The sequence below is a fragment of the Homarus americanus genome, unplaced genomic scaffold, assembly GCF_018991925.1.
Source record: "Homarus americanus isolate GMGI-L3 unplaced genomic scaffold, GMGI_Hamer_2.0 scaffold34071, whole genome shotgun sequence".
In the NCBI taxonomy this organism is placed as follows: Eukaryota; Metazoa; Arthropoda; class Malacostraca; order Decapoda; family Nephropidae; genus Homarus; species Homarus americanus.
The window spans coordinates 35,897-107,985 of record NW_024751680.1 but is presented as its reverse complement, the minus strand read 5'-3'; the positions used below and the strand labels follow the sequence as shown (position 1 = coordinate 107,985).

The 72,089-nt window shown below is 40.6% G+C and overlaps 1 protein-coding gene across 1 annotated transcript; it reads right to left on the bottom strand.

Annotated features, from left to right (window-relative positions):
- Positions 1-17,698: 17,698 nt before the first annotated feature.
- On the bottom strand, positions 17,699-47,329 carry LOC121854823 (COP9 signalosome complex subunit 1-like). Its single transcript, XM_042349626.1, has 12 exons — positions 47,222-47,329; positions 36,918-37,007; positions 35,787-35,968; positions 35,135-35,300; positions 32,345-32,506; positions 29,199-29,282; positions 28,648-28,737; positions 27,380-27,528; positions 25,214-25,319; positions 22,380-22,468; positions 19,925-20,054; positions 17,699-19,613 (listed from the first exon to the last, which is right to left on the bottom strand). Exons 1-12 carry the CDS (start codon positions 47,252-47,254, stop codon positions 19,383-19,385), a joined length of 1,512 nt encoding a protein of 503 aa, XP_042205560.1. The 5' UTR covers positions 47,255-47,329; the 3' UTR covers positions 17,699-19,382.
- Between the last annotated feature and the right edge of the window lie 24,760 nt (positions 47,330-72,089).

The window sequence follows — 72,089 nt, the reverse complement described above, 5'->3', positions numbered from 1 at the left end:
GGGGGGTACGTTAGCCGGGGCCCCCCGCTCAAGGACTTCCTGGCTGTGCCCCCAAAGTAGTCGATCGAGAGCCGCCGCTGCCTCCTCTAGGGACATGCCGCGAACCACCTGGGGAAGAGGGGGAGAGAGTGAGCAAGGGAGAACGTAGAACAGCAGAAATGAGGTGTGGTGTGTTTACATCCTACGAACAACTCATGGACAATAATTTCAGTGCTCCCAAGGACGTAAAAAATTACAGAAATATTCAGAAAATTTCCTGTTTCTGTTTCCTATATGAATCACTTGTCTTTTGTTGACCTGTGAAATATATGTGAAAATAGGGTGTATTAATGATATCACATCAAATGATTCCTATATACTGTACACTATAAAGACGCCCAGTACTCTAACCGCCATGAAAACCACCCACCACAACCACCACCACCAGTACCACCCACAATCACCACCAGCCACAACCACCACCAGTACAATCCTCCACATCTATCACCCTTAACATCAACCACAGCTATCAGTATCACCAACCGCAACCACCACCAGTACCACCCATCACAACCACCACCAGTACCACCCATCACAACCACCACCAGTACCACCCATCACAACCACCACTACCAATCACAACCACCACCAGTGCCACCATCACACCACCACCAGTGCCACCCATCACAACCACCACCAGTACCACCCATCACAACCACCACCAGTACCAATCACAACCACCACCAGTGCCACCCATCACAACCACCACCAGTACCACCCATCACAACCATCACTACCAATCACAACCACCACCAGTGCCACCCATCACAACCACCACCAGAGCCACCCATTACAACCACCACCAGTGCCACCATCACAACCACCACTACCAATCACAACCACCACCAGTGCCACCCATCACCAACCACAACCAGTGCCACCCATCACAACCACCACCAGTGCCACCCATCACAAACCACCACCAAGTGCCACCCATCCAACCACCACCAGTGCCACCCATCACAACCACCACCAGTGCCACCCATACAACCACCACCAGTGCCACCCATCACAACCACCACTACCAACCACCACCAGTGCCACCCATCACAACCACCACCAGTGCCACCCATCACAACCACCACTACCAATCACCAACCACCACCAGTGCCACCCATCACAACCACCACCAATCACAACCACCACCAGTGCCACCATCACAACCACCACCAGTGCCACCCATCACAACCACCACCAGTGCCACCCATCACAACCCACCACTACCAATCACAACCACCACCAGTGCCACCCATCACAACCACCACCAGTGCCACCCATCACAACCACCACCAGTAATCACACCACCACCAGTGCCACCCATCACAACCACCACTGCAATCACAACCACCACCAGTACCACCCATCACAACCACCACTACCAATCACAACCACCACCAGTGCCACCATCACAACCACCACCAGTGCCACCCATCACAACCACCACAGACTACCCATCACAACCACCACCAGTGCCACCCATCACAACCACCACCAGTGCCACCCATCACAACCACCACCAGTCCACCCATCACAACCACCACCAGTGCCACCCATCACAACCACCACCATGCCAATCACAACCACCACCAGTGCCACCCATCACAACCACCACCACACAATCACACCACCAGTGCCACCCATCACAACCACCACCGTGCCACCATCACAACCACCACCAGTCCACCCATCACAACCACCACCGTGCACCCATCACAAACCACCAGTGCCACCCATCACAACCACCACCAGTGCCACCCATCACAACCACCACCAGTGCCACCCATCACACCACCACCAGTGCCACCCATCACACCACCACCAGTGCCACCCATCACAACCACCACCAGTGCCACCCATCACAACCACCACCAGTGCCACCCATCACAACCACCACCAGTGCCACCCATCACAACCACCACCAGTGCCACCCATCCCACCACCAGCCAATCCAACCCAGTGCCACCCATCACAACCACCACCACTACCAATCACAACCACCACCAGTACCCATCACAACCACCACCAGTGCCACCCATCACAACCACCACCAGTACCACCCATCACAACCACCACCAGTGCCACCCATCACAACCACCACCAGTGCCACCCATCACCAACCACCACCAGTGCCACCCATCACAACCACCACCAGTGCCACCCATCACAACCACCACCAGTGCCACCCATCACCAACCACCACCAGTGCCACCCATCACAACCACCAGTGCCACCCATCACAACCACCACCAGTGCCACCCATCACAACCACCACCAGTGCCACCCATCACAACCACCACCAGTGCCAGCCATCACAACCACCACCACCCCCATCCCCACCACCACCAGTGCCACCCATCACAACCACCACCAGTGCCACCCATCACAACCACCACCAGTGCCACCATCACAACCACCACCAGTGCCACCCATCCACACCACCAGTGCCACCCATCACAACCACCACCAGTGCCACCCATCACAACCACCACCAGTGCCACCATCACAACCACCACCAGTACCACCCATCACACCACCACTACCATCACAACCACCACCAGTGCCACCCATCCCAACCACCACCAGTGCCACCCATCACAACCACCACCATACCCATCACAACCACCACCAGTACCACCCATCACAACCACCACCAGTACCACCCATCACAACCACCACCAGTACCACCCATCACAACCACCACCAGTGCCACCAATCACAACCACCACCAGTGCCACCCATCACAACCACCACCAGTGCCACCCATCACAACCACCACCAGTACCACCCATCACAACCACCACCAGTACCACCCATCACAACCACCACCAGTACCACACCCATCACAACCACCACCACTACCCATCACAACCACCAGTGCCACCCATCACAACCACCACCAGTGCCACCCATCACAACCACCACCAGTACCACACTCCATCACAACCACCACCAGTGCTACACCCATCACAACCACCACTTAGTGCCACCCATCACAACCACCACCAGTGCCACCCATCACAACCACCTCCCACCAGTGCCACCCATCACAAATCCACCACCAGTGCCACCCATCACAACCACCACCAGGCACCACCCATCACAACCACCACCAGTACCACCATCACAACCACCACCAGTGCCACCCATCACAACCACACCACCAGTACCACCCATCACACCACCAGTACCACCCATCACAACCACCACCAGTGCCACCCATCACAACCACCACCAGTACCACTCCATCACAAACCACCTCACCAGTGCCACCCATCACAACCACCACCAGTGTACCACCCATCACAACCACCACCTGTACCACCCATCACAAACCACCACCAGTAACACCCATCACAACCACCACCAGTGCCACCCATCACAACCACCACCAGTGCCACACCCATCACAACCACCACCAGTGCCACCCATCACAACCACCACCACTACCCATCACAACCACACCACCAGTACTAATTCATCACAACCACCACCAGTGCCACCCATCACAACCACCACCAGTACCACCCATCACAACCACACCACCAGTACCACCCATCACAACCACCACCAGTGCCACCCATCACAACCACCACCAGTGCCACCCATCACAACCACCACCAGTACCACCCATCACAACCACCACCAGTACCACCCATCACAACCACCACCAGTACCACCCATCACAACCACCACCACCATTCACGGTAAGTATCAGTTTTACATTCGTTAAACCAGCTGAATAAGGTATAATTTTTCCCAGTTTCCTTTTAACATTAATAAAGTGTTCCATATTGTACAAAACAAATGCAGGTAGTTAATGAAACACCTCGTTAAATTCCCAACGGCAAGAGAAGAAACCGAATTGTTTAGTAATGGTGGGCAAGCTTCGAGGCTACTTCACTATGCACCATTTATGAAAGATCAACTAGGAAAACTAAAATAACGAATTTAATTTAAAATAATATAATCTGACATCGTTAGGTTAAGTTACATTAAGTTAGATTACGGTAGGTTAGTTTATTTCGCATCCGATTACATAAAAGTTTAATGTTGTACTCTGTTATATTTCACCACTTACTATAAGTTGTTCTTGTTATATTACTGAGCTTCAACATGTAAGGTCTTTAAGCGTGTATGCTAGGTTATTAAACACAATAAGTTATCAACAATTAAAATGGAAAGACACCAGTGTGCACCTCCTATGCATATATTAAACGTAATTCCAAGTAAACCAGATAAATGTTTAATTACATTGATTACTAGTACTGTATATTTCCAAAACTATAATAAACGTTTAGGGGACAGTACTAAATACCTTGGTTGAAGAATTGTAGTTAAACTTTGCAACATCAACCAACTAAATTTAAATATTTTTTCTAATGCCCTGATTTTTTTTTTTACAATATGAAACAATTCTATGCAAAATTTTTGAATAAGTAAAATTACATGTTCTGCTGGTTCACGGGACGTAAATTCTACCTAGAATTTAACCGCAAAACAATAAAAAAAAAATCTGGGAATAAACAGCTCAAATCCTTCCTACCTTATTTACACAAGCCTCCTGACAAGTTTGTACCCAACTAAGAAACTTTGTAGTCATCATAAATGTGTCGCGTAAAATGTGAATTATGATTTTACTGGCGACAGAATACAACCCAGGAGTGACTCTGATGATCATGGGAATAGCTGTATTGTGTTTGGTAGCCTCAGTGGCTGTGTGTGTTGTCTGCCGAGCGGTTAAAGTACATGTTAGTTAACAGTAACCAGCTGGCCTGGGCTCTGATTCCCAAAATACTCTTTACGTCAATTTCTTCTTCACAAGGGAGAATGAGAAAACGTGTCTCTGCAGTCTTGGTTTATAATGAGTCAAGATATAGTTGTTTACGCATCTCCAATTAAGAGAAAAAATCAAAATGTAAACCTTCGAAAATTTGGGTTCCTGAGTAGCTGTCACACGACTGGCAATTGTTCTAAAGTCTACTGTACACTATATAAAAAAAATTATAAATACTAACACCTTAATGAGATGCATTCTCAGTCACGCCCTTCTCCACATCCCGACTTCAACTAATTTTTCACTTTAGCCGTCCCTCACTCCCCCCTACAAATTGGAGCTAACTCCCCTCCGGTGAAAACGTCATGCTGTAAAATGGACCGCACCTGGCCATCCAGCTGAAGCGTCATTCTTCATCAGCGTAACAAGACTTTTTCTGTGGATTTTTCAGCCCGGTACAGACGTCATGAAAATACTGCCCACACTGTTAGCTAAAGTATAAATTGTTGTTAACTCACAGATGGCCCAACGTTTATGAAATACTAACTCTTCCGTTATATAATAGTTAAAAATTCCTTACTCACTCTAAGAACACAAGACAATTAAATGTTTCCAAACCCCGCAATGTTTACATCCGTCTACCCCAGGACAGCCAAGACTGCAGTAGTTTGTTGACCCCCCCTCCTCCTCTCTTCCTTGTTACGCTATGGCAACACCACTCTATCATGCTCGTAACACAAGAACTAATATAAACTTGATCATCATCCCGTGCTTATGAATGCTTAAAATTACAAATCAAGTGTCGACGTTGTTACCTGAGTGAGGACGGATCGGCATACGTGACGACTTCTAAGCGACTGGCGAGGTTTGTCAGGCCACGGGTAAACAACAAGAGTTCCATGCTTTACCACAGGTTCACTGGGTTCGTTCAGGCAGGGGACACGACCCTTAACTCACTAGTTTTTATTAGTATGATTATATATGTTCATAGTTATTATCTACGATGCTATTGGTGGTTAAATTTGATATAAATGACAGGATGGTTAATGAAATATAGATGAGTGTCTCAGAACAGCTTGTTTGAGGTATAGTCCGCGGCCGCTCAATTAAGCCCTCGGCCAGTGGCAGTAGACCGTGATATTGAATAAATCCCGCCCCTGAATAGGTATCGAACCTATGATCTCAAGGATTATCACTCACCGTTCTAATCTCTTTCAATCCGACATAAATCTCGCTGGGTGTGCAAAACTAATCCTCTCAATGTATTAATAAATCATAGAATGTGATGTTCATATTTCACCTTTCACCTCCTGTATATATCAATGGTCGATGATACGTTTTCAACAGATAATGGTTTTACAAGGTGGTAATAGGTGTTTCATATAATGATTTGTATGATAACATTGGCAAGTGGGGAATTGGTAACCTAGATAATACTGATTCAGTTACATTCGAAGCGCTCCTGTACCTAAAGGTTTTCAAGCCGCTCGGTACTGTAGGTACATTTACCCAGACGCTGAACAAATAACCACAGTTGGAATTATTTGACAAGCGATGAAATTAAATCTCGTTTACAAGAGGACAGTTTATATTCCCTATAAAATAAGTTTTCTGAAAGAAGATTCTGTAAGTAAATATTGTTCCATTACTATTATTGGTTTCACTCTCAGTCTAATTTTGAAGCCATTATAGACACAAGTGTTTCAAGTTAAAGTCAGCCACTTAAATGAGTTCTTAATATCCTCAGCTACCAGGAAAATATGATAACAAAATTCAACAAGACCTTGACCCAGCTTCATAAATTTACCAAGTCTTGGCACGAAAAAATAACACGACCGGAATTATTTGACAGGCAAAGGGAATAGATTCTGTAAAATGTCGTTTAGAAGAGCATAATTTAAGCATCCGGATCTGGATAAACCAATAGTCTGTATAAAAACTTTGTCTCTTGTTAATACTGAGTCAAGGTATCACCGGTGAAGGGTGAGTCATAAGTGTACAGTATATTATGATGTCCTTTTGTACTTTATGCTGTAGCTCCATCACTGATTTATTTTTTCTTAAATTTAACTTTGAATTGTTTGATTGTATTATTGGATTTAACCGTTAGGTAAATAATTATAGCAGCAAAGAAATGTGATTTTTGTTTGACTTCGTAAACACGGTATTACAAAACTATTCAATGCTTCGCGTGCCTTGATGGTTCATGTCCCGAATCCTTATAGTCTGCTTAACCCTACCTCTTATTCAAGGTCTGTAAATATTTACCAGACAGTCATCTGTTTGTGAAGTATAAAAATAATGGCTACTAAACTAAGTGGGCTAAGATTATTTCACACCTATATAAAACAATTGAACGTGAAATATTTACGAGCCAAAATAGGTACAATAATATTGATTCCGTGACTGTCTTAAGCAGAAAAATCTTATCAACACTTTTTTCATCACTGTATTGACCAGGGGACTATGATGAAAGTACCGTATCAGTGAATTTTACTGATATATTTATACCACCGGAGACACCAGAGCACAGTACTTGTTCCAGCGCCTCCGCATAACAATCTAGAGAGGGATTTTATTTGCTGCAAACTGGGAACTCGCCCCTCACCTGAGGTTAGGAGCACGAGGGAGTCTTCGAATTGTAGTGAATGTTTATTTAAAAAAGAATAAAAGTGTATAAACAAACAAAGGGAGTGGTAGCAGAAGAACGGAAGACGGTATCTACAGGTATACAGAGTTTGGGGAAATGATCCCAAATGCTCCGTGAAAGATCCTTCTCGGCCGCCAAGTATTTCCCCAAAACATTCAACCACTTCGCATTTTCTTTACTAAATACAAGTCCAGAAAACTTGTACCATAATAATTTTGAAAATCATATTCCTTTTTATCTTATCATTTATCTTCTCAACAATGATAACACACTTGCCAGCTTAATTATCATAAAATCAAACTTAACTGCCAGCATTACTTAATCTAAATTAACAAAATTTAATAACATTGGACTTGAATATTAGCAAAGAAAACTGATTCTACTGATACCAAGTAAACATATTACTTAATTAATTGATTCCATCTTGTATTCGAACCAAACGTGACCTCTGCTGTGGCCTTGCTCTCCCTACATCCTCACTCGGTCACTCCTGTGCTGCAGAAAGGGAAAAACTTTCTGCCTCTTTTTTCTTTAACTCGTCATAGGTATAAGAAAAGCTCCGGTAACCTGTCTGTTCGATGCTACGATTAATTTCTTTCTCAAATAAGTATCGTTGAAAAGGACTTCAGGTCGCATACATAATATTGTCTCGGCTCGCATTATTCTCTGAGGCGAAGAATATCCCGCAAACTGTGGAACATCTCCACAGTACAGGGAGTCACTGTATGTCATTGTTTCTTTACACCTGATAGCTTAGATGTACAGCCCTGCTGGTGCGTTACCCTCAACTTTGATAATGCTGGTGAGGTTCTCTTGTCCCCTTAAGTTGCCTGCTCTTTGGGAAAAAAGTTTGCTTGTTAGTTAACAAAGTTAACAATAGATATTTTGTCTTGTTATAACAGTTTGCATGTCTTTTGAGGAATTTGCCGCCCGTTGGCCGAAAATAATTCAGCCCATTTAAACCCATTAAAGTGAGTATATGTGTTTTGGCTGCTTGTAGGGAATTGTCGGTACCAAGATAATGGTTAACTCACCGGTAGCAGGTCCAGAAAACTGTGAGGGCAAACTTTTTCGGAGTGAGAGTTGTGAACTCTTGAACAATCTACCAGAAAGTGTTGTGACGGTGTAGTGGATTTCTCCCCTACAAACGCTGTTTGTCGCTGAGTAGCCGACCCCGTGGTCTGGGTCAACCAGCGCCGCCATACATCACGGAGGTCAACTACTAAGCCACGCCTACCCCCGCTATTTAAGACCTGACCTCGTGGTGCCCTCCCTCTCTTTTCTACCTACACCAACCAGCAAGCAACACCACCTCCTCCGCTTCTGCCTGGCGGCCCTCGCTCCCGCCGGCGAGCATGGCGACCCACAAGCTGTCCTCCTCTGAGCATCCTCACCAACCAGCTCTCTCTACATCACGCTTGTAACCACGCTGCCACTTCCCAGCACCAAGCTGCATTGTACATCCAATACAACATGTATACGGAGAGCACATTGTGAGTTTCCTTTCTCCATCCCATCCTGAGTGTGAACCCAAACATCCCATACCCCACAACGGCACCGAGTGTGAGCTCTTTCAAGACAAAACTTGACCAACACTGGAGCAGGTTCAGGTACATTCATGAGCCCGTGCATGCCCAGTGCTTGCCAACAGTGCGTGACAGAGACGTGACCGATCGCGCAAGCGGCTAACGAGCCGATCAGTGGTGAAGAGGATAAAAGTAAGTAAAAAGGTAGCACCTGCTTCTCACGAATGCGGGACGTCCCGGGTTCTATCCCCAAGTCGGAGGTGAGAAAGTGTTAGAAAGTTTGACCTTACGAAATATTGCAGGTTTCTTCCTGTGCTAACAACTGGCCACTGAAGGTAGTAACAGATAACAGATGTGCGTAAAAATAGGACAGACCGCCCGTCCGACCGGCTAGTAAGCTGACAAGCCGCAAATAATAAATTATAAATTAAAAAACAAGTATTGTCCAGGGGGGTTTGGTAGTAATAACTTTTGCTAAAATCTAAGGTATTCTATGGGTGACAGTAATGCACTGTATTACTAGTATGTTAGGTATGATGTGTTCAGCCTAAAGTGTTTTCCTTGAACTCTTACCAACTGCTCTTTTATTTCTCTTAAATTGTGTCACTCCTGAAGACGACTTTAGGATGAGGTACATATGATAACCTAATCCCATCTAATCGTTATCATTGTGTATAACAGATGCCAGCACAGATGTAGACGCAGACAGAGAAAGTAATGACCACGTTCAGGGGCTGTGTCTGAGATTAGAATACCTATAGTGGCAACACGAGTAGCATTATAAAGTAAATACGTAAGTTACTCATAAAATTGTCCATAGAAAACAAAATATACTAATGCCAACAGAAAACGAGTTTATACTTGTGTTTCGCATTCTACCGAGAACTATTGCAGTACTCTCTAAGCCTAGGATAAGTCAAGAAGTATAAAGTTAAACTATTTGTTAATTACAACGACGTCTGTGTTACCCTTGTCGTATTTTTAGTCTTAAAATTGTATTGTATTCATCAATATTTCTTCAGTAATAAGAATAAGCAAAAAAGTAAGTCCGTTTATGTACAGAAATGTGGAGAAAAAGAAAAATTAGATACTTTGGTCATATAATTAGGGAAGAGGGGATAATAACAGAAATATTAACGGTTAAGTTGAGGGTAGGAGGGCCAGGGGAAGGCAAAGACTGGGATGGATGAATTAAATTAAAAACTGGTTCCTTAGAGATACAAAATCTTAGAGGAATGGTAAAAACAGCCCAAGAACGGTTAGAGTGGAGGGCTGTGGTCGCCAACCGTTAGATGTGAGGACAGTACTCTGATTGATTAAGTGAGAGGATAAGGGTAGAGAAAGATAGTCGACTCTGTGCCCGCACCAGGACACCAACAATATCAATGGACGCAATTGCATACATGGATCCTAAGCAAATTCAATACTGTATTAGTGTATTTCATCATAACCCCTACATTGTAAAGGCCCAATCAAGTACAGTAATATACAGTACAGTAAATTTTTGCATCTTCCCTCCTGCATTTTTCGTTTTCTTCCAACAATTTCAATACTGTATTTGCATCTGCATGCTCCTATATTTCCAGTATCCCCTCCCCACAAATATCAGTGTTTGCTTCGTATATCCCTTACCCCACCCAACAACATGCAAGGGAGAAATATGGCGAGAGACATGCAAAGCGGACTGATCCTTCTTTATGAATAATTTTTTTGCATACTGTATATAGTTTCACTTCCATCTCTATTTTGAAGCTGACATTTCTCTCCCTATTTTCTCTGGGAACCAGCTACCTGTACTTTTCTACCTTAATGGAGAAGACATCCCCACTCTCATTCCTTACCAACCGCAGTGATAAATGGCTGTGTAACAGGAAAGTTTGTTCTAAAATTTAAAGAACTGTATTTGCACTCCTATTATATAGTTAGAAAGACTGCTATTATATAGTCACCTAACGAATAGTAAACGTAACGCTGGCTGGCAACAGAAAAGGTATAAGGATAGTCTTAAGACAAACCTGAAAATGTGCCAAGTTGATCCCCTCACCTGGGAGATGATCACTCCACACTAACGCTTGGAGGAGCAGCACACGAGGAGCCAATACTTTTGAGTTAGCCCGACTGCATACCAAGGCAGACAAGCGCCAGTGCCGGAAAGACGCTGTCGCTGCCCCTACTGCACAAGATGTAGCCCTCCACACGTGCAACATCTGTGGACGGCCCAGCCTGTCCAGTATTGGCCTCTCGAGTCACCTCGGGCTCACCATTCAAGGTGATATCTATAACAACTCATATCATTGTATCATAGCTGGATGACCGTTATACTCGATTCCAAGTGACAACAAAGTAGTAGTAGTAGAAATAAGTTGGAATGAAGAATAGACATAATATCAATGGAAACTTAAATAACTATGGGTTGCAGTTATAAGGTCCTGATCTGGTGTGGACATGTTAAGAGAATGTAGATGGTATCATTACAGTTTAAAGGAGTAAGACAAAAAGGGCCGAGGAAATTTGAAGACAACTAAAAATTGAAGTGGAGTTGCATTGTTGTGATGGCATATATATAAAAAAATTACTTGTCACATATTTATTAGTTGATTAACTCTGTTGCAAACAAAGACTGTTATCATGCTAAGAAATTCGAGCATGGCGTGTCCACAAACCTATGATCCGTGGTGATATTTAGATGTACTGTATATACTGTATATCCAAGGCTGGATGGTACACTTTCTATCACCCTGTAAAAGTAAGATGTTATGGATGAATTAAAAAATTATTGTATGATGATTAGTTTCTTTAACATGGGAGGTAAAGATGACAGGATTTTGATGATTACAAGTGGCAATGTGGAAGAATAGCTTGGTAGATTAACCCTTACATTGGCCAATGACGCTATTTGCGTCACTACGCGAGCTGTTAGAAGTGAGATGTTCACATGACCCTGAGAGCTCACACTGGCATGTAAGATGTTATCTTTTCACACTCATTTTCAGCTATTCCATATCATTTATACACCTATTTTGTTCTTTTATCACTTAGTCAGATAGTTTCTCTATAACTCAATAAAAAAAAGAGAAGAAAAATGTGCATAATTTTACCCTTAATTGGTAAATGAAAAAAATAAAATAAAAGAAAAATATAGCTTGCACTTTGGCTGGTCAACGGGATATTTGGACCGCACGAGTCGCCGGTTGAAGGGTCAATGGCAGCAAGACCAGAGCTTCTCTATCGACACAAGTGTACTGTATACTGTGTAGCTTTTCTAGGCTCAAAAATCTGAAGATGCTGTGAATGCTAATGAGCTATAGAAGGTGGTCAATTCTACACAAGGTAATTATATTACAGGAATTCCATGATTTACAAAATGGTTCCATTCCTGAAGAACCTTTTGCAAATCAGGTCACATTTATCCAGACTCCTATTATAAAAGCTAAATTCCTATAGAAAAAACAAGAGGCCTTAAAATGCTACAAAACATGTTTTTAATGATAAGTTTTGGTGTACACAGTGATTATAAGCCAATTATAACACCTTAAGTGAAAGAAATGCAGTGGAAATCGCATAATTTAATGAGAAACTGTGCCACTGGTTGTGATGCAGTGCAAGACTCTAAGGCCCAGCTAAGACGCAAAGTTTTAATTTCATAGCGATGTACCTACAAGTCTCCTGCCCAGTACATACTGTATATACATTTTGGGTTGTTTTACTTTCAGTGGATTTGATTTTTGATGTGGTTTTATTTGAAGAACTACTAAACATATCTATTTAACACTTTATTCATTCCAGTGACATCAAATCATATTCTAGGATACTAAACATAACAGTTTTCCCAATTGAAACATTTCTAATTAGCGTTTTGCCAGCTTCACCTAGCAAACCTGTGAGCCACGATAACTAAAACACTAATGTATTTAAATTTTAGCTTAATTAGCCACTCACAGTACTGTACAATTCTGTACTGTATTAAATGTTGTTTTTAGTTTAATGGTTTTTATAAACTGACCAGGTCAGGTACGGGAAACACCTCAGCATTTTGCAATGCTGCAAAAAATTCCACAAAAATTTGCAACATCTGATTTTTTATACATAAACCGAAACTTGGGAATATTTTTTTTTTAACTTCTGATTTTTGTAAGCCAGAGATATTTGTAAACCAGGGACTACCCAAACTGTATTGAAGTCTATGGGTTAAAATTATCTTGTTCAAAGAGTCATTTCATTGTATTCATAGGGTTGGTACCACACTCATGGGGTTAAAACAAATCTTTGGACAAGGAGAATTGGGATATGTTCCTATAGAATAAGGCTTATGTTTGGTATAAGTAGATGAGTGAATGAGAGCTGTCCTCTGAATTGCTTAGTGCCTCAATAAACAATATACAGTACATGTATCTTTGATAATCGCTAGGGTAAGGTTCCAGAAAACTACCATGATAAGCAAAACCATACATATGGAAAAAATTAGTTTCATCCCACGAGCCCAAAGATGCATCTCCTAACTAACCAATATATACCCCCAAAAATATGTAGGTACACTAAAAGATACAATACTATTAACATACCTTTACTAATTAATGAATAGCATATAAACAATGTACAGTACTGTACAATATTGTATCATAAATGACTCAGAATGAATGAGAGAGGCAGAGTTTTGGTGATACACAGTAGGAGGGAGTGAGGAGGAAGGTGGGAAGTGGGTGGAAGGCAATGGATATCGTACTAATCTGCTCTGGCTAAAGCAAAACCATCACTAAAATTATGATTTAGGTGGTGATAATAGAGGTAGTGCTGGTGATCATGGAGCAGGAGATTGTGGTAAGTGTTGAGGAGATGCTGCATCAATAGGTTTGATTGGTAACACTCGCTGCAGCACTACCAGACACAACTGAACAGCAGATGTTTACCCACAAAATTGAGTATAAGCATTAATGAACGTCATATTCCTTCCACATTACGTTACATAAATTTTAAATTATGGAGTGAGAAAGCAGAAAGGTGGGGGTGATTAGAGAGGTGGAGTGGAAGGAAGTGGTAACACACTGTATGTGTGTTGCCAAGTGCATGCCTATCTTTGTCAGGAACATCTGAACATTCAATCAGAGAAAACACATGTCTTCGTCACTTGGCTGGATCAGGAACCCTGAAGCCCCGTCCACACTATCGAGCAGTGCCCGGCAGGCTTTGCCCGTTTACCGGGCAAAAGCCTGTGTGTTGTTGTACACACTGGGGTGGTTGGCGGCAGTCATAGTCGGGCGCCGGTGGCTAGTAGGTGGTCGGAAGTGGCGAGTGCGGTCCCACTTCTCTTCATATCCTCTGTAATCGCATTGAGTGCTGCTGTACGTTTGTCCCTATCCCTGTACAAGTCCGCTTTGACATTCCATAGACAAAGGTACTGGCGATAGAGTTCAATTAACAGCATGGTCTCTTCTCTAGACCAATGAATGTTTCTTTGTTCTTTGGTGGACGGAGGGCTAGACATGGTATAGTGGCGACTTTTGTGGTGAGACTGAGAAACTGACAGCCAGGGTCCCAGGTTCAACTTCGTTTGTCTGGCAGAGTCGTCGCTCCATATCCGGCAGCAAACCACCAGGCAGGCGGACCATGATTTCGCTCAAAGACGGGCATAGGCACTCCGCTGGTTTGCCCGATAACAGGCATTTAGCGCGTGCCCGCCGGACACTGCTCGATCGTGTGGACGGGCCTTAACGCTCTTTTACACGAGTGCCATGGTGGAGGGTAAGCAGTGGCGCACCCAGGGGGGGATTTCCTGGTTGCCCGGAAACCCCCCCCTCCAGGTACTGCATGGATATTAACCAAGTACAGTAATTGACACATTTGCACAGAGAAATCCCAGTTAAATGAAATTTGCCAATGTACTTTCAGAAAAATAAAGGCAATGTATTTTACGGGTGTTCAAAAACTGTTAAGCAAATTTTATGAGCTCTGTTAGTGTTCAATGTTAGTTAGTCATTATATACAAGTATTAAAATGCTTAATGATTGTTACACATACAGTACAGTAATAACCATATTATATACTCTATATTTAGTGCAGTAAATTCATGTATTTTAAAATTATGTAAATAAAATATTTAAATTTTTTTTAATGACTTCTATTATCCTGTAATATAAGTCTATATACAAAGATTAGGTTGCTAAATTACACCATCTTCAACCTCGCTACGCTCGCCAGACTTCTCAGTAATTTGGAAACCCCCCCTACTCAATTTCTGGGTGCGCCCCTGGTAAGTAAAAGTTAAAAAAATTGCACCAAAAACATGCAAGGAGTAGGAAACCGTCTTGAAACACCATCCAAAACAGCGTGGGGAAACAAATACTATTGCTGAAAGGCGGCGCCATGAGCCGAGCTGCCATCTCTTGGCAGTCGCTCCTACTGCTGGCTCTCGCAGACCCGCCTCTGTCCTATGATAATTCTGCGATAACCCATATCAATCAGTGATAAGCATACACATGGTCGCAATTGAGCATACCGTGATAAGCCAGATCAGCAAATATCGGGTCCCGTGATTATTGAGGATACACGTATACATGTATACTGGTGGAAGATACAGGTAAATGAATGCACCATTAGGAGGATATGAACAGAATGAGATCAAGTTGGTGAAACTGGTATAGATTTTTTCACCTTTTTATGGGTGATATTTTAAAGGGAGGCTATGAGGCATTTACACTTGGGGATTAAGCTGAAAAAGGGTAAAATGGAATGGAAATTATGTACAGTACACATAAAAAACAACAATAAACAATGGCATTCAAGGTTGGCCGGACTTACAGCCACCTTGACGTGAATTCATTTAAGGTGTAGATGCGGTCACCTCTAATCTGTTCACATGAACTTTACAACTGACACCTAGGGTCAGTTTGTTGTAAGGCAACTGACTGGCTAATTGACAGACACTCAAAGAGTCACTACAGTTTGTAATATTTAACTTATCGTATTCAATCTCTGATATTTTAATGGATAATTACTTTTGTGTTAATCTCTGATAATTTACCCACTTGGGGGAAGCAAAATTTAGCTTGTGAAATGCACTGGTAATAAAAATGTTGCGAGGGGAACACAAACATGAGGGACAATTTCAGGGATGTAAACTACCCCTTGCCTCGTGACATCACACGGTGTGGTGGAGAATGTTGCTGAATTTTTGTAATATAGTATTTTCTTGTTTTTTTTTATGATATTTATGTTACCATTGTGTTTAACAAGCTAATTTCTGCTTCCCCAAGTGCAGAAATTATCAGAGATTAATACAGAAAAGTTATTATCCCTTAACATATCAGAAAATAAATACAAAAGATTAAATACTTGAGAACTGTAATGACTCTTCATGTGTCCATCCGCCAGCCAATCAGCTGCCTTGCTATAAACTGACTCTAGGCCTCAGTTGCAAAATTTGAGTGAACAGACTACAGTACAGTTCATGAGATGCATGACTCTGTGTCGAGGAATAATCCAAGACTGGACAACTCACCAACTGCACTGGTAAAACATTACCCCAGAACACAATTCACAAATCGATTAGCAGTCAGGTCACCAATTACTGTCAGGTAGATACATGCAAATGAAGTAAAAAACTTGCCCATAGTGTTACTCTGCCTGAGACCACTTGCTTGTGGGGCGAGCATGCTGACCATCACACCACAGGTCACCACAATGAAGCAGAAATTCCATTAGGTCACTACATGTACTGTATAGTTAACCAGTGGGAACTGTGACAAAATGTTCTGGTGTTTGGAGACATCTGGAACCCCCTGTGTGTGTTTATTGTGGGGGGCCTTCCATATGTCTCCATACACCAGAACATTTTGCCACAGTTTACACTTGGCTGGCTGTACATATATTACTGCGTTGATGAATAATATGGTAAACTAGACAGTACAAAGAAATTTATACAAAAAATAAACAGATGAAGTCAATTCTGAATAGCAACAATAACATACAAATCAGAAAAATAACATATTATGGGAAGTAAGATTGAATATTGAAATACAGTAGAATTTAAACTGAATTCCATGTATTTAGGAAAGTCTTCTATTGATGGTAGATTAATGAAAGCCATGTCCCCCAAATGTATGTGTTGCAGGGTAGTGGTGTAAACTTGGAGAAATTCAGTTGAGTAAAAAATCTGGGATTCCATGTACTGTATATCATCCACTTCCTCTGATGTGTGAATGTGCAACACTGGAATGACAAATACAGAACAAGCACGGGAATAAATTTCTTCAGTTTCATTGTAAATTCAAGAATGGGCATGGTTATGAGTGTACACTATAAGAGGAATGATTTGGAATAGAGAAGAAATTGTTGATAAAGTGGAGGCCAGAGTACGGAGGTGATGTGGGTGGATAAAAAAGGTTAAAATTATATACAGTACATAAACAAAACAAGAAAGTCTTCTGCCTGATTGTAAGTGAGATGAGAAGAATCTGAGGAAGTTTATGGTTAAGACAGTAGATGTTCAAAGATGGAAGAGCATGGAAAAATTCAAAAACAATTTTACTCAATACAGAAGAAATTTACCAATTTTGTATATTATTACTAGACAGAAAATTCCATAATGATGCACAATTTTTTTTTTTTTAGTCTTAGTCAACTAATCATGACACTGATCTTTCTGTATATATATTGAATATACTACATGTTGCATTTACAATGTATGAAATAAAGGTAATAGAAACTCTTATAATAGTGTTATTATTTTACTATTCTCAATAGAAAATCACCTTTTTTCCCAGCCACTCTTGTCAACACTGCAGCCCACAGTTGAAAGGTTTGCATGATAAATATGATGGGTGGAGAAGTTTTCCATTTCTCTGTTACGACCACTTCTCAGCTTGTGACTGGACCCCTAGGATGATTAACAATTGTTAGAGTTCTCAACAATTACACTGGTGGCAAGCCTCAAGCAGTGCTGATACAAGAGCAAAGATTATTTGGCTTAAACAAATTTCTCCAAGTTTTTTGTTTGCATTTTTTAGACCATATAACCTTAGATTCTGAAAAGACTTGGGCAACCTGGCTACAGGGTGCATGACGGTGAATCAGTAAGGTTATTTGGCTTAAATGAATTTCTCAAAACAAATTTATCCATGATTTTTTTTTTAAGACCAGGTATCCGCAGACTTCAAAAAGACTTGGACATCCTGGCTACAGGGTGCGTGACAGTGAATCATCAGCAAGTTGTTGGGGAATTACACTATGCATGCTCTCCTGTGCAAACACTGTGATTATTAAAAAATCTCAACGCCTTACACAGAAGAGTAAAACCCTATAAGATAACTGGCCAGTTAACTTCCAAGGCAGTTGCAAAATTCTTAGGAACACTGCATTTCTTTCTAGCAAATATATGTACTTGCTGCATCACAAAAGTTACAGAATATGACAACCCTGTATCTCCTGCTGAACTCTGTCAATTTAATAAACAAAACTTTGACTTAAAAGTCTAGACTAGTGGCTTGGTCTGTGCATGAGGACAGGTAAATACCAAAAACTTGTTTTCAAACGCAATAAATAGGCAACAGGTAATGGGATAGCTATAAACACAAGCTACAGGAGAACACATGAATAACCAATTATAATGTTGCAGTAGCAGCAAATGTGACGTACACACTGGGTGACAATAAAAAACAGCAAAACCTAAAATGTGTTGTCACCACTAACTTTTATAGATGAAAAAAAACAAAAACAAAAAAACCAAGAGAAAACCATCAATTATAATCCTCACTTATGGAAGCTCATAATGGACAAAATCATGACCCGTTCTTGGAATTCAGAGGTCTTGTCTTCCAGTGAATTGATAATTAATTCATATGCAAAAAAAGGCTGCTCAACTAAGAACAGAAATTCTCTAAAAAGTGGCACGTCACAACTGCTGCAGCTTAAATCTTGATTTTATGCTTTGGCTATTCACTTTAAGGATGCACTGTAGTTTATGTGAGCACTTGAGTTTTTTCTCTGTTGTGTTTTACTATACAATATGGTATAACGAACACCAAGTAAATAGCATAGATATACATAGTCCACAGACCTCCTGAGGTTCATCTGCTAGTGTTCTTGAGTCTGTGATCTCCACTTAAAAAAGAGCTAAGCACACTTTGATGTTACGTTGAGTAGTGCTTAAAATAAAGGCAGGAGTGTCATAGAACCCCTGCATAATTGTCACCAGTGAAAACTCTCACAAACATGTATCTTTTGCCACATTAAACAAGAAATGACTGATGTACAGTAGAGCACTGTTGATGTAGAACTCGAATGAGCAAGTCTTACTGAGTCTCATCTCTCTTGTGGCACACGTGGTGGACCAAACAACAAGATTGAAACTATGCCCAAGTCTAGTCTCAACACAGCCCTGGGCACTGGTATGCATATTTTAGTTCCTGGGAGCAGATGCTGAACTGTTGGTAGCTGCCATAGTGACATCTCCACTCCCTTGCCCGCCCCCTCCTCCACCCTCCCGTGGCGGACTCTTGACGTGAATCTGGTTCTTGATAAGTGCTGACCGGAGGATTAGTCCCTTTACCCTCATGATGTGTTCACGACCCATCTCTAGTGATCGCTCAAAGGTCATACTCCTTTCTTCTACTGCCTTGGCATACAAGATCTGTAAATGTTCCATAACATTTGATAATTTAATGAATTAGAGAAACATTCTTTATTTCAATTATATACTTTTTTTTTAACTAGTTTCAAAAGGAAGCACTGGATGCATAAGATAAATAATTGTTTGGTAATCAACTATTCTCTCAAAAGCAACATAAATAACTCTATAGGAATTCTGTACATTAGCCTGGTTACTACTTGTGAGGTACTTGCCATATGCTTCCACTAAAATGCAACACACACCATCTCCCTATAGTTCAACACATAATCCCAGTGCTCTCAGGAACAACTCACTGTATAATATAAACTCACCTTATTATGAGAGTCTATCCGAGCCTGGATTTGACCATCGAGAATTAGAGCCATTAATTCATCTTCTAATGCAGAAATAGTAGTGTTGAAGGCTGTGGCCATCTTCTCCAAGTCTGCACTCATGTATGGGCTGAGGTGAAAATCTCCAATGAATTATATAAATACCTAATATGTAATCGGTAATTTACGTAAACAAGTAGTATATTACTTCCAAGAGTAGCCAATGGGAAGCAAATGTTTAAAGGTTGTAGGTGGTATTTAAAGCCTATCTATTCCCCATTTTTAACACGATAACAGAAGAGGATGAAAGTGTACCCAAGGATAAGATGAACATAAAGAGTACACCGTTACATAAGGGTAATGTACAAAGATATACTGTATATGCATGAGGAACAGTACACAAATAGTGTATATACAGTACTCTGTTGCCAGCTTTAGATTGGTAATTTGCATGAGAATATCCCCACTGCAGCCTAACATGAATGGCGATTATATATTTAGGTTCTGCATAACTTAGTCAAAATAACTACACTCTTAACTATAGTTTGCAAAAAAATATTGATCCTGATTACCTAACTAGAGACATAGTTTATAATAAAATTAAGTCTGGTTATTGCCTGCCAAATTGAATTTGGTTTTAAATTTTTTGTCTGTTAAATGAGTGATCCCTTGGACCTCTCTGCAAGATTCCTGCATCCAGTGTGTGTTTAACTGTCACCTGGACAAGTGCATTATTATCTACCACATTCTGATGACAGAAAAGATCACACTCCCAAAAACATGTCTGGAAAGCAAAAGGCTCACATTCTTGCCCTGTTGGGTGGGAAAATTCCTGAGGGAAATCCAGAACGAGGCACACAAACAAAATTGACAATACAGTGGTCCCTCGGTTACTGAACACAATTTGTTCCAGAAGGTCGTTCGTGAACCGAAAATTTTGTTAACCGAAACCATTGTTTCAATGGGATTTTGGGTAATTGGTTCCAGCTCATCGAAAATTACATACAAAGTAAAAATAAATGCAGTAAAGTACACTTACTTTGAGGTGTGTATGTAGAAGGCTCCTGGTTGTTGTTGTTGATGATGATGATGATGATGATGATGATGATGATGGGAATTAGAAGTGGGGGTGGAGGAGAAGGGAGAAGAGAAGGAAGTGGGGGTGGAAGAGAAATCACCCCATGCTTCATGCCGTCATTTCACATATAAAATTTTAAGTTCACTTGGTGTAATTCAAGATTATTTTCTTTAAATCAACACTGCACTGCACTATATATTGTCAATATGTAAAATAAATTTCAGAATGACCAATAATTGTACTGTAAAAACGTAAAAATACTCTATGCTCAAGAGACCCACAAGCAAGATATTTCCTCCACTGACCAGATACAAAATGATGCCTTGCTGGGTGAGTCAAGTGGCTGATTGGCACACCAAAAACCAGTTTTCTGAACTGCAATTATGTTAAATAAGTGTTAAAATGACTAAAAATTTTAATATAAAACTTGGAAAATTATTGAATAGTACAACCTTCTTGATATTTACTCAAATGGGAACGAATTTAAGCCCTAGAACCGATTACTGTATTGGCGGACTAATATTCCAGCTGGTGAGCAAGCGAAAACATGTCGATATGATTTCGTAAAAATTTCGTGAACCGAATTTTTGTTCGTTAACTGAATTGAAGATTCTTATGGAAGGTAATTCGTTAACCGAGGCGTTCATTAACCGAGGGATCACTGTAGTGCACAACACCCAATCTTCCCACCTCAGAAATCATCTCTTGGGAGGCCCAGAAAGACCTCCAAGGCCACCACTGACATGCTTATGAGATGAAGAATCTATCAATGTCTGCTGCAGAAAAGAAGAATCCCACCACAACCTCTTTTAAGATGTGTCATAACAAATGTTTCAATGCCAACTGCAAAAGGAGCTGAACAAGCAATCTCTTCATGCCATCAAAATATCACTCCTCACAAAATGTATGCAAACATATTTGAGTGCTAGAATGATCTGGGAACTCACTGGAACAACATGTAATAAAGAATACATGGATTAGATGAAACACAAGCTGTCAACACACAACACATCATCAATACCTTGCCTGTGGGAGATCAAGCAGATCTGGACAATGAAGATAGGTCGTACATGATTACATCCAAACATTTACTAAGTTCACACCAAATCAACTTTAACTTGTGTTCCAATCAAAAGGAAACTTTTTTTTTTTAGATAATATGAGAAGAAACGTTTGCATGTCTTATTTATCCGTATGTTTTGCTAAAAATCATATAAAAAGGTTACTTGGATCAATATTTTTTGTGCATGTTGTATTTCTACCCTCACAACTACCCTGTACATCATCTTAGATAGACTTGCTTATCCAATCCATCACTTTTACACTTCAGAGAATCACAGAAGAAACACTTTCAAAACACCCCATGCCAAGACTCACCTGAAGTACTGGATAAGCGCACGATTCCTAATACGGGTGTAGAGTGTGTTAAGGTGGGGTGCCAGGTACATGTCCAACATCAGAACATCCTGAGAGGTAGAAATAATATTTCTTTTCTTACTAAGAACACTTATTAATGTTTACTCATATTTCAATACTGAAATGTCACTGTCACGTATTTCAACATCTATGGTATTAACACTTAAGTGATTTTTTAATTCAGCTTAGCTTGTATACTCACTTTAGTTATTTGATGTGGCCTCATTATTGACTATAAGACCTTACTAAGTGTCCACATGGGTGATACAATAATAGCAATCTGCACTGATAACACTGAAGTCATGAATCCCCTGGGTAAATTTTTTATGAGACATACAATAGGCTAATTCCTTCATGGAAATAAGATACACAGTACAGTACAGTATATGAAAAATGTAAAATAAAACAGTAAAACCTTTATAGACAGGACTTCAATATAATACACTGAAATTTGCCCTTTTGGTCTCTCTGAGGTGCTCCTCTATTCACCAGATAAAAAAAAAAAAGTCCAGCAAATCCAGCATCAGTCCAGATGGTTTGTGTTCATATGTGTGGTTGAAGGTCTGTGCGTGGGTGTCACGCCACCGCAAGGCACATATCTTGTCTTGTTTTCATATGATCATATCAGTGCACCGAATCTCGCTACCTATACTGTACTCATTTATGAAAACATTTTATGAAGAGTATAATACATATTGTCTTTAGTTAGGAACTTGACAGTTTTAAGAAATGGGTAAAATTATGTATACTGTAATACCTATTTAAAAAAAAATTTAATTATGAAAAGAACTGAACACTGTACAGTGGTCTAATCAGATATGCTATAGACCTAAAGACAGCTACCAAGTACAAGAGTTAAGACAATGCATATGTAAACAGGATGGAGATGGTAGGGGAGTCCAGCCATTGCCAGATTCACCAGGTTGATTTATTGATTCAATATAGTATTTTAGTATGTTCAGCCTCTTATGGCAAGTAATTCATAATGATTACTATAACACCTTTAATTATAGAAAAAACCATAATGTAATATAATTTGTAAATTGATTTGAAAATAAAAGGACAAGCTGTAATGGAAGGTATTCACCAAGGATGCATTCCTGGAGTGAGAGATTTCAGCAAATCAGCTTAACAACAGGGTCACGATAACATACTGTATAGTATTTAATATGGAGATACATTCCTTACAACATTATTTATTACCTTTGAGTGATACACGATGATTCGATTTGGCTACTTGTACACTTAGACAACTGATTTATGAATAAACCAGGGACTATGGAGCTGCATAATAGGACACTACAATATTATTTACGAAGTGCTGATAAATACACTACAGTACAGCATTAATTAAGTGCTGATAAATACACTACAGCCCAATATACTAAGGGCTGAAGACATGTTGTGGTAAGCATGAGAGATGGAGAGAACTGGTGAGGGAGATAGGATGATTGTGTTTTGTAAACAAATGACCAAGAATATAATTAGATATAATGATTCATGTGGGTTTGAGTGTGGGATTCTTTTTTCACTAAAGATAATTATTTTATGATAATATTTTATCAACCCGGCACCAAATGAATGAAAATAATATGAGAATTATAGTGAAACTGCATAAAGATGTGTTAAAGGGATCCTGAGGGAGGGAACCACCCACCCACTCTTCCTCCCACATCCACTTTTATCTCCCACACACAACATACCCCTACACTCTTATTTTCATCTCTATAGTACAGTACAAAACAATTACACAGGAAGTCCTCGTTTAACGTTGCCCCAGACAACGTTGTTTCGTTATGATGTTGCTACTCTTTAGATACCCATGATTTGGACAATGTCCCGCCAGTTTGGTATAACGCCGTCACGGACTACTTTGTATGGTGCATCACCCTCTCTCACCCAGTCAGAGCGGGAGGAGGGGCCACCCGCCGGGTCTCAGTGACTCACCACCCTCCTCCTCTCCACTACCCACCACACACTCACTCCACCTCCGCCCATCAGTGAGTACAATACAAAATGATTTAGTTTATTTATCTTTTTGGATGCACAGTATAATATATACTATTTTCGATAAAAGTTCCATTGAATTTATGTATATATAATGTATTTTATCGGGCAAAGGGAGGCTGGGGAGCGTAACTCCTGTATTTTATCTATTTCTTATGGGGAAAATTTATTCTGTTTATGTCGTGGTTTTCAGGAACGAAACCACGACGTTAAGCGAGGACTTACTGTATCAGTGAAAACAATTGTTGACAACCAGACTTACTCTTAATTTTCAACCCAGTGTTCCATATCTCATATTTTTTATTGTTGATGTAATATAGATGTAATGTATCACTAACTTTTTTATGCACTTTAAGACCATAGTTATTGAAGTGCAGTAATAACATTATATGAACAACTGATTTTCTCAAAACAGTCCAGACTCTCCCCCATAGATTTGCTTTTTTCTAACTTTTGCATTTTCCAGACTGAGGACTGACCCAATTAGTCCAGTATATCAAGGTACTACTGAACAATAAAAATTCTGAAATATGTGAGGCTTCACTTCCCTTTAAAATGAAGAGTACTGACCATAACTTATCTTTCAGTCTGTACTTATACCAGCAAGGAAATTTTTTCTTATCAAAAGGACATAAAGATTTTAATTTCTATGACCAGTAATGATCTACTAATAGTAACAATAAACTGAGAACATTAATGAAACTTATATCATTGATCCTTTTCATACAGCCAATAAGGACCAACATCATTTTATAACTAATACTTTTCACCAATTCCTTCCTACTTACCTTTAATTCATCTAAGAGTTTGAGGCAGAAGGCATATTTAGACTCGTAGAACTTAAATATGATGTCACGTAGTTGAGGCTCCACTTCCAAAAACAGCTTAAAAGAACTGAAAGTAAAAAAGAAATTCAGGTTACAATATTCTTTTTTCTTCTAACAAAGATAACAATGCCTCTTATCTTGTTCTGCAAATTCCATGAAGAACACAATATCACCTGCACAGAGTATTACAGGAGCTTCCATTTTCTACCAGTAATCTTCACTTGAGTAACACAACTTACTACCTTATATCAACTTCAAAATTTCACTTTCTTTCTTGGTAAAAGCCGCTGGTATATTTTACACACATGAAGACTATGAAAATCCTGGAACAGTGTCACTGATGGAAATTATCCTATTAAGGGTTGGCTAAATCCATGGCCATACCTCTGAGGGCATACAAATCTAAACATTAATGACAAAATATTGACTATCAAATTCAAACTTATTTAGCATATTGCAGATATATATTAATGAGCTGAATTTGGGTACAATATATTGCTATTAGCTCAAGTTATCAGATTCAGAGTCAGAAGCACAAACTGGTGGACACCAGCCATTTGTTTCTCTTGCTGCAGGAGTGACAATGAATAAGGTATACTGTACAACACCCAAAAGACCTCAACTCTAATACTGTAGAGAGGAAAAAAAGGCATACATTTAAATCCATCACAAAAAAGTTGAAACCTGAACAATAATTACTGGACAATATATATACAGTACTGTGTGTGTGTGTGTGTTGTGCAGGTATCCCCCTATTTATGATGGGGTTAAGTTCCTGAAAAACCCATCACTATGTGAAATAATGATGACCAGAAGCATTATAACAAGAGGTTCAATGGGATACGTTCTGAACCAGTCCAACACCTACATGTGTCACCGATGATGATGATGATGGTGATAAGAAAAAAAATAAAAAAATAAATAAAATAAAAAAATAAAAAATCATACACTAAAAATATACATAAAACAATTAAACAACACTCACCACACTGCTCACTTTATGGTGACAAAAACAGTGAAAAAAATTGTCACAAAACATAAAAGCGAGGAGAGTGGCCACCACTGTTCACTTGTTGACAAGAGACAAAGCATTTTAGTCACGAATAACATAGCAAAGATCACTTCACAGTCACCAAAACAGAGTACAGTACATAGTTTGGTATTATAGTGCACCAGGTGGCATGCATGTTTGTTGTTGTCAACATGAGCTACCTAGTGGCCACCCGGTTAGTTGAACCTTACTCTTAGGATTCCCCCAATAACTCCTACAAGGCAGTGCTACAGGTTGTTCTCACAAATTTGAGCCTCAAAATTAAAATTTTCCACAAATCCATGCATTTTCACGAGCATTCCCCAATTACTGTTTTTTGTTTGACCATGCTCGTTTAAGAAAAAATAAAAAATTTTGAAATTTAAAAGCTCACGAAAATGCAAGGATTTGCATAAAAACTTTCTTCTTAAACACTTATTCCTTTCTACAGTATATAAAGGATGTGATTTAGAAAAAATAACAAAATAACTCAAAAATACGAAAAATGAAGAGTAAGGATGTGTATCTGTGGGAAAAAAAATGTGTGTGGAGGCAGTGGGCTGTAACTGAGTCGCAGCACCCCACCCCAAATGAGACATCATGGCATACACACAGAGCAGCATGGCAGCAGTCACACATCTGTGAGTCAGAGTCGGCTGGTTGACTGCCTGGCAAAACTGGACTATCACCCAGAGGATGATTTGAGTGTTTAAGAAGCTATTTTTCTTCCTAAAAAATGTGCTACTGGATTTTATGATATGCCATGTATCAATTTTATTGTTTACCACAGCAATTTTTTTTTTAATTGTAGACACGATTTTGAAAAAAAATTCAAATTAGGCTAAACTTGTGCTCACTAAATGGTTTATCCAAGGTGGAATAAGTGTTAAAATAGCTGTTCAATAAATATGGTAACTTATCCCCATCACAACAGGTATTCAAACTTACGATTCTAGTTGATTTTGGAGGAATTTATTATTATTATTACAGTATTATTATTTCATTTTGGTGCCAGTTGGTTGAATCTGCCGGTTGTCTGGACTCCGGATAATCGGATTCAACTGTATATATACTGTACTGTATAGCTATTGTCTAACCTGCTATAGATAACCAGTTTCTGTAGTTCTTGACGAGAAAACGTTGCCAGTGCACACAGGCCACCATACATAGCTACATTTGAAGTGGACAGCAGGTCAGGGAAATCACAGGCATCCAGCTGTGCTCCAAGAAAACTCTTGGCTGCAGCCTGAAATATCAAGAAATACACTAAAACCACTGATCTAGAGTAGACAGTATTCAATAGCTAAACAGTTTGAAATTCTATATAAAAATGAGGTAAAACTGTCAATCTCAACATAATATGTCATTAAAACAATGACCGCATCTCTCTTGAAGTCTATATATTAGTTAAAAAAATTATCTGCAAAAAGGAGTGTTAAACAAATAACACCCACACTACCAGTCTCCATTCTCACTTAAATATGTAATCCCATACTCTTTCCTTCCACTACATCCTTGAAAATCTTTTAATTCCTCTCCCTACTTGGTTAACCTGCATACAATCTCTTGGCCAAATTTTCCAATCTTTTCTATCTACATTTCCATGCCCACATTTTCAACAACTTTCATGCATTCACCATGTATAAATATGCCTTCTGCAAGCAGAGTATAAATAAGGCTGTAATTTTTATCTCTTTCAGAATGTTTAATCAAGAACTACAGCACCCCCAAATTTTGAAAATACAGAGCAAAGGAGAATAGCACTATGAAGCAGTCTTGAGTTAGTAATGTTGGAATGGAAAAGAGATACACTTTTGGATGAAAATAAATGGCAATGTGTACGCATGCACACATCGACACATCTTATTCTTTACAAAACTGCACTTTACATGAAACTGAACAGAAAACAACAGAGACATACTGTATAAAGTATGAATAAGGGAGCTAATTACTAGAAGTTATGATCAATGGCAGGAACTACTTAAGAGAAAACCCTTTTCTGACCTTAATGTGTCCTTTAGAAAACATTGTTTATATATTAGCACAACCACCGAGAGCAATGTATATGCAACACTAAGGCACGTTTAAGTGTAGCTTGTAAAATAGCCCAACAAATCCATATATACCCTGATTGAATACTAAACTTCAGTCCACAAAGAGAAATGGTTGCCAGCACTGCACTCAGCCACCTTCACTCACAGTAATTAAATGCGAGTAATGAACACCAATCTTTAGAACACGAGGGCAAGGACTTTATCCCCTCTCCACAACAAAGGGCCCCTACTATATAGTCTGGTTTGTCAGTGTTTCATTGTTTACAGCCTGGCATCACCTATCAGCAGCAGATTCACTTCAAACAGCATACCTTGTATTTTCTTGTGGCTAGTTGCGCTAACCCCGCAGCACACGTTAATTTGGTCTGGATTACAGCCGATTGGTCTTTGTTATTGCTTGGCTGAAAATAGTACAAAAAATAATTATGGAGTTCTTTAAAATTGATTAAGATAATGAAATAAACAGGATAAATTTCCAAAACTTAAATCAGAAGTAGATATGAAGATTAACCTATATAAAAGACCTCTTCCCAAGTATTTGCTGCATATTAATCATTAAATTAACATAATTGTTTCAGCTTATCAAATTTGACAAACTCTGCTAACTGCCTACATTTCCCAAAACAATATTGGATTACACTAATTACATTGCTAAATTAAATAAATGATGTCTATGTGGCTCTGAATATTAAAAATACCTTCTGTAATGATTCTCAAGTTGGTACTGTACTATGCTTCTTGTCTAGATGTAATAGTTTAAGTAACAATATATGTACTACGTACTATACCATCACCAAAATTTAATCAGAGCAAAATGTTCTATTTCTTTATAAGTGAAATATACAGGGAATATATTACTCACCCTAGATTCTGAAACTTCTGGAGTTGCTTGAGCTTTGCTTACGTAGCTCAAGACATGTGACCAGTTATTTAGGTAGATGGAAACCTGAAACATGAAAAATCTTTTGAAGTGCAACATTCACAGTTGACTAGAATTTTGATATATCAATTCCACCCACTGTTAATTATACAAATATATAATTATACAATTACCAAACACCACAGAAACATGTGCAAGTGTGTCTCCATCTATAGTACAGTACTGTACTGTATAAGACATAAATTTCTGAATAAAATATTTCACTGTTCTGAAATTGTAGTTAAACTACCCAATTTTGGTAGTCTTTATAAACAAGATTAAGTGTTATTGTATCTGAGGATGCAGTAGAAAGTAGAAATGTGCACTGGAAATAGATAGAAACTTCAAATTTGTTAAGCCTTTGAGGCATATTAAATTCCCCACAACTCCTAGCTTTCTCATTGCCCACTTTACAATGTCACATGGTACCCTGTCAAATGCTGTCTGGTAGTTTACAAATTAGTAGTACAATTTTCTCTCTTTATTTATTTTTCTAGTAGCTGCTTGGCCATAACTATTACCCCTGTAGTCCTCCTACCTGGCATAAACCCAAACTGCATTTCAGTCATGTCCACTCTCTTCCTTAACAATTTCAAAATCACCCTTTCTACAACTTTCAAAATCTGATCTAGCAGTTTCAGGCCCTTGTAATTCACATATTCAAGTGCATCACCTTTACCCTTGAAAGTAGAGATATCTCCGTTAGCCAGAACAATTGGTGCAGAGCACTTCCAGAATGAGAGATTTCCGGGTAACGAGATGACTCAAATACTGAAAAAAAAATCTCTCATCCCCAGAATTTTACGGGTACCAGGAAATTTTCTCAGAAGTTCCAGAAATTGCACATTACATCATCTCTCGAACCTGGTAAGAAATCCTCCATCCCCAGAATTTTCCAGGTACCAGGAAAATTTACTAAAAATTTTCCAAAAATGTGCCACTTGGGAGATTGTTCCCAAAGCCTTAATTTTCCAGAAAATTCCAGCATTGGGAACGATTTTCTGAGAAATTTTCAATTCCGGTTATCGGAGAGCTACGGTTAAGAGGGATTCCGGCTAATGGAGATACTACTATATTCACAATCAAACTCTTTCTCCAGTCGTCTGGAACTGAACATTCCATCATGATTGCATTTGTCAACTTGATCACCACTGACATGCCTACATCGCGTGATGATTTCAGTATTTCCACAACTATCCCAGAACTTCCAGCTGCTTTTCCATTCTTCATTTTATCAACTGCTCTCCCCACCAATTCACTTTCAATCATTAGGGATGGTCCCTGTACTGATCTTACTACCCCCATGCGACCCATGTTTCAATCATATTCCTCATTCAGTAATCATAGTATTTTCTCCAAGCATCCTTGATTTCCTTGTTATCAAAAACACATTACCATGGTCATTTTTCACACACTGCTCACTCAAGACATTCTTGTTTCTACCCACCCCACAATTTGCCTGGATATCCTGAAAACATCTCTTACAACTACACTATGGTGATGGTGTGGGAAGCTTATTGAGATTGTGAATTATATTGAAAATTATCCAATATACTGGTAATTTAAATATTCCAGTAGTAAGTGCTGGAAAAACTAAAAGTGTATTATGTATGTACTGTAATACTGTAAGTGACACGATTAAATACAATAAACTGCTGAAACTTTGAGGGGTTAAGTTCCTGTTCCCTGCGACATACATTATATATCCACAGACCTTATGGGAAAATGAAGTTCTATTCTGAGTAACCTCGTCAGCGACACTATCAAGCATAACTCATATACTGTATTAGAAATGTTTTTAAATAAAAATAAACCATTAATAAGATGTCCAGTGTTGTATGACAATAAAATACTAAAAGAAATAAAAATCAACACTCAATACTAAACAGCTGCAGGCTAGAACAACAACCGGCCAACACCAATGTGGGAACTGAGTTTGGTTTTGTGAGGAGTGAAATGCTATGGAATGACTGAATATGAATAAATATGCTATGAGTGGGTGGCTGTCCTGTGACAGAGGACCAAAACAACAATGGCTGCTCCAACAGTTGACATACATGTAGTACATTATCTATATCCCGTATTGTACATTACTTCCTCATTTAAATACAAAAGTTAATACAATTTCTAATCATAGACCAAATAAATTATACACTAATAGATTAATACACAAGGCAAAAACCATATACAGGTTGACAATCCCTTATCCGAAATCCTTGGGGCCAGAGGCATTTCGGATTTCGGAATTTTTCGGTTTTCAGAATGGTTAGTTTTTTTTTCTTGTGTATGTGTGTGTGTGTGTGTGTGTGTGTGTGTGTGTGTGTATTAGCCCACCCAGGCACAAGTCACTGACCCACATTGGGGCCTGGGAGGCAAAAATATAATAATAATTATAATAATAATTCATAGGTCTAGGTCGTGTTTCTCACTTTTTATCTTTTTTCATTCTTGTATTTCTTTATTATTATTTTATTAATACAGTATTATTGTTATTGTTATTATTATTATTATTATTATTATTATTATTATTATTATTATTATTATTATTATTATTATTTTATTTTGGTGTATTTTTTATTAAAATTTTTATTTACTATGAATAATTATTATTATTATAATTAGTATTACTATTACATTTTCACCCCCCAGGCCCCGGTTTTCAGAGCTTTTCGGTTTTCGGAGTAAGGGTTGTCAACCTGTATATACTAATGACCAATGAGGGATACATAACACGGTTTAGAGTTCCCTGTAATAATTTTGGTAATGCTATATAAGAGTATTGTGGCTAAACATTGCAATTAGAAATGACTTTTTATAGATGAATTGTTTCTTCTAATTATAACATAAATGGAGGAATTTTCACAACATAAATACATACAATCACAAACTTTCAATCCAATGCAAACTTCTTGATTTCCTCCAGTGAAAATTTAAAGTGAAATCTCAATTTTTTTAACTTTAAATCCACAAATGAAGTAGAGTTTATTGTATTTTCAGTCTTCATATAACTGAAGAAATGATTTGTATCTTACTATTGATAAGATTCCACAGTTCACAATCATAGGAGATGTGTGACTACTCCACCTTACCTTAATCACATTAAGACACATATTGATAATGTGTCTGAAGGAGGTGCAGTAATCCCGGGCTCGAGAATAACACTTCAGGGCATTAGAAAGATCACCACAATCCAAATAATGATCACCTAAATCATCATGGCCTCGACGAATTGACTCCTTGATGCTGTTAACCTGTGAATGGTGGCAGGAGTTATTTTTGTTTTCACATAAAAGCAAACTATTTCATCCCAAACAAAGGAAAAGTCAAGTCAAAACAGGATTTTTTATAATCAAGCTACTCACATGATTGCAATACTATGCAAGATGTAATGAGTAAGAATTAAATGTACCAATCAGAATTTTCATAAAAAATCCCAAATTTCATACACTTCTACACAAGACATGTCAGATTATAAAACTGTCTTCTAAATATAAAGTAAAAATACACAGTTTGGCAAACAGAACATGTAAAGTAATTCCCACATGATGAAGGAGAAACAAGATTAATACTAACAGTAAGCATGCCCTCAATCCTAGAGCCAAAAAATTCTGACTTGATTGGTGGGGTTTTGTGGGTGAGGTCTGTACGTGTTTTCATAATGGAGTTTTGTTTTGTATCTACGATATCTAACCTTCGAATCAGTGGAATATCTCTACATAAGCAAAATGAGGAACATGAATTGCAAGGGTGTGGCATCACTGGTGCTCGGTGGCTCAGGCTGTGCAATTATGTGTTTTTGCTGTGTATTCATACACTGTGCCATGATAAAGAACACTCTATCTGCTTTGATCTGTTGCGTTGTGTGGTAGCATTGATACTATATCGCAAAAGTTTTTGTAATGCTTCCCACTCACTCACATTTCATACACACACAATCAAAAAGTTTTGCAGTTATCAGAACATTGGTATCGGTCTATGCTTACGGTAAGTGAATATTTTACATGCATGATGAATCGGTACTTTATGTTTATTTTAACTTTATTAAAGGTGCTTGACTATGTGTGTGTACAGTGCTTTTTGGTATTGTTTTTATGGTATCATAGTTATTTTATTGCATCACAAGTATCCCTCTAATTACATAGATTCTTTGGAGAAAATTGTCTCGATATTCGTAATGACTTTGAGGTATGCATTCTTTGTGATAACCGGGGTATTGCTGCACTGAATTTCTTTGAATTTGTTAAAATTCATCATGTTTGTTCAAATCAATATGTTCACGCTTCTTGGATAAATGGATGTATGGATTGAAGGCATGCATTTCTGTCATCATTGTTTTACAGCCCCTTTCCACATCTGTGTGGGTTAGCTATGATGACCCGATGGCAGCTCTCTATGTTGCACATCTCTTGCAGTCACTCTTGTTAGGTTCTCAACTCTTAATGTCATTTCTTACAACCTCTCCCCATGTCATTCTTGGTCTACCTCTGGCTCTCCTTCCCTCCATGAAGAACCCTCAGGTAGGAGTCATTCCTTCAAGCGGTAGTTTTAATCGCTCAAACCTCTTCCCCTCCATGAGGGATCGTCGAGGGTAGGGTTGGTAAGCTTGTACACCTTCGCTGAATCCTTATGGGTAGTCATACTCGTGTGGTTGGCATGCCGGAGGTGTGTTTGTTTACAAACCCTAGTGTCATATTCAAGACTGTACTGTACACGGACGACCATCAACATGAACTACGCCCACTCCTCTCAACCAGTGAGGACAAGCTATATAACTCCCAGAGAACAAGAGTTTTTAGTCCTGTTAATTGGTGAGGAAAATATTACAAAATAAAGACAGATGTGTCAAGGTAGTGTAAGGAAGCTTGGATGCCATAACCTATTGACCCAATTTGTCACAGCCATTCTCAGCCTGCTTCTCCACAAAACTTCACCAATTTTCTCTTTACCCAGCCGCCCTCTTAGCTCGGAACAGGGTCTCCTGTCCTTCAGTGTCACATTACACATCTACTTCACCATTCTCATTTCATCCCACTCAAGCCTGCTTATGTCATCCTCTTTAATTGCCATACAATATTACACTTTTTCTCACTCCATCTGCATACATTCTTCCTTTCATGTGGAGGGAAGGTCCTCTTGTTGTCAATAAAGGCAGCAAATCCCCAAACTACTACTAGCCATTTCTGACTCTTGCAACCAAGCAGGCTTCAGTGCCCTCTCACCAACACGAATCATGTCACCCAGGTAGCAGAACTCATCAATACAGTCCAGGGACATAACCCCAATGTTGAGTTTCTCCAGCCTTGCTGTGGGCACATTGTTACCTGCACATATGGAATGCATAAAGTCAGTAACATCCTGCAGTCTGCCATCTACACCACTGCACCTCCTCTTGTGTACCCTTCCACACTTATAGCACATCATCGAGTTGCTGCCAACACTTGCAGACAGTACATGGCCATTTTCCACCATGAGCCCCTCACCTTCACCACCAATCAATACTTTTGAATTTGCCACATTCACTCTCAGGTCCTTTGACTCTATTCCATCCTTCAATTTCTCAATTGTCTCTATAATACAATCTGCTATCAGCATTAAATCATCAGCCTACACCAACTCCCAGGGCAGGCCAGTTTTAATATCACACATTTCCTTCAGCATCATGATGAACAAAAGGGTACTTTAGACAGATCCCTGACAGACCCCACTCTCTCCTCAAATTCCTCACCATTTACTATCACAGAAGATTTCGAGCACTCATATAATGTCATAATCACTTCTACTACAGTACAGTATTAGTCATTTACTTCTTGTAATGCAATAAATAAATCTCAAAATCAAGTTTAACACAAAACTTCAATAAATTAATGCATAATATCTACCTTAGAATTCTTTAGATCAGTATCAAGTTTCTCCAATTTCAACGCAGCTTTTTTGGCACGAGATTCGACCCACTGCATGTCGAGGACAGGTAAGGTGGCTACGACCCCGCCACCCACCTGACCTCCTGCTATATCTGGTAAGCTTGCATTTCCTGCATTGGCTCCACTGTAAAGAAAAGTTAAAGACTTACGTTGTTCATTTACTTGAAGAATAAAAGTATGTATGGCAATCCCATCTTTTGGATAAAAGCTTGAGATGGGTTACCTAGTAGACCTATTACTACCTTCTGCCAGTACCCGCCACTGCCAGATGGCTTGTTTGTTCAGTGAGAGGGCATAACATCCACGTGAAGAGAATTAGTGCTACATAGTATCTCCTCACCCGGTCAAAGAAAAATTCTGAAGCTGTGATTCTGTGGTTCTCTTGTTTGACCAGTGAGGAAGCTCAAGTCAGGAATTCAAATTTTTTTTAATTAGTCAGAACAAGACTGTAAATATAATTAAAATTATGCTCAATGAAGGGAAATTTCTCATGTCTAGTCAAGATTCATTACCCATAAACATATTAAAAAAAAAAAAAATTAAAATAAAGGAAGGAGTTATATTAAAATTATCTAACATAAGAAATCACCACGGATATAATTATATATACCTGACTGCTTCTTGCATCTTCCTGTGGAGTTGAGTATATAAGTTGACATTGTAAGTTGTCTGGACATACTGTATGGCCATTCGAAGAGCTTCCACACGTAACTGGGGGCATCGGTCGGCTATAAAGACGAGTCGCTGTAACTTTGCAAGGCCTGTGTAGCAGTTGGCGTAAGTCTCAAGGTCCTGTGGAGTTGTACACAGAACATTAGACTAAATATGGATTTTTTTAAACTGGAGAAAAATCAAACTAATTTACATGGCAAAACTGATTTGTATTGAATGCTAATAAAGTATTAAGTAACTACACATCTTTTATAAACCATACTATATTTACCTCCATGTTAATGAGATTAAATGCCTATCAAAGTAAAAAAAAGTATAAACATTATATAGTTTCTAACTTTCCTTACCCTAAATATTCCACTCAAATATTATAAAATTTCTTAATATGTATCAATACATTTACCTATTGTATTAAAATATATACTGTATACATTATGCCTTACAACTAACCTTTTGTCTCTTTACATTCAACAACACACTTGATTCTTAAGAACTCTTGCTGAAGCCAACCTCACTGTGGCTACTGTATCTTATGTCTCCATCCCATACATGTGCCTCAGAACTGTACAGTGCTTGAGCCATTGTTATCCACTCCCTTTATATTTCTCATTTTAACCAAACAGTGTAGCTACATCTTTTATTTATTGCCAGCAAGAATTGTAATGTCTTAAATATACTGCTGTTTTTATGTTACCCAAGGAATCAATTTAGTAAGAAAGACAAGGAAATATGGGTGAGTTCCTGGTGTTTAAAAACAAGGTCCAAAGGGCCATAATTGGGCAGTGAAGTCAGAAAAAAGTTGGTACCGGTACTGAACTCATCAGATATCATATTGTGAGATATCCACACACCAAGTCTGAATAAGAACCATTACTGTTTGTTCCAATTTTTGTGTCTACAACTCCTGGATAGAAGGTCAGGCAGAAAGTACTATATAAAGAGAACTGTATTATATTCCTCAGGATAGTGAGGAAACAATACAGTACTGTACAATGTTTATTTGATATAACTACCACAGATAGATACACACGTGATAGAATTAGTGATGTGGATAAACAGTCGTACTCACCAATGACGTACTCTCCACAATAACTGGCTCATCCTCTGTATTGTCATTTTCCTCCACTGCCATATCAATTACCATTGGCTCTACATTGTTCTGAAATAATAAAAGACAGTTAAAATAATGTTTCATAGTGACATCGCCTACAGTACAAAATACAGTACTGTAGACAGGGCTGTGTTAAGACAATCTAGGGCCCTGGGCACTTCATCATCAAGCCCCCCCCCCCTCCCCCTTTTTTTTACTTGAAAAAGAAAAAGACATTTCCAGGTTCAAATGCAGACCATATATTGACTGAATTACATAAATTCAAATAATTAAATGTAACATCATCATAATACGTACACGATATCTGTAAACAAAAAACTTGCCTTTTTCTTATAAATGACATACTGGTACTGTACTATAGATAATCATTAGTTATTAAGATTACTGTAATTTGAAATTAAATTTAAATTTGAAGAATGAACTGTAATGTTCATGTAATGTGATATGGAGATATTCACAGTTAAAAGTTGTCATTTCGAACTTTCGTAGCAGCAAACTAAGAAATCACATCCTGAAAGTCAATCATGCATGTGAGAGTGCTTTCTATGGACATAATGAAATGGCGAGGTAGTTCAGCTTGTTTTGGTTCATTGTAGCACTAACTTCACTTTTGAGAAGCTACATTCTGCTTCACAGTGTGACATACAGTGAAATGAAGTTCTAAAGGCAATGGTGACATGAGGAAAAATTGCTTTTAAATTCTGATCGTTTATGAACTGATACTGGAGAATCTATCCTCTCTTTCAGCCGGATAATGAAGTCGTAAAATCCTTATATTTTGATGTGAGTTGGGCGATTCTAGTTCGTAAATGCTCTTTGTTTTGATATGAGAAACATCTTAGAAAAGTAAAATCATCTGCTAGTTCTCTATAATCTTCTTTACTTTACACAGGAGATCTCCACTATTTATCAATAACTTGGGAAGTCTGTAAATGCTTCAGCTGGTGATGTTCTCGCATCAAAATGACTTTTCCTTTGCCTTTGGCATTTCTGTTCATTTTGATAATGTTTGCTTATACAGTACATGGCACTGTATTCTTTGCAACATCTTTGATCTCACTGAATTTCTCATGCGGTGTCCCAATGAACTCTTCCAGGGATTCCAGCAGTAATGTGGTTGTCAGTAACTCCACATTTTCCTTTTGCAGAATAAGGTTCACTTTCTGGAAGTACAGTATATAAGTATTTGAATCCACACTTCTGCCACAAACCCTGTTTCAAGCTTATCAAGGCCAGCAATTAATCTGCTTGCTTCTGACCTAATAGATTCAGGTGCATTTTAAGTTGCCACAAACTTTTCCAGGTTCTCATATACAACATCAGTCAGTCCCCGAGTTATGAACTGGTTACGTTTCTGAACCCCGTCCGTAAGTCAGAACAGTGTTAATTCCATAATTTAGGTTAGATTAAAGCACAACCCTGCCAATACAAAACAACCACAGTATACCATACCCGGTACATAATAAATAAAGGGCGAGTCAAAAGTCTCCATACATAGGCAAAATTATCACTTTATTATACAATAACTTGTAAGTCACAAAATATGCTCTATGTGGGCACCATTACGCTGAATGTACATACGGATCTGTTCCTCCCACTCATGGTGAACACGTGTTAACCAACTCTGTCCTCTTGTTCAACCTTAATACTGTACAACCCATGCTGTACTGCTCCCCCATTATACTTAGGGTTTCCAATTCCATTGTAATTTATGTATATACTTATAATAAAAAATAAAAAAATAAATAAACTGAAAAACAAAAATAATAAATAAATAAATAGTGAAGTGATAGCCGTGGTAACATTATGAGATGTTCTTATTACCACCATGCTATTGTACTATTCCAGATGTTACTAAATGTTACATAATACTTTCTTGAGATAAATGTATATCAGGTGCCTCAAAGAGAGCTCAGGTTATCAACTGGCTCAGCCATGTTAATATTGTTATTATTATCCACTCTGTATCTGTGTTTTTCTGGCTAAATAAACTGTTTCAATTCAATGCTCGCACACGCATCACGAATACGTTCCTTTAGGTGGTCCATGTTTTGTATCTTCACCTGGTAGACCATGGCCTTCAAGTGCCCCACAAGTAAAATTCAAGGGGGGTGAGGTCTGGGGACCTCGGAGGCCACTCCACAGGACCACAGCGGCCAATCCAGAGAGCCGAAAAATGTTGATCCAGCCACTAGTGCACGCGGATACCGTAATGGGGTGACGCCCCATCTTGCTGAAATATAATGGTGCCCATAAAGCATATTTTGTGACTTACAAGTGATTGCATAATAAAGTGATCATTTTGCCTATGTATGGAGACTTTTGACTCACCCTGTAGTGTAAATACTATAAATAAAATGATGTTAAACAATACAGAATAATAGAAGTACGCTATGTAAAAAATAGGATTTTAGTTACAGATGTTTGTGACGAATATACAGTAAAGTAGTACAGTATTGGGATCCCATTCGTAAGTGTGGGAGTTTACAACTCGGGAATTGCCTGTATAATTTTGCAGTTCATGCACAGTGCTTTTGTAAACTCAGCATAGCAAGACAATCATGTTGTTGATATGCTCTTTAAAGTTAAAATCCTGTTATTTTCATTTGGAGTAAAACTCTATGTCAAGAAAGACCAACTGTGAGTTGATCCTGTAGAAAATGCATACAGGTACTCCCCAACTCACGATGGGGTTAGGGACCGACATCCAGGTTGTAAGTCGGAAATGCTTAAATAACACATAGAAAATCGAAAATGGGGGTCTCTTTTTCTTCTCAGCACCACAAATCACTCACTTTTAAGCTTGCCAGCCATTTTAAAGTGAATTACAGATGAAAATTGTGTCTGTGTATTGACTTTGGGACTCGAAAATACGTAATTTGACCAAATTTTGGTACGACTGAGGCAGGTCGTAAGTGCGGGTGGTCGTAAGTCGAGTTGGTCGTAAGTCGGGGAGGACCTGTAGTTTGCTCAGCAAACCAAAAAATTTATTGCTTCCAAGCAACAGCTTACACTGTACATTACTTCATCCAGGTTTACGTTAATGTGCAGTGCAGGGTACCGTACATGATATCATCATAGCAAATGCTGTACAGTAAGTCCTCGTATAACGTCGGCCTGCTTAACGTTGTTTCGGTACTACGTCGGTAATCTTAAGATACCAAAAATTCGTTTAACGCCCCAATGAATCAGTACGTCGTTTTGCACAGTCACAGACTACTTTTTACGGCGCACCACCCTCTCTCGGCGCGCTACCTCTCACTCGTGGAACGTCACAGCGTTCCCAAGCAACGCCAAGCCAGTCTGTTGGGCTTCCACAGCGTTTGTCCGTGTTTAAGTATTTTTGCTCTTAATACTGTACTCTAACAATTTGAAATGGCTTCCAAGTGCCCATCAAATGCTTCTGATAATAGTGTTGTGAAGCAACGTAAAACCATTAGCCTCGCTACGAAAATGGAGGTTTTAAACCGGGAGGAGGAGCCACCCGCCAGGTCGCAGTGACTCGCCACCCTCTCCTCCGCTCCACTACCCACCACACACTCGCTCCACCACTTCCATCTATCAGTGAGTACAATACTCCACCACTTCCATCTATCAGTGAGTACAATACAAATGATTTAGTTTATTTATTTTTATATACTGTATACAGCCACTCCCCGACTTACGACGGGGTTAGGGTGTCTCTTTTTCTTCTCAGCACCACAAAACTCTCACTTTCAAGCTTGCCAGTCATTTACAAAAATTTTGTCAGTACACAGCGCATATGTGTGTGACCAGGGAATGTTACCTCTAGACCACCAGGACATTAAAAGCACTCCTAGACTTTGTTATATTTCACACAAAGCCTGTTCATCGAGCTTATGGCGCCGTGAACCTCCAATTGGGGACTACCCGTGCCTCTTAGGTGATCAGAGTAACATTTTACCAAATACAGCTTCAAAACACGAGGTATACTCTTTTCTATAAAAATGCCATTGAATTTCTATACAGTATATGTAATGTATTTCATGGGGCAAAGGGAGGCTCAGGAACGTAACTCCCGTATTTGATCTATTTCTTATGGGGAAAATTTATTTGCTTAACGTTGTTTCATATAACATTGCATTTTCAGGAATGTAACTCCGACATTAAGCGAGGACTTACTGTACAGTACTGCCAAACCAATTTGTTTAAAAGTAATAAATAAAAGTAATGGTGAAAAATAGCAGATTTTGAGGTCTACGGGCTGGGCTCTTCAGGCACCATTGTTAGTGTAGCCCTGTGTACATGTAATGAACTTTCCTAGTGCTGCATAAGGGAATGTCAAATGTTTTAATCATATACAGTACAGTGTATGATAGCTGATAGTTTGCCAGTGGCTCTTAACCATAATATTAACCAAAAACCATTGACCACTCCTATAATTTTCAACTTGCTTAACTTCCTAAAACAATATTTTCCCACTTTTCACTAATCATCTTCGATATAATATAAAAAAAAGAGGGAAAAGAGGTAAAGATCAGAGTAAAACAAACTTGTGAGTGTGAAAACAAAATTTTCCAAATGAATTATGAATACATTAGTAGGTGGTTGCCGAAATACGTTGGTTTAGATGGTGTGAGGTTAGCTCGAGCAGTTTCGCTCATTACTCGTCCACACTGAATCATTCATCATTTAAGTATTAACTTTATTATATTGTGTATTTATTGTATTATGCTAGAGTGCATTATATTTGTAATGGTTTGTATATAGGTCAGTTAAGTGGAACTAATGTCAATAGGTAATTTAGATAAAGTTTATGTTTTGGCCAATCTAGATATAGTACGTCAGTATTTGGCGGTAGAGAGGTGACGTGGGTGACCTACTGGTACACTCTAGGCACAGCTGTCTTAAGTTAAGTGTATACCTTCTCTCTGGTGTCTTGGGAGTTGGCATTTGACTATTGAGATTCGTTATTGCTCGATATTGATTTTGTGTGATCTTGTTGGACCTTCAGTCCTTCCTTAACCACTTCCAAACATCTACAGGGTAGTCATATTATTATTGTTATTTATTTTATTCTATGTACATAAGTGGTGGTGGGAATAAGTTAATAAATGTTCATATTTTTTATTGACTTATTTAGGTTATGACCTATTAACTTGACCTTTGTTGGGAGAACTTGGGATTAAGAATACAGTGAGTTCTGCTATAACGCGTGTTTTGATAACGCGAATTTGCTCTAACGCGATTTATGAATTAGGAACGATATTTGTATAACGCGAACGCTTGTTTGCTATAACGCGATTTTGCTTACTATTTCTCCAATTTTGTGGTACTGTATTAACTGTGAATATAGTAAAGAAGAATATCAACAAGAAGCGTTCTGGTGATAGAATTCCCGGTGATGATCGTAAAAGAAAGGATATAACACTTGAAGAGAAGCTCGATTTTATCAACCTCAAAATCACCCTTCTCCCCCATCAAGTAAAGTGTTACATTTACTGTATGATTTCATTATTAGATATGAATGTAACATTTATTTAGACTGTGCTATCCTTTGTGTTAGGCTAACTACTAATTTTTTCGATTTCGAGTAATCTGCACCTAACCCTATTTTCTCCATAAGCCCTATTTATTTCTATTACGCGATTTTCTGCCTTACGATGTTTTACAGAACACAATTATCGCGTTATGGCAGAAATACCACAATATAATAATAAATACTGATATAGTTGAAAGACTCGAGTGTTTATGTAACGATCTACCATAGGATCGGAATATCAAGCCTTTGTACTGTTCTCTCTAATAATATTTGTACTAAATTCACTTTAAAACCAAGAAGGATGGCAGTGTCATACCCTTATACTCTTCCATAAACTACATGTTCCTTCAATGTGTTAAGAGTACTCTCTCTTTTCTCCTTACCCATTCTCTGTTGATTTCTTTTTTTATCATAGTCCTACTATTTAATCTATTCCCTATTGTCCATTGTATATCTGGATCAATCGCAAAGTCAGTTACTGTTAAAATTATTCCTCCTCCAAGTACTGACAACCAATTACCACAGGAGTACTCATGTGTGTCAGTGTTGATGCCGTGGATGCAGAGAGGGTAAACTGTGGCACAGCATAGTACAGGTATATTGAATCTGTTGAGGCAGGAAATGAATTGATAGAAGAGTTTTGAAATTGTGGAACACTTTTCAACACTTTCCAAAAATGATACACAGAAATGGACCTGGGTAATACGTAATAAACTGACCCTAAATCTTAAAAAAAACCCACTACACGATCTTTCACTATAGAAAAAACTTACCTCCAGACTTGAACCCCCTGTACCTTGGTAATATAGTCCTCAAACGCGAACAATATACTAAATTCCTCGGAGTTATTGTTGATGAGAAACTTAACTGGAGAAACCACATACAAGCCATTCACAGTAAAATCAATAAACAGTGCGGTATCATGTATCACACTCGACAGTCACTCTCACAGCAATGAAAGAAATCTATCATGATCTTGTTTACCAACACCTGATACACTGTCACACACTATGGGGGGGGGGGGCCTCTGGCTCTTCAAAAACACAATCTCTGGTTACTGCACCAAAGAAAGTTGTACGGACAATGACCTACTTGAAAAAAATAGATCACACAAACGAAAAATTTGCTATATTGAACTTTTTTAAATTCGAAGATATTAACACTTACTGCTGTGCCCTCTTTGTTTACAAATCTATCAATCACTTGCTTGACAATAATTACTTCCAGTTCCGTAATAATCAGAGATACAACTTAAGGCACCCAGAGCTACTAAGACCACCCCCCATGCACTCCTCTCAGTCCCAGACCTCCATAAAATATCATGGTGTGAAGGCATGGAACAACTTACCCCCACCCATCCGAGCAAAGACTACGTTCCCTTCCTTTAAATCATCTCTAAAAAAATATCTATTGTCGAAGTATTAATATTTCTTGTAACACTTACTATATTTACAGTACCTGCTTTTATTGTACCACCAAATCTGTTTTATCGGAAATTATCATGTAAATAAATAAGTAATTACCATTGCAATACACATAAATGCCAACTAGACATAATCCTGAAAGCTCTGTCCTCTTGTTCAACCTTATTACTGCACAATCCAGGTTGTACTGATCCCCCATTATACTTATGTTTTTAAATTCCACTCTTAATTTATATGTATGTATGTTGTGTATATGTATGTATATGTATATATATATATATATATATATATATATATATATATATATATATATATATATATATATATATATATATATATATATGTATATATGTGTATATATGTATAGGTATGTGTATATGTATGTATAAATAAATAAAAAATAAAATAAAATAAAATAAATAAATAAAAAATAAAAATAATAAATAATAAAATAAATAAATATTGAAGTGATAACCGTGGTAACACTATGAGATGTACTTATTACTACCATGCTATTGTACTATTCCAGATGATACTAAACGTTACATAATACTTCCTTGAGATAAATGTATAATATATATCAGGTGCCTCAAAGAGAGCTCAGGTTCTCAACTGGCTCAGCCATGTTAATATTGTTATTATTATCCACTCTGTATCTGTATTTTTCTGGCTAAATAAACTGTTACAATTAAATTACAAATTATAAAGCTGTTTAGTTCAATAATTATTAAGCTAAGCTGCTTGTGTGAAGTGAGATTAAGCAAGTTAATAACAGTATGAAGAATTCTTTTTACTGTATACTGTATTGTACAATACTTCTGGATATTAAATGTGAATCCCTACCGTATATACTGATATACTGTACAATACTGTCTTAATGATGATGTGTCTGACCAGAATAAACTCGGAAATCATTCATTTGGTCTGGCATCACATTGCATGCACTTTTAAATCATAAACCCCTGCCCTGACAGGGATTATTAGCCAATTATCAAGTTTAGGTAAGAAAACCCATTTCTCTTGTTTCTTTCCACTTACACAACTACATCCCTCCAAGCAAACTCTCAGAAACCATACAAGAGACTACAGTACCTTTAGCCACTTGTGGTCAAGAGCTTCATAAAGACAAAGACAGATACTATACAGTGCTCCTTAATTTCTCCTTTTAGATAACTAGGGCTTGATATCATTGTCATTTTCAACCACTGTTAACTCACTGCTGGGTTTAGCACTCCTCAAAAGGTATTTCCAAGCTTTTTGACCAAGTGCTATATGCATTTAATTCACTTTCAATGTTTTTAATTATTTTTCATATCCATATCATCAACTTTTAAACCATAACTAGGCCTACTCTACCATCCTCTGTACAGCCCAGCCTTCATTTGATAGGTAACTTAAAATCATTACCTAAAAAAAACATAATAGCTACTCTTCCTTATTAGGTTATGATTTCAACAATATGGGTGAAAGTTTTCTTGTGAAGGTTTGATCACATTTCAGTTATAAAATCTTGCTACATAATCTTCATATACCACATATATCTCATAAACCACATACACCCACTCATATTGTTAAAAATGGTGCAAGACAATAAATAAAACATGATAAATTACCAATAACTATGCATATATTTTCCTATGAATGGAGCTCCAAACTCTTGTTTAAATAAAGCAGGTGCTGGACAACAACAGCAAATATTTTTCAGGAAATTTGAGCCATGGTATACTATACTGTACTGCAAAATCCGAGTACAGTACGTATATGTTGCTTGATGCATAATTCTGGCCAAAATCACATTTAGAAAGTGATACTGTTGTTTATTTTCATTAAAAAAAGCACTAAAGCTGTAGAAGCCACGGCCTAACTGACCTTTCCAAAGAAAATAAGAAATATTTTTTCTTTGCTCCTCTTGTGGATTTACATTCTGTGATTTCCCAAAAAACTATTTTATGAAAATCCTTCATTAAGTTTATGGTGTAATGGTAAACATTTAACCGTACAAGCTAAAACTTGTTTTATGTATGGCACACGTTTCTGCAATAAGATATTTTTCAATAATTTAGAAAAAAAGTGAGAAAATATTAAAGCCGTGATAGTAAACATCAAAGTTACACGAGCATTCTCAATGATGTTATGGTCAACATGCTGTGACTCAGATGTCTGTGATCTGTCCATGATGAAATCAGCCAGTCAAAGGTAACCAGTCTCCTGATATGTGGAAATGAACTTTATCAACATGAGAAGTCTCAATTATCTTCAATATTAAGTCAATATACTGTATTGCGTATGTAATTTTAAGTTTCATATAAAATTTGGTACAACACTGTATCAAGTCCAGTCTTCATACACATATATGATTATAAAGTTCACCCACATACGTTCATCAAGACCCCAAGAGTTAAGAAACAGCAAGTAACCCACAGATGCCTTTCACACCTCAAGTAATACTGACATTAAATGCCCCAGTTAATAGTTTATACAGTACACAAGTTTTGCAGTGGTCAGTTGTTGGTCATGTTATTAGACTTAGTTCAATGATGTTTTTTTTTTTTTTTAATTCACTGAACCACCAAAGGGCTGAGGTCACAGCCTTCAAACTATTTATTGTTTGTTTTTCTTTGCTCCAGCGATAGATTTGCATTAAGTGTAAAACAATTGACATAAAACACCCAAAATAAGCAAACTTTTATTACTGTAACAACCTTAAATTACCATACTGCAAAGAGTTTTTATTTGTTAACTGTGATAATTGTGGGAAAAGATATAGAAGTAAAAACTCAGTACAAACATCACACTACACATAAATAATCATACTATATAGAACATTATCCATAAAATATAACTATAGAGGTTAACTAAAGCTTGTACTGTTGGTTTAATGGCCTGGACACTTGACACACCACAATATACCTCACGTGTAGTCACCATCATCACAATCACTCTCAAGTTCTAGTCTCATTACCATAATTTACCATCAATATCACCGGATTATCAAGACGGAACTCGATTACAATTAAATTTTTTCTCACTAATCTCTAGATGATGGTCGACATGATACACACACCCAGGACGGTCAATCACACACCCTATTATAACCTTTAACTCTCATATAACAAACATATTACCAACTAAATTATACGAACTGTTAATAAACCGATTAAAAATAACGATACGATAAATTAAGAGCGAGTAAAAGGGACGATAATCCACCGGGCAGCTGACCCCACAAATACTCCTCTCTCACCTCATCACTCAGGTACAGTATTTCAGAGGTTTATATACATTAAACGGGATTATATCGGTATGTTTAACCAAGAGGTGTCTTTTATACTGACCTGCATAAGGCCTCCTTGCATTTGGAGCGGCATTTCGTGATAAAGTTAGAGCATCAACTCAACAACAACACATCCCGTCATGGAGCCTGACCCTCACTACTGCCCCTCCCTCACCATTATCAGGAATATACTAATGACATAGATAATATTTTGTCAGTTGTATAATACTAGAGTTTAATTACATAATCCAATAACCTATTAATTAATTATTATTCGTTTATAATACTGAAGTAGAATTTAATTACCTTAAGTCTCATTAATAATAGTAAAAATAATAACACCCATGCCTTATAGTTTCTCTCCCCTCTTAAGGAAGTGTGTAATATTTCATGAGCTCATATATAAAAATATAAATTTATAAAATTCAACAATATCATGATGTTCATTTATAAGTTTTAAATATTTTAATTGTGATCGAACTGAGTGGACATAAGTAATGGCATAAACTACTAATATCTGACGGAAGTTGTCATAATCACTTAAAATCATATAATATATTTAATTTTCCCATCTAACTGGTAGGGCGAGTATATATTATATTTATTATTTTGCGTATAATGTAGTTGTCCGGCATGAAAACCGTTGGTAGGGTGACCAGTCAGTCCGAGAACTCTAGTAATGTTCCAATATTATTTCATTCCAACTTAAGAACAATTACTCAATAATAAAAGTTATACAGTCTTTTTCAAGTTATATTTGTTATTATATTGACAATAACGATTACCACACAGAATGATAAAATAAAACTATTTTTAAATTTAAAAGTTCTTGTTTGTTCTAATAGATATCTAGCCTCTCAGCGCGGGCCTTGACAAGTTATTAAATCTTTGGCTAAAACACTGTGAGAGTATTTTACTTCACTATGATTCCTAATAAAGAGTGTAGAATAAGCGTTAGAGTATAGTAAGCTTCTCCAGGAGGGTCACTGATATGTTGTATAATGTTGAAGTTAAAGAAATTCTGGGTTACAAGATAGTAAACAAACGTAATCTCGGTAAACCTAAAAGTTTGACATCTTCTTTACATTGATGGTACGCCCACCCACTTGTATTTAAATATTCGAAACTTAAATAATGTACATATAAAAGATACAGATTGGTTATATGAGTGTTTTGTTTTATTAATTGCAAATTTATACTGAATGAAAGAAAACGATATCTTATGCTAGCCCTGGGAAATGGCTAACTACAGTATTTTTTTTTTATCCTCTTCGCCACTGATCGGCTTGTTAGCCGCTTGGGCGATCGGTCACGTCTCTGTCACGCACTGTTGGCAAATACTGGGCATGCACCGGCTCCTGAATGTCCCTGAACCCGCTCCAGTGTTGGTCAAGTCTTGTCTTGAAAGAGCTCACACTCGGTGCCGTCACAACACTCTCTGGTAGATTGTTCCAAGAGTTTACAACCCTCACTCCAAAAAAGTTTGCCCTCACGGTTTTCTGGACTTGCGGCTTCTTCAATCTTGAGATGTGACCCCTTGTGGGGCGAGCGTCCGCCAGCTCCAAGTAAGGACACTCAACTGAGTAGTGCCCCCTGAGATACTTATACATCTCAACTAGGTCTCCCCTTGCCCGTCTGTAGCGTAAGCTAGGCAAGTTCAGGCGCTCCAATCTCTCAGGGTGTACTGCGCACATCACTGTCATTCCTAAAAACCCCATTTAATTCATATTACGCTTTTTAACATTCAAATCCACCGCGTTTGTAGAACCTCAGAAAACGGGAAACATTGATAAAGGATAACTCACCTACTCAATGTTACTAGACCATGTGTTGTATTGTACCCAGGTACAGTTATATCATATTAATTGTATGTATTCATAGCATTAAGGAGAACTCAGGGTATCCATAAGATGAATGTTAAAGTCCAGTTGAGCCGGACTAGTGTACTGTAGGACTTAGTGTGGATCATGGTTTGAAGGTCATACTATTTACGTCTGTGAACGTGTAGCGAACATAACTTCCACAGATATCATATGAAAATACATGAGAACAATGATCTGGAAAAAGGATAAAGGTATCAGAACTATGTGAAGTGTTGGAAGTGATATAGAAACTATGCTTCAAAAAGAATATCTTGTATACCCACGCCATGAAAATACGACGCTAGGCTTTGTTTGGGTTGGCGCCTAGGCCGCCTCGGGTGTGTCGCGTTGATATTATAACCCAATGAATTTACCCACGAACTAGCAAACCAGACCCTTACCTTAGTGTGTAATTTAGGATTAAAATATGTGTTTATACGGCATGAGTGACAATATACCGAAAAGTGTTCAGGTGAGAACCGTAAGAAATAAAAATTAAAGATTGGAAACTGTAGGCCTACGCGGTGACGAGCGGCAGGGCACTGCCCTCAATACCCTCCGTTCTACCGTCACCTCAGGTCAGTGTTAGGGGGTGTGATAACCGCCCGTCAGGCATTATTTCTGAGTACCCTCCGTTCTACCATCACCTCAGGTTCCATGCGGTCGGAGTGCCTTGCTGCCCGGCAGCCATTATCCCTATGAGCGTCACAACAGGTGGTGACTACTCCCAGCTATGCCAATCCACTGTGCACCTGTGGATTTCCAGCACACCACTCCAAATGAGTAGTAACAAATAAGGAGACCGTAAGAAACTCTGCGGTCGTCACTTGGAGCGACCTATAATTCCAGGCGGAGAAATAGTACTGGTATGTCTCTTGGTGAAGCCCTCGTCTTTACCCACCGAGGGCGGTGTGCGAACGAGGTGCCTGTTGTGTATACCTAAAAGTTACAAGGAGTCCCATACCTGCAGGGGTGGAGTGTAACATGTGTGTTGAGATGATGTTACTATGTATGATAACCGACGGTGCTATATTCCATACAGGTGGAGCAGTCTGATGTGTTAAGGGATAGTATAAGAAGGAATGACCGAGGTAAGGTGGTCACAGATTGTTATGCAATAAGTATGTGGATGACACGCCATTAATGTAAGACGTCTGGTGCCCATCTGGGTAACCAACATTTTCGTTGTTCTTCCGAGGAAGACCAATTCAATTGTATGTTTTTTACCAGTATGCTTTATAAGGAATAAATTAATTAAGACATGTTATGGTTTCACCCTTCTTGCCCCTTATCGATCTGGTCAATGGAAAACCTAACCCAATGCCTAGTCCACTCTGCACGCTACCTAACGAGCTACATGCTGTCCAGAGGGGGTCTGGTGGCAGCGACCCTTAGAAATTAAGATTAGAGTTAAGTATTCCCCCTTAGCATTAGTGACCCCCAGTCTGGCAGTATAAGGGTAGCTGAGGTGCCGAAGTGCAGGCACCAGTCTGGTGGCCCTCCTTTGAACATTTTCAACCAACTGACAGTCCATAGCATATCTCGGGGACCAGATGGGGTGACAGTACTCCAGATGGGGAAGCACTTCACGCCTGAAGATCGTTACGAGGGACGGACCGTCTAGATATCTGAACGACCTTCTTATAAGACTCAATAATTTATTTGCCTGATTTACCTTCTTCTCGCAATGGCCCGAGAACTTCACCTCATTGTCAACATACACACCTAGGTCCTTCACACACGCAGTCTCAGCTAGTGCAGTTTCTTCATCCCGTTGGGACATATGATAAGCCTCCTTACCGTTGGTACGCCCCAGGTGCATCCTCTTACACTTCGTGACATTGAATCTCAGCAGCCATTCCTTCGACCATTCCTGGAGCCCACAGAGGTCCTTTTGCAGTTCTTCACGTCCGCTTGGTTCTTAATTTCCCGAAATAACTTGGCGTCATCGGCAAACATTTGTATGGAGGAGTGTACAACGTCAGGCGCGTCATTTATGAAACAAACAAACAACAGCGGGCCCAATACACTGCCCTGTGGTACCCCACTTGTGACAGGTACAGATGACGATTTCGTGCCATTAATCACCACACACTGCTTGCGGTCATGTAGAAAGTCTTCTATCCACGCTAGGACATTTCCCCGAATTCCGTACCCTTCCAGTTTGATTTTCAGCCTTTCGTGGGTACACTGTCGAAAGCCTTGGCAAAATCTAGGTAAATATTGTCGATATTACCACCCCGTTCCAGAATATGGGTCCAAATATCCAATACCTTGAGCAATTGCGTTAAGCAGGAGCGCCCCGGCATAAAACCGTGTTGGCAATCTTTTACAAGGTTGTTTCGTATTAGATGTTCCATTGCGGCATCTCTGATAATACTCTTAGGTACTTTACATATTATGCTGGTCAGGCTCACCGGTCTATAGTTGTTCGTGGAGTGACGATCACCCTTCTTGAAGATAAGACTCACATAAGCCACTTTCCATTCACTGGGGACCATTTGTTCATCCAGGCATTTACAAAACAGGATCTTCAGGGGCTCTGCAAGCTCGTTGCACAACTCTCTTAGCACTCTAGGATGCACCATGGCAGGTCCGGGACTCTTATGGACCTTTAGCCTGGACAGTTTATTTCTAATACCCTCTTCTGTGAACACAATGTGGGTCAGTGCTGTGTCGAGCCGTCTGTCCTCAAACGCAGGAAGGTTAGTTGCATCCTCTCTTGTGAACACCGAGGAAAAGATGCTGTTCAATGCCTCAGCTTTATCCTGGTCAGAATCTGCGTAACTACCATCCACCAGCCTCAGGTCTGATACTCCTACTCGCGTTTTCAATTTCGACTTTGCATAGCGGTAAAACACCTTTGGGTTTGACTTGACCTCGCTTGCAACCAGCCTCTGGAACCAGTTATATAATAAGAAACGCTCATATCTATGGACGCGTTGCTATGGCCATCACATTAACACACAACTGTGAGTGCGTCACGGTAAAGCAGTAAATATATTGAAACGGTCTAGACTCTACAGTAGAATAAGACAGGCTCTCTGATGACTGTAGTGTATATTTTTCGTGAGATGCCCGGTTAATTTTCCTCAGTTCTGCACGAGCCAATTTTTATAAAGAAAAACTCTAGTGTAATACATTACGTAACTTAAATAACTACTTATATATGCACACTCATACGTGGTCATACAGAGTTTAAATTCCGTATCACCAGTAGGGCAGGATAATGAAAAAAAAATAAAGCATATAACTGCACCAGCATCAAACTTTACAGAGTATCCCATCAAAAAGTTTTTTCATTTTTTATGATATAAAATAATCGTATCAGTTTTTTGTAATACATGAAGGTAGACAATTCTAAATATAACCCCACCACCCCAACCACACCTACAAGATATATAAATTTACGTTATCCTTCATTCATTCATTCACTTCTCTTTTAAGTTAAAACCACCATCTATTTAAAAAATGTAACATAATTTGAAAAAAAAAGAATTTAACAAGAGTACATGTGTAAGCTTAAGATTACGTACATGTGTAAGCTTAGGGTTACGTACATGTGTAAGCTTTTTAAAACAAAGTTGTATTCTCAATATGCATAAAGTAAAAACAAAATATTGAGCGCATTCCTATTAGTACAATTATAATAAGTCTAAGTAAACACAGTTAGTTTAGTTTAACAAATTTATTGGCAAAGCTTGTAGTACAGTTTGCCTATTCTCAGTAATTCAGTCAGGTCTTGACACTGAGGTTGGTATCACTTCTCACGGCCAGGCAGGACAGAGGTCCATACACAGTTGAAGTACACCCACTAAAAATTATTCGGCACCCGTGTCATATTTTATCACGACGTAAGGGCGCCGAATATTTTTTTAGTGAGTGTACATGATACTTGCACACACACACACACACACACACACACACACACACACATGTATACATGCACAATACATACATGTAAACCCACTAAAAATTATTCGGCACCCTTACGGCGTGATAAAATATGACACGGGTGCCGAATATTTTTTAGTGGGTGTACATATAGTACGCTATTCATTATAGCTTCTTTTTCCGCCCAAGCGGCTAACAAGCTGATCAGTGGCGAGGAGGATAAATGTAATACAATATGAACAACTACAGAGACCAAAGCAATGAGTCTATTTTCAAACTGATTACAACTAATGTTTCATTTTAATTCACGGTGTATATAACTCAACATAAGGCACATTATGGGCAGGTGTATATAACTCAACATAAGGCACATTATGGGCAGGTGTATATAACTCAACATAAGGCACATTATGGGCAGGTGTATATAACTCAACATAAGGCACATTATGGGCAGGTGTATATAACTCAACATAAGGCACATTATGGGCAGGTGTATATAACTCATCATAGGCACATTATGGGCAGGTGTATATAACTCAACATAAGGCACATTATGGGCAGGTGTATATCAACTCAAGGCACATTATGGGCAGGTGTATATAACTCACATAAGGCACATTATGGGCAGGTGTATATATAACAACATAAGGCACATTATGGGCAGGTGTATATAACTCAACATAAGGCACATTATGGGCAGGTGTATATAACTCAACATAAAGGTACATTATGGGCAGGTGATATATAACTCAACATAAGGCACATTATGGGCAGGTGTATATAACTCAACATAAGGCACATTATGGGCAGGTGTATATATAACTCAACATAAGGCACATTATGGGCAGGTGTATATAACTCAACATAAGGCATATTATGGGCAGGTGTATATAACTCAACATAAGGCACATTATGGGCAGGTGTATATAACTCAACATAAGGCACATTATGGGCAGGTGTATATAACTCAACATAAGGCACATTATGGGCAGGCTTTCAATTGGACTCATTGTCAGGAAAATCAGTCATCTCCTCATCGGTACATTATGCATTTTCAGTTGAACCAGAGCAAACGATCGTGCAGGCTAACTGATCTTTTGCTCAACCACCTTTGTTCAACTATTACCTGCTGCACTGCTATTGTAATCGCTCATAGGAGCGATTTTGGCTTGTGTAGGACAATAAGACCCTTGTCGTTGACGCGATGAGTGTCAAAAACTGATAAGTACAATTCACATATAACAACTGCTGGTACATCAGGACACAGTTTGAATAATATGATCAATATACAGTACATAAATACACTTATTAGAGTTATTTAGAGTTCTTAGAGGATTTAACAGTTCACAATCACACTCACGTTTTCGGGTCTAGGGTTAGACCAACGAGAATAAATATAATGTCCTGCAGGTAGATGTTGGCTGACGAGAATCAAGATGTTGCCTCGACAGTAGAAGGCGAGACTCTGTCCCTCAGGCAGTCACACAGCTGCTACCAGCTCCATCTCGCTTAGTAAGCTATTCTGAGTTGTAAACAGTTTCTTCACTTAACTTGTGGCAGCCGAGAGTTGGTGAGATTTTGTTTGGGGTGGAGTGCAGTCTTGGGGTGGACGAGATTTGAAAGGATAGCGACACGTGTGAACGTGTGTGTCGCCTGCATTGTTTCTATAGAAACAAGGAGCAGCTTGTTAAAAAACTGTGCCAAGCATCTTCATTCGGCATTAAGCTGGACGAAACAACAGATGTGGGAGGGGAAGTGCAGTTGATTGTGTACTGTCGCTTTCCAAATTTAGAGTCCAAGACCACAGTTGAACAGTATTTGTGCTGCCTCCAATTGGGGTTAAAACTACAGCGGAGAACATAAATTTTTTTCCAGAAACTGAATTATTGTATGATTGAAGAGGGCATTGAGTGGTCGAAATGCAAATCCGTCACTAGAGATGGTGCGAGGGCAATGGTTGGAACAATCAATGGTTGCGGCGAAAACCCAAGCCGTATCACCTGTGTTTCTTTTCACTGTGTGATTCACCGAGAGGCCCTTGTTGTTAAGCGGCTGAAACAGCCAGTGAGAAGAATGATTTGAAGCTCCTTCTCGATGACATCGTCAAAATGGTGAATTGTATCTGGACCCATGAAAAAAAAATATGTTTGGTAAGTTGTGCAAAGATATGGAAGCCAACTTCACCAAACTGCTCTTTCATACCGAGGCGTGGTGGTTATCCCGTGGGAAGGTTCTGAACAGCGTGCTTGCACTGAGAAAGAATAGTTGTGCGTTTTCTTCAAGGGGGGAAACAAACCCCATGGCAGTTAAATGTCAGGACAACTTTTGGCTAGCAAAGTTGTCATACATGGCCTCAGTTTTTGATCATTTGAACAAACTTAATATGAGTCTCCAAGGCAAAGGTTGGGATATTTTTATAGCAGTGGGAAAAATAAATGGATTCAAGCTGAAGGTGTAAAAGTGGAGAGCCAACGTAGAAAAGAACAGTTTGTCTGCTTTCTAGACTTTTGATAACTTTATGAGAGAATGTGGCTGGGAACACGGGGTGCAGGCAGCAGAAGAGGAGACATTGGAGATGCGAGTGTCCCGCAGAGAGCGAACACCTGAACCCCAACATGTGGGTTCTTAATCCATATGTTGATGATGGGTTTGACCATTCTGAAGCTCTATTGGAGCTCCGGACCGATTATGCTCATAAAGCAACCCTCAAGACATTAGCACACACCATGTACGTATTTCTGGGTTACACTGCAGCTGAATATTCCAGAATACAACGAGTTGGCCGAGCAGGCGACAACCATGGTCGTGCAGATGCCAACATTTATATCTGTGTGAGCAAGGCTTCTCAGATTTAGTTTTAATCAAATTAAAGAAAAGGAACGCAATTTTGAATGTGGATCCCCTCATGCTGGGTGCACTCGAGAGTCGCCTGATGCCACGATTTCAGCAAAGTACAACAGCAGCCAAGCCATTGCCTCACCAAAACATTCATAATTATACCTATGATTCTTCGATTTATTATTTTTCTTTGATTATTTCCTTTAATTAGTTGAATAAAAAGTAATTTTGTTCTGAATGGAAAATTATTAAATTATATTACAATACAAAATGGTAAATAAATACAAGTGAATCTGCTGGTTTTTTTCTCTCTCTTAGGAAAAAATTGGTGTGGATGGCTTTTTTGTATCACAAGGGTGGACGACAACAAACAAGGTTGAACAGCACTGAATTGTAAGATACACCAACCGTCTGAACAGCTGGTAAGCAGATAAGCGGTGAAAAAAAAAGTATCTGGTACTTTGAGAAGTTTCCACTGTCGCCGAATGTAAACAAGGGCGTTCATGGCTTTTCCTCGCTAAATACACGATTACCGAACGAAAAATTATACAAACAGTTTCAATCTCGAAAACGCTCGCTCAGAGACTAAGAATGGATTATTTTCTTCAAATGAAGGGACTATTTCCACTGTACGATGATTACAGGTTAGGTTAAGTTTGATTTGGTTAGGTTAAGTTAAATTTGGTTGAGTTAGGTTAGCTTAGGTTATCATTAGGGTGGTTAATCTTAAGACGAAATAAGCGAACCAAAAATACATACACGGCGTCCAAGGCTATAATCACTGTTAACCGAAAATACAAAAATTCTCTTAAAAAATGTATGTACGGTGTGGTAGAGTCAGTCCATCATTCTCCCCGACCAATACCTTGTTTCCTGTGCCCACTCTTCTTCCAACCTCGTCATATATTCTTGACGACACACTTAACCAACTGAGATAACTATTTTACATCTTACCACCCAGACCAAATGTGTCCATAACAGTGATATCTCAATTTCGTTATGCATACTTCAATCAGCTTTGACCTTTTTCTCCAGTATTACCCAAATCAACGAGATACCAACACTGGGTAAGGCATACATTAAACTGGCCCACTCGCAATGCATGATAAAGTCACTTGAGCCCGACTCCCGTTACCAACTTTTAACAAGGAATCAAAATTCAGGTGACGGCATTCCAGTTCAACTCGTCGTAATGCAAGGTTAAGGCGGTGGCAGCGGCGTGTACCATCTTGGGGTGATTATGGATGCAAACTTGATATTTTCTCAGGTCGGGGACGGGGGTCTGGCGTGTCTTGAGGAGTCCTGAGAGATTTATGAGAGAGAATAACGAGGTTTGTTTGTACTGAGAGTTGGTGACGCAATATAGTCGATTTGTGTGTTTGATGATACTACTACTACTACTACTACTACTTTTTTTTTTTTTTTAACGTGGCCTCCAGCCTCCCCCAATAGCCACACCTTCGCCACCATTTATTTACCTTAATATTAAATATCCTAATACATAAGCAACTATCCTATCTGTGTTAAATTAGTTGAGCCGCAGATCGATGCGGCATTCGGTGACTGTAGCCTCATAGTCGATATCTGCAGCAGTTGACGGAGTAGGGGCAGAAGCTCTCGTTCCCCTGAGGCAGAGCAAAGCCGACCGAAGGAGAGAGAAGGACAGTCGACATCTCATCCAGGCTGTGACATAACTTCTGGGCTGCTGCTTCTGTTCGGAGATCAGCTCCGCGAGTCTGGCGTAGAAACATCTTGCGCTTGGGCCCATCCCACCAGAGGTTGTGAACACTAGCGGAGTGAAGCTGCCTTGATCGACATTTTGAATTCTCTCCCCATATGCCCTTCTCTTGTCGTTCTCGTTCCTCCTATGTGCAGCATCGAGAGCTAGGTTACGGTGACAAACGGCCATGGGATCAAAAATCCTGATGTCGAAGAAGGCTCGCTGTCCCCGCGTCCAGAATCCTCGAGCACTGACGTCCACACGGGCTTCGTTAGATGTGTTTGAAGTCCTGTGTTGGAGGATCTCGCCATCCAGTGGAAGGAGGGTCGGTTCTACCATGACGTCCCGGCAGGTTTCCTTCAACATATTTGCTGTGAGATCCCTTACCTCGTCATGCCTCATGCATATGAAGCCCCCCTTCTTGCAAACCATGGCGTGATCGCCATCATAGGAATAGCCACACACGCATTGGGAGGGCAAACCATCTACTGGCCAACCGTACCTTAGAGCAATGGCATCTGTAAATTCTTGTTTGTTAAGGCTGAAACCATTTGCCCTTATCGGTAACGTAGTTAACCAGTTCGAGGCGCCCACCTCCTGCGCTATAGCTACTTTTTGTCCAGATTTTCTGGAACCTGCAGCAATAGTTGCTGCAACATGTCACCCCAGTGCTGCCGATCTGTTGTACTACTACTACTACTACTACTACTACTACCACTACTACTACTACTAATAATAATAATACCGACATCTTCCATCCAACACCCCCACCACCCTGTCCTACACTCACACCACCCTGTCCTACACCCACACCACCTTGTCCTACACCCACACCACCTTGTCCCACACCCACACCACCCTGTCCTTTACCCACACTACCCTGTTCTACACCCACACTACCCTGTCCTACACCCACACCACCCCGTCCAACACACACACACACACCATGCACCCCGTCCAACACCCACACCACCCTGTCCTACACCCACACCACCCCCTCCTACACCCACACCACTTCGTCCTACACCAACAACCCCCCATCCTACACCTTCCACCATAATATCCTTCATCCTACCCTGAGCCAGACACAAACAACATCTTCCACGAGAATATTTTTTTAACTTCTCTCAGCTGGCCTGTGATATCATCTTACCCTTCCACCACTGCTGTCTCTCCCAGCTTTCCGGCGAAGGTGTGGCTATTGGGGGAGGCTGGAGGCCACGTTCAAAAAAAGTAGTAGTAGTAGTAATAGTAGCAGTAGTCTCCTTCCATTGGACGGTGAGAACTTCAAACATAGGACTTCAAACGCATCCAACGAAGCCCGTGATGACGTCAGTGCTCAAGGATTCTGGACGCGGGGACAGCGAGCCGTCTTCGACAACAGGATTTTTTATCCTATGGCCGCATGTCACCGTAACTTAGCTCTCGATGCTGCACACAGGAGGAACGAGAACGACAAGATAAGGGCATACGGGGAGAGAATTCAGAACGTTGATCAAGGCAGCTTCACTCCTCTAGTGTTCACAACCTCTGGTGGGATGGGACCAAGTGCAAGATGTTTCTACGCCAGACTCGCGGAGGTGCTATCCGAACAGAAGCAGCAGCCCAGAAGTTATGTTACAGCCTGGATGAGATGTCAACTGTCCTTCTCTCTCCTTAGGTCGGCGTTGTTCTGCCTCAGGGAAACGAGAGCATCCGCCCCAAAGCTGACAACAGTTGCAGATATTGACTATGAGGCAACAGTCACTGAATGCCTAGATCTGCGGCTCAACTAACTCAACACAGCTAGGATAGCTACTTATGTATTAGGATATTTAATATTAAGGTAATAAAATGGTGGCGAAGGTATGGCTATTGGGGGAGGCTGGAGGCCATTAAAAAAAAATAGTAGCAGCAGTAGTAATATTAGTAGTAGCAGTAGTACCACCATCACTACTGCCACTATCACTACAAGCAATAACCAACATCAGCATCATTTCCATGCGACTACTAGCATTACCACTATTAATACCATCAGCAGCAGCACTACCACTACTCATCGCTACAAGGCACCCTGGACAGGCTACAGGCATTGACTACAGAGAACAAGGTCACCATCAACCACTCCAAAACCGTAGTCATGCACGTCAATACCGCCACCGCTCCAGTGCAAACCCCAGCAGTCACAGTGGGTGCCCATCCTCTCCAGCTGGTGCAGTCCGCCAAACTCCTGGGTGAAACGATAGACAGCAAACTGGACTGGAAGGCCCATGTAAATAACACAGTCAAGGCAGCCTCGTACCGTCTCTACAGGCTACGAAGACTTAGGTCACTTGGGGCACCCACGCCAGAGCTGAGGACTATCCACAACGCCTTTATTCTCCCCAAACTAACGTATGCGTCACCAGCCTGGTCGTCTTCTCTCAACTCCACCCAACAATGTCGGCTAGAGAAGGTACAGAAAAGGGCCTGCAGAATCATGCTCGGCGCAGAATACTCCGGCTACATCAACGCTCTCTCCACCCTGGAAATGCCATCCCTCAGTGACCTCCACCACCAAGCGCTAGCAAGGTTTGGCAGCCAACTAATGCACCACCCTCGCCACCTCCTGCCACCAGCAGCCCCCCACCCAACTCGGGCAGTCCGCCACTACAACAAAATTCAGCCCATAAGAGCACGCACCGATAGGCTATAAGAACAGCACCATCCCATCTATTGTTAAAATAATAAACAACTCCTGATTTATGTACTGTACAGCCCTGTAAATGTATTCAACGCATATTATATCATTATGTCTAAATCAAATGTAAGTCTGTATATTTTCAGCCACCGGCTGCAACTCTATTAATAAACCGTTTATTATTATTATTGTTATTACTAACACCATCATCAGCAGCACTACCACCACTACTAACACTACCACTATCACCATCAGTAACAGCTGCACCACCCCTACTATCACCACTACTACCACCACCACGACTAACAGCAGGGCACCATTATGAGAATCAACACAGCAACATTATTTAGGTGGTGCAAGGAGGGAGATAGGGAGAGAGGGAAGGAAGGAGGGGAGGAGGGAAGGAAGGGGAGAGGGGGAAGGGAAGGAGGGAAAGGAGGAGAGGAGGGAGGGAGGGAAGAGAGAAGGGAAAGAGGAAAGGAAGGAGAGAAGGGGAGGAGAGAGGGAGGGAGAGAGGGAATCAAGGAAGGAGAGGGAGGGGAGGAGAGAGGAAAGTGGGGAGAGGAGGGAAGGAGAGAGAGGGAATGAAGGAAGGACAGAGGGAGGGGAGAGATAGCAACTTACTCGTTTCATGTTGTGTGCATTCGTGTGGACGTGTCACCTCATTTGAATAAGTGACGACGGGCGCCCAACATCCATCACGCCCACCCAGCCATTTGTCTCGAGTGATTTGGCACACACGGGTTGACTGAGGCACCGCCCAGGGGACTTAATGCTCCACGCCCCCCAGTGACGGATGACGCGAAGATGACTCGGCGCTTGACCACTGTACTGTTCCCCCTCTCTCTCCTCTCTTTTCTTCCTGATGTTTCCCTCTCTTTCCCCTCTCAACTGTTACTGTTCTTCTCCCCTCCCTCTCTTCCCTGGTGTTCACCTCGTTTCCTCCCTCTCCTCCCTGTCCTCCCTGGTGTTCCCCTCGTCTCCTCCCTGGTGTTCCCCTCGTCTCCTCCCTCTCCTCCCTGGTGTTCCCCTCGTCTCCTCCCTCTCCTCCCTGGTGTTCCCCTCGTCTCCTCCCTCTCCTCCCTGGCGTTCCCTCGTCCCCTCCCTGGTGTTCCCCTCGTCTCCTCCCTCTCCTCCTTTGCTGTTCCCCTCGTCTCCTCCCTGGTGTTCCCCTCGTCTCCTCCTCTCCTCCCTGGTGTTCCCCTCGTCTCCTCCCTCTCCTCCTGTTTTTCCCCTCGTCTCCTCCCTCTCCTCCCTGGTGTTCCCCTCGTCTCCTCCCTCTCCTCCCTGTTCCCCTCGTCTCCCTCCCTCTCCTCCTGGTGTTCCCCTCGTCTCCTCCCTCTCCTCCCTGGTGTTCCCCTCGTCTCCTCCCCTCTCCTCCCTGGTGTTTCCCCTCGTCTCCTCCCTCTCCTCCCTGGTGTTCCCCTCGTCTCCACTCCTCCCTAATTGTTCCCCTCGTCTCCTCCCTCTCCTCCCCTGGTGTTCCCCTCGTCTCCTCCCTCTCCTCCCTAGGTGTTCCCCTCGTCTCCTCCCTCTCCTCCCTGGTTTTCCCCTCGTCTCCACCCTCTCCTCCCTGGTGTTCCCCTCGTCTCCCCACCCTCTCCTCCTAGTGTTCCCTCGTCTCCTCCCTCTCCTCCCTGGTGTTTCCCCTCGTCCTCTCCCTCTCCTCCCTGGTGTTCCCCTCATCTCCTCCCCTCTCCTCCCTAGTGTTCCCCTCGTCTCCTCCCTCTCCTCCCTGGTGTTTCCCCTCGTCTCCTCCCTCTCCTCCCTAGTGTTCCCATCGTCCTCCCTCTCCTCCCCTGGTATTTCCCCTCGTCTCCTCCCTAGGTGTTCCCCTCGTCCCCTCCCCTCTCCTCCCTGGTGTTTCCCTTCGTCTCCTCCCTCTCCTCCCTGGTGTTCCCCCTTCTTCTCCTCCCTCTCCTCCTCCCTGGTGTTCCCCTCGTCCCTCCCCTCTCCTCCCCTGGTGTTCCCCTCGTCTCGTCCCTCCTCCCGTGGTGTTCCCCTCGTCTCCTCCCTCTCCTCCCTGGTGTTCCCCTCGTCTCCTCCCTCTCCTCCCTGGTGTTCCCCTCGTCTCCTCCCTCTCCTCCCTGGTGTTCCCTTCGTCTCCTCCCTCTCCTCCCTGGTGTTCCCCTCGTCTCCCCTCTCCTCCCTGGTGTTCCCCCTCGTCTCCTCCCTCTCCTCCCTGGTGTCCCCTCGTCTCCCCCTCTCCTCCCTAGTGTTCCCTTCGTCTCCTCCCTCTCCTCCTGGTGTTCCCCTCGTCTCGTCCTCTCCTCCTGGTGTTCCCCTCGTCTCCTCCCTCTCCTCCTAGTGTTCCCCTCGTCTCCTCCCTCTCCTCCCTGGTATTTCCCCTCGTCTCCTCCCTCTCCCCTGGTGTTCCCCTCGTCTCCTCCCTCTCCTCCTGGTGTTCCCCTCGTCTCCTCCCTCTCCTCCCTGGTGTTCCCCTCGTCTCCTCCCTCTCCTCCTGTAGTGTTCCCCCTCGTCTCCTCCCTCTCCTCCCTAGTGTTCCCTTCGTCTCCTCCCTCTCCTCCCTGGTGTTCCCCTCGTCTCGTCCCTCTCCTCCCTGGTGTCCCCCTCATCTCCTCCCTCTCCTCCCTGGTGTTCCCCTCGTCTCCTCCTCTCCTCCTGGTGTTCCTCTTCTCCTCCCCTCTCCTCCCTGGTGTTCCCCTCGTCTCCTCCCCTCTCCTCCCTGGTGTCCCTCATCTCCTCCCTCTCCTCCCTAGTGTTCCCCTCGTCCCCTCCCTCTCCTCCCTGGTGTTCCCCTCGTCTCCTCCCTCTCCTCCCTGGTGTTCCCCTCGTCTCCTCCCTCTCCTCCCTGGTGTTCCTGTCTCTCCCCTCTCCTCCCTGGTTTCCCCCTCGTCTCCTCCCTCTCCTCCCTGGTGTTCCCTCGTCTCCTCCCCTCTCCTCATTGATATAGTTAATATGTTCTTACCCTTGTTGTAATAGGTAAATGTAGATTAAATCCGGGTCACTTATCGCATATGTTAGCCTTCAGAGGACACAGTGTCAAGTGTCGTATGTGTAATATGTGTCAGTGTCATGTGTACCTCCTTACTTCACTACAGCTTAATTAACACTCAAAAGGAAAAAAAAAAAATCTCTCTCTCTCTCTCTTCTCTCTCCTCTCTCTCTCTCTCTCTCTCTCTCTCTCTCTCTCTCTCTCTCTCTCTCTCTCTCTCCTATCTTAAGACCGTCAGCTCGGCATCCTCTGCACACCGAGGTCATAAGGAGGAAGAATAATGATGTGGGATTATGTCTGGTGGAGGTCTGTTAGAGGATCCTGACTTGGGGGTTATGTGAGGGCGGGAGGAGAGGTAGGAGAGGGGCGGAGGGGAGAGGTAGGAGGAGGCGGGGAGGAGAGGTAGGAGGAGGGGCGGGAGGAGAGGAGGAGGGCAGGGAGGAGAGGTAGGAGGAGGGGTGAGGAGAGGTAGAGGAGGGCGGGAGGAGAGGAGGAGGGGCGGGGAGAGAGGTAGGAGGAGGAAGGGGAGGAGAGGAGGAGGAGGAAGAAGAAAAGGAAGAGAAGGAGGCGTTTCTAAAATTATGGTAGTAAATGAGATGATGAAGTGATGATGAGATAATGATGATGATAATGATAGATGATGATAATGAAATGAGATGATGATAGTATGATGAGATAATGATGATGATGATGATAGTGATGATGAGATAATGATAATGATGATGATAATGATGATGATAAGATAGTGATGATGAGATATTGATGATGATGATGATAATGATGATGATATAATGAATGATGATAATGATGATGATAATGATAGTGATGATGATAGATGATGATAATGATGATAGATAATGATGATGATGATAATGATGATAGATAATGATGATGATAATGATAGTGATGATGAGATAATGATGATGATAATGATGATGAGAAAAATGATATGATGATGAGAAATGATAGATAATGATGATAATGATAGTGATGATGAGATAATGATGATGATAATGATTGATAATGGGATAATGATGATGATAATGATGATAAGATAATGATGATGATAATGATGATGATAATGATGATGATATGATGATGAGATAATGATGATGAAAATAATAGTGATGATGAGATAATGATGATGATAATGATGATAATGATAATGATGAAATGATGAAATGATGATAATGATAATGATGATGATAATGATGATACTGATAATGATGATTGTAATAACGGCATTCACATTATCTTTCACTCTCCCTTGACTTATTTGTCGACGGTACAGATCAGAAGATATAAGATATACAAATACAGGTAAATACAAACACAGGTAACACAGGTACAATGATACTGGTACAGGTAAATGCTGTATTATAATTATCTATGTTTTCGTCATTAGAGCTTAGATAAACACGAGTAACATCTGACACGGTGGCAGACTGGTGAGAAGGCATGGCGTCCTGTTGCTGTCCACTGATGACTTTTATGATTAATTATGAAGGCTTAAGTTGTGTCCTTTTACCGTGTGGTGTTGAGTCATGCTTGGCCGCTACACCATCACCACAACCCTCTTCCTCCACAATCATCACCACCAGTATCACCATTACCACCACCACCTTCCCCTCACCAGTACCACCATCATCACCACCACCACTACACTCCCCCACCATCATCACCACCACCTTATCACAACCAAACCTGGGCTAATCTCGGGTTGACACTCCTCTTATCTCATAATTCCGTCTCTTATCTTAACTTTGCCCCTATCTGTGTGTCGCCGCCCTTACAGTGACAAGCGGGCGTTAACTTTATTAGACACACGGCAGCCGGAGACACAGGTTGTAGCCCACAGGAACAGTTATGAAGGAAGGATTTTTACATCACCTGGAAGATTAACCCCGTCTAGCTTTAGTTCACCCGATGATTAACCACCATGTTGCTAACCTAACCTAACCTATCCTAACCTAACCACCATAACGCTAACCTAACCAACCACCATGACGCAAACTTAATCTAACCAACCACCATGACGCTAACCTAACCTAACCAACCACCATGACGCTAACCTAACCAACCACCATGACGCTAACCTAACCAACCACCATGACGCTAATCTTAATCTAACCAACCACCATGACGCTAAACTTAATCTAACCAACCACCATGACGCACTTAACCTAACCAACCACCAGACGCTAACCCAACCAACCACCATGACGCTAACATAACCCAACCAACCACCATGACGCTAACTAACCTAACCAACCACCATGACGCTAACCTAACCTAACCAACCACCATGACGCTAACCTAACCTAACCAACCACCATGACGCTAACTTATCTAACCACCACCATGGCGCCAACTCAACGAAACCTAACCTAACTAACTGAAATTATCCTGACTTAACTTAAACTAAACAAACTTAACAACCCAACCTAACCAATTCAGATTCAACCTAACCTAACCTAACTCCCCCAGTATTATTAGTGTTTAATCATCAGGTTAGCCAGTGCAGTAGAGTTGTCCGGTCTTCTCGACTATTCTCGATTACCTTGGTCCTAAGGCAGGCCATCCCCGTACACAAGATGGCCAAGATGAGAGACGAAGGACTTTATATTATTTAATCGTATAGCGGAAGAGATATAGGATTTAGGTAATATATATAAAAGTATAGACTGTGTTCGTTGTCATTCACGGTCCACAAACAAATAAAAAAACAACAACAATAATAACAACAACAATAATAATCATAACAATAATAACAACAACAATTATAACAAAAACAATAACAATAATAATAACAAAATAACTATCAATAACAAGAACCATAAAAATAATAAACAATAACAACAACAACCATTACATAACAATAAACAAATAAAAAAAAGCAAATAAAAGAAAAACCCCCAGAAAAAAAAATTCTCAAACCCTCAACGAAGGGACAAACATGACCGAAAAATCTGATCAAAATAGGAAATATATTTTTGTGTTGTTAAGACCCTATTGAGAGCCAGGCAGACAAGGTGGTGACAAGCGTGGAGAACTGGTATTGTTCGGAGGGCATTATTGATGGGGTATGCGGGGTGGGTGGGTGGCAGGGTGGTGGTGGATGGTGTGGGGTGGTAGGATTGGGTGGGTGGTGGGGGTGGGTGGGTAGGATGTGTGTGGGTGGGTGGTGGGTGGTGGTGGGGTAGGTGTGGGTGGGTGGGGGGTGGGGGTGTGGTGGTAGGATGTGTGGGTGGGTGGGGTGGTGGGTGGTGGGTGGTGGTGGTAGGGATGTGTGGGTGGGTGGTGGGTGGGTGGTGGTGTGTGGTAGGTGGGTGGTAGGAGTGGGTGGTGGTGGTGGTGGTAGGATGTGGGAGGGTGGTGGGTGGGTGGTAGGATGTGTGTGGGTGGGTGGGTGTTGGTGGTTTTATAATTTATTTGTTTATCTTTAGTAATCTCCTTAACTTAATCGGAAGGATATATTCCTTTATTACCAGCCATATGCTGCCACCACCCTAACTCACCAACTATTAGTCAGTATGAGGAAATAATGAGTTTTTATATTCACTATATAATAAGTCTTGGTAGTGTTACTCACAAGTGGTGTAAGTTATTACAGGATTATGTAAATAACATATTACACTATTTACAATTTTAACAAATAAACTACATTCATATCAAAGGAGATGGCTAGTTATTGTGAAAGGTTTCACTATTAAATCCTTAAGTTTACCTCCTTGGTCAATCCACTCACAAACTTGTAAAGGTTAATTCGCCAGTCAACAAGTCTCACAACTGATATTGAAGAGGTCAGGTGAGTGGCACGACCTCCCTTGTATGACCACACTCCTACTAAACATATGGTTACATCTCTGAGGCCCTACTCCCCCAGGTATTGCCGAGTGCAGTTACAGTCACCCGCGGCTCAGCTGACCATCTCACCTGGCCATAGCCCTGGACCACCTGGCCAGACTAGCTCCAGAACTGGACTTATCAGTGCCAGCGATGGAATCTGTACACTGCACTTTGTTTGGCTGGCCTCCATCACAACGCCTCCTTGGTCAACAAGTTATATACTCCCACAGTGGTGGTGGGGTATGTGTGGGTGATGGGGATGGTAGGTGGTGTGTGATGGTTGTGTGTGTGTGTGTATGTGAGTGATTGAGGTATGTGTGTGTGTGTGTGTGTGTGTTGCAGTGTGTGTGGGTTGTAGGGCGTGTGTGGGTTGTAGGGGTGTGTGTGTGTGTGTTTTTGGGTTGTAGGGTGTGTGTGTGTGTGTGTGGGTTGTAGGGGTGTGTGTGTGTGTGTGTGTGGGTGGTGCGGTGTGTGTGTGGGTGGGGTAGGGGTGGTAGGATGTGTGTGTGTGGGGGGTAATCTGGGTGGTAGGGTGTGTGGGGGTGAGGAGGTGTGGTGGAAATGAAGGTAAGGCGTGTTCATGTGTTACAGGGCGTTGAGAGGTGAGGAAGAGGGGGGCAGCAAGGGATGTGTGGAGGGTGTGGGAGGAAAGAAGAGGTGTGGGAGGGGTGTTGGGAGGGTGAAGGAGGGTGTGGGAGGTGAGGGAGGAGTGTGGGTGGTGACAGCCTTAACAAATTCTTCACTAATCAGTCGCTGTCAGTCTCTTACAGTGAGAAGAAGTCGTCGAGGCGGACACACACACACACACACACACACTCACACACCGTGAACAGCAGATAATAATTCTCAAAAATCTATCCAATTGATTTCTACAGTTTCTTGATATAAATAGAATGACATAGATAAAATAATAATGACAGAGAATAACACTAAATAAGATACAAATGAATAGTGTGAAAAGATAATAGAGAATAATGATAGATAGAAGAGATATAATATAGTGTTTTAAGACAGTCCAGCTGATGGTTTATTTACATTTCAACTTAACCTAATCTCGACCTATTGCCTTGATTAATGTTGCTCTAGTATACCTGTCTGTCACACTATCTTCTACTACTCACATACACGCCTATACCACGTAACACACACACACACACATCAATGACCTATCCCATGGCTCAGCGTGTGACCTGCTCTTCACTATTTGACCTTCATTGTCACCTTGTTTGTACGATGCTTGACCTTGCTTGACCTGACCTACCCCTGTACGTGGAGACCCTCATCCTTAGGGCCATTGACCTCTCTCTTCTTAGGGGAGTAATTAACGTCTGTCTCAGGGCATTTAAAGACCCGGTTTTGTAATGAGGTTTAAGGCCATTTTAGGACCATTTACCTGTATTTAGAGGTCATTCATTTCTCTGCCAATGCCCTCCTGAGAGCTGGTTAGTCACGCCTATGTTGTTTTAAGGCTTGAAATTGGTCGGGTTCAAATTCTCTCGTTTCACAGTAGATGGAGGACGAATTCATGGTATTTTGATGGTGTCAGTGTGAGGCCGGTGTTAAAAGTAGAGCATGGAGGTTATTATTGTGTGTGGGGCGGTGATGGTAATAGTAGTAATAGTAGTGGTAGTAATAGTAGTGGTAGTAATCGTAGTAGTGGTTAGTAGTAGTAATAGTGGTGGCAGTAATTGGAATGAAAGTAGTAGTGGTGGGAAGGAGAGAAGTGGGAAGGCAGTGACGGTAAATAGGAGAGGGATGGAAGAGGGATTAATCGAGGTGGGTATGAGGAAGGAGAGAAGGAGATATCTTTAGGGAAGAAATAAGAGACAGGAGGAGATAGATGTCGGAGAGAGGGAGGAAGAGGAAGGAGATCAATGTCAAGGAAGGAAAGTGGTCTGACAGGGAGAGGACGGAGGGAGGGCACAGGTGGGAGCTTTATAGTGTGTCTGTGTGTAGTAGTTATCACGGGTGGCAAGAGTGTTGTCACTGCTCAACACGTGCCAGTCATGTTTACTGTCGCTGATACCACGTCGTCCCGCCCCGTTTATCTGGACACACCTACCCCCTCAGCGTGCCTACCCGTCTCCACCCCTGTCTGGGCACCCTACGCGCCCTGTTTGTGTCCACGCCGCCTGGTATGTTACAGAGAGCGATATTACTTACTTAAATACTTATGTTTGTTAAAGGCTGGCCCGGAAAGGTAAAGTGTTAGCTGACAGTGGATGATGATATGGACCAATAATGTTAATAAAAGGATTAATATTAATGATAATAATATAAAATTAAAATAAACAACGATTAAAATGTTTTTATCAATAGACATAATTATCATAAATTAATAAAATAATAATATATAATAATAATAATATATAATAATATATATATATAATAATAATAACGAGTGATTTATTATACTGTGGTGATATTAGGTGTGGTTTATGAGGTCTAAGTCAACACGGCTTTGAATTGATGTGAGTCATGAGTTAATCAATCAGGATTACATTATCATATCTGAGGGTTGGTGACCCAGCCTCTACTCTAATAATTCATAGGTTGGTTAGGTTAGTTAGAGACACTAACGCCTCAACAAAAACTCGATAAAAAAAAAACTGACAACTTAGCGGCCATACTATTCAAATTCTCTAAACGTTATTTACATTTCAAGTGTAATGAAAGTGTTCGGGATAAACCGTGTTCGAGGGTGTTTACGCGTGTGACTCAGCGATTAGTAGAGTTTATTATAAATGTGACCAACTTGACATTATAATTGATAGATCAAAATAAGCAATTAACAGGTGGTAATGTTATAATTAGTTTAGGGTTTAAAGCAGGTGTTGTAATTAATTTAAGTTATAGGTTAATTAACAGGTGTGGTGACTTACTTACATAGAGGTATAGGTTAGAAGGTAGAAAGGGGATAGACATGAGATGGAAAGAGGGGCGAATTATAGGTACAGAGGAGAAAAGAAGGGTGGGTGGATAAAGAAAGGGGTCATGGGATTCAAATAAAAGAAAGGAAAGGAAAAAGTGAAGAATGGAAAAGGAAGAATGGAATGTAGGTAAAGACATAAAGGAGAAGAATTAAGATAAAATAAGTATATTAAGTATAGAAAGAAAGAGGTAGAGGAAAGAATAGAAGAGAGATAAAAGGACAACAGATAAAGGAAAAGTATAGAAAGAGAAGAACGGACAGAACAGAAAAAAAAGGAAGTGATTGAGAGGAAGGAGATGAGACAAGGACAAACAAAGGATAAAAAGGGAGGGAGGGGGTATCAGCCCCTACAAGCAGGTGTTCCCTCCTCTCCCACCCTGCCTCTCTTATCTCCCCTCTCACCTCTTCCCCATAACTCTCCCACCTCCTCACTGGCCTCCCGAGTGCCACAGAGGCTGGCACTCTCTCCTCAAGCACCGTGTTGGAGTTTTCTCCACAGGTGTCTCATTTGTGGTGTCTTTAAGGTAAGCGACGCGGTGGAGATTCGAACCTGGGTACACAAGATGAGTGAGAGGCTTGTTCAGTCTGTAGTCACTGTGCCTCCAGGTTGATGGTACTCTGTAATGACAGGAGATTCGAACTCAGGGGACAGGGGACGATTGAGAATGTCCTTCCTGTCCTCAAAACCACAGGGCCACGCCGCCGGCATTCTTTAGGAGAACAGTGCCACAAATTTTGAGATACCTTTAAGGGTGTGCCAAGTGATGGAATTCGAACGGAGAGACACGGGCTTCATTCAGTGCTTGCACCGCAGGCCTCACGCACTCTTGAGGACACAGTGCCACACGAGAAATACCGTTGTTGGACTTAACAAGGTGGCACCCATCGCTGGAATGTGAGTGGAGAGGATAACTCGTTTGTGTTAGAGCGACTTATAGTTCCTCAGAGGCGAGTTCACTATATCCGAGACTTTGAGTGAGTGAATGGATGACTGATCGATAACTTCTATTTCCCTTCACATTTTTGTATTGTCTTTGATAAGTTTTCATTTCTCAAGTGTCTTTTGTTTCACTGGTAACACACACACACACACACACACACACACACACACACCACACACACACACACTATATTACAAGAACAATTTATTTGGACATCAGTGAGTCAAAAGTTAAAACATCTAATGAAAACATCACAACATTAGTCATTTCATATACTAAAATGTTGTAAATTATCATTGGGCTCATGGGAAGGTTAATCATTTATTTGGATCTAGAAGTCTAAAAAGGTTCGTACGTTATTTTTTGTCCCTAACCACTTACGTGTGGCTGCATTTAACTGGTTCACTTGAGGTTACGATATCAAATTCCAATCTAAATGGCGCCCAAGTTGCTCTGAGGCTCTATCGTGCTCTTACTAAATACCTATTCATACTTCCAATTACGGAGAAATAAACGTTAAGAACCTTTACCAGAATCATTTTGGTCAGGACTTAAACGGTAGTCGCCCTTGTCCTCCTTCCTCCCTCATTCTCCCTCCTCCTAACCTCCCCACCGCAGGAAATTTTAAACAAACAATGTATTTGCTCGGGAAAACAAAACGATGCTAGACAATTGAGCGTTTCATCTCCATTTTAGAGTTGGTGAAGCCCTGTTTAGTCCGTTTCACCTCTCATTTCGGTTCAGGGGCGGTGGACGTCCGTGTTTACATGATTTTAACGCCGGTCGGTGTTAACATGATTTGGACGCAAGTTTGGACCTGGGTTAAGTGAGATGCGCTCCGAGAGACAACTATGCATGTTATTATTTTACCTAGACCCTAGAGAATTAGTATTGGTATAAATCGATCAAATAAACGAACAAAAATTTTAGGGACGAAATGCGTTATTTCTGAATGGTACCTTTGATCTTCGGCTTTTGCTTGAATGAAACCGATGAATGCAAGAATGCCAACGAATAATGGAGCAACTTTTAGCGGCATTTCGTTCAAGTAAACAATGGTCAAATTATACTTCAAATACTCACCAGAGATGTTTATCAATCCTGAAATAGCATTTTGGGTATCATAACGTACAACAACATAAAGGTTGTCTGTTGTTTATTCTGTTTTTCTGTTACATATATAAACCCAATTATTGGACGATACAATTTGAAACATGACCTAAGTTTTCACTCACAGCTTGAGCGGCAATTTTATGCTTCCATGTCAGAATTTGTTTC

Coding starts and splice junctions, on each gene's coding strand:
- LOC121854823 (XM_042349626.1), bottom strand. CDS start 47,254: ATGCCGCTCCAAATGCAAGGAGGCCTTATGCAG. Junction 35,969..36,917: donor TTGTGGAGAGTACGTCATTG/GTGAGTACGACT, acceptor ACAACTCCACAG/GACCTTGAGACTTACGCCAA. Junction 19,614..19,924: donor GGATAGACTCTCATAATAAG/GTGAGTTTATAT, acceptor GAACATTTACAG/ATCTTGTATGCCAAGGCAGT.